At 43.9% G+C, this 72,089-nt stretch overlaps 1 long non-coding RNA gene across 1 annotated transcript; it reads left to right on the forward strand.

Moving 5' to 3' along the window:
- Positions 1-15,952: 15,952 nt before the first annotated feature.
- LOC120638522 lies at positions 15,953-40,407 on the forward strand. The gene is made up of 2 exons (XR_005660215.1): positions 15,953-16,140; positions 40,237-40,407. It is a non-coding gene; the product is annotated as an uncharacterized LOC120638522 (long non-coding RNA).
- The last annotated feature ends 31,682 nt before the right edge of the window (positions 40,408-72,089 follow it).

Consider the following 72,089-nt stretch of genomic DNA (forward strand, 5'->3'; position numbering starts at 1 on the left):
TAATAATAATGATAATAATAATGGTATTTGTTAAGCCCTTACTATGTGCAAAGCACTGTTCTAAGCACTGGGGGGATACAACGTGATCAGGTTGTCCCACGTGGGGCTCACAGTTTTAATCCCCACGTGGGATTTAATACCCAGATGAGGTAACTGAGGCACAGAGAAGTTAAGTGACTTGCCCAAAGTCACACAGCTGGCAAACGTCAGAGCCAGGTTTCTAACCCATGACCCCTGACTCCCAAGCCCGGGCTCTTGCCACTGAGCCATGCTGCTTCCCTGGGAAAACATCCAAAATGGTGCCTTTTTAAAATGATAATTGTTAAGTACTTCATATGTGCCCAGCACCGTACTAAGCACTGGGGTAGATACAAGCTAATCAGGTAGAATACAGTCCATGTCCCACATGAAACACAGTCTTAATCCCTGTTTTACAGATGAGGGAACTGAGGTACAGAGAAGCTAAGTCATTTGCCTAAGTATACACAGCAGACAAGTGGTGGACCCAGGAATAGAAACCAGGTCCTACTTACTCCCAGCTCCTAGCTCTTTCCACTAGACTAATTAGCTATTCAAAACCTATCACTTCCCAACCCTGATTCTTCACTGGTAGACTGTAAACTTCTTGTGAGCAAGGATCACGTCTACCAATTCGGTTATTGTACTTTCCCAAGCTTTTAGTACAGTGTTCTGTGCATGGTAAGCAACCACTAAATACCATTGTTTGTTTGATTTCCCCTGACCCTGACAAAAATTCGTGCCCCATTTCAACCCCGTGTTCAAACTGATGAGTTAGCAGATGGGTTAAAGAGAGTCGATTTCTAGAGCAGGTGGGAGATCTTCTCTTGAGAAAACCTCAGAAGGAGGAGAAGATGATCAGAAGTAGAAGAGTGTTAAGGTAGTGATGGAGAGATTTGGGAAGCTCATGCCTGATAGCTACAGTTTTACCAGCAAAGCCGTTACAAGGTCATCAAGGGTTAGGAAAGGAGCTGATGGGAGGATTGTGGGTTTCAGGAGGAAATTGAATGTTTGGAAAAATTAGTGGGATTGTGAGAGCGTGAGTCAAAGGGGGAGGAATAGTATAGTTGTTGAGCAGAAAGCAGAACTGAGTTATAGCAAGACAGAGTGAATTTATAGTGGCAGAAGTTGGCCTGGAGCCTGGATTTAACCCATCTGTGTTCCTCCGCACAGGTTCAGCATGCAGACTGCGGCAGTGATTCAGCATTGGATGTTGGCGGTACCAGAGCATTTTAGGGATATAGGGCAAGGGACGGGAGGTTGTTGAGAGAATAGAGCTGAGGGCACCTAAAATGGGACAGTCCTTTAAAGTTGTTTTCTACTCCCACAGAATATTCTTCCTCCCCAACTCAGACTAGAACTTAGTACTTGGAGGAACTAAAATAGTGGCACTCTGAACCTCTCTAATCTCCTGTGATTCACAGCACGGGGGTCAAGCTGCCTCGCCTGGATACATGAAGCCTCTGGAAAAAATGCAAGGGAGAATCACAAAATTCATCAATAGTAATTCCAAGAACTTTCCAAAAGGCTGGGGCCGCCCACCTGCTGGTGAGGTCAGGGCTCTGAGTCCCTATTCAGATTCTCTGAGTTTGATGTCCTCAGAGACATGTTAACTCAGAGATCTAATCAATCAGTCCCCTCTCCAACATAGTATTGAGTGCAAACTATGTGGAGAGCACTGTGCTACGTCTTTGGGAGAGTTCAATAGAGTTTAATGATCCCTGCTCTCAAAGTGCTTCAGGATTAGCAGGGGAGACAAACATTAATACAGGTAGGAGAAGCAACAGAGTATAAGGATATCTGCAAAACTGTTGGGGGAATGAGTACCTAAATGCTTAGAGGGTAAGAACTCAGGGGCAAATGTGACACAGTAAGGAGGGAAAATAAAAGGGGGAGATGAGACATTGGTTCAGGAAGGTTTCCTGAAGGAAATGTTATTAGTAGGGGTTTAAAGATGGGGAAAGTGTGGTCAGTCCAATAAGAAGGGAGAGGGAGTTATAGTCAGAAAGGAGATCATGAGCAAAGAATCACTGACAAGAGAGACAAGAGTGAGTCACAGTGAATAGGCTAGGGTTCGAGGAATGAAGTGTGTGGTCCAATGGTATGGATTTTCTCTTTGATGAAGAGGTGAATGGACATCCACTGAAGGCTTTTGAGGAGTGGGAGACATGTGGAAAATTATTTTTTAGAAAAATGATTTGGGCGCCATAGTGGAGTTTGGACAGGAGAGGGGAGAGGCTGGCGGCAGGGGGGCTAGTGAGGAGGCTGATTTTGTTATAAATATGGAATATGACAAGTGCTTTTCCTGTACTTAGGGCTTCACTCTGTGAAATCCAAGACAAATGAAGGCCAGGGAGCCACCAAGCCAAGGGTTGCCCTTTCAGTCATTTTAGAAGCAAGTGTCTCACATGTTCATGAATAGATCTGTCATGTTTGGACCACTGGTTAAAGAAGCCTGGACTTATCTCTCCCCGAATGATCACCCTGGAACAGGAAACAATGATGGGAGTTAATCTGTGTTTTTGGCTATGGGTGGTGTGTCTGCTGCGGTCCACACTTGTGCTGCTCTGAACGATAGGCATACAGTGAAGAAGTCGAAGTGGAGGGGGATATGGGGCAGGAATGGTGTTGGGAACTGAGGCTGGATCTAATGGAATCGGTGTGGATGATACTGTATTTTGTTAGGCATAGCGACTGAGAAAACCATTTGCATAACCAGAGTAGCTGACCTCTTTAACCCCTAAAATACATAAATCTAAACTGTTAATCCAGGAAGGAAGGTTTTGCTTACGTGCAGAATGAAACAAACAAACCAAACCTCTTGCTCACGTTTGCCATTTTCTGAAAATTTAATCTTGCCATATTGCGTGATGCTGTCTCACTGATCTCTCCTTTGCAGATGTAATTAAATGCCTCCAAATGTTTTCCTTAATTGCATTCCCTAATGTTCGAGGGATGTTTCACTTTTTCTTAGGCTGTAAATTGCATTTACTACTTTAGTAATTTCATGTATCACTGCAATTCGCTTAGCCTGAAATGGACTCCATTAATTTGTCATTTTCGAGTCTTTTAAAAGAAATGTCTGGAAATCATTAATTCTATATGTTTGATTTATCATTGCTTAAGGGAATTCCCTATTAAAGATTGCTGTTTTATAAGCTACTTTAAGCATCTTGGTTGGTAAGAAGTTTCCTGCTCACTCTCCAAACCCCGTCCTCCTCTCCTGTATAGATCACTGTAATTTCATGAAATTGTCATGAAAAATTGTCGGCGAGAGCAAACTGACACTTTTGAACATGTTTGAAACACAGTTTCTGCCACACAGGGATCTGGAACACAGTAATGTGTAAGAGATTGTGGTAGGAGCAGTAATAGTATTTATTAAGTGCCAGGGCTATGAGGTAATCTGATTTTAATGACAATGATTCTCACGTTTGCCTAACTTCCCAACACTGATCCTTTCAGAGGTGGTTTTTCTAAGTGATTATTCCCTTGCTCATTTCCATTAAGAATTAATTTTGACCTCCTACTGTAGAGGAAAAAGGGGGGAAGAAGTAGACTGGGAACCACATCTGGTCACTCCTCCTCAGGGCCACCCCCCAATTTGCCTCCCCACAGACCACCCTTTTACTCCTAATTTTCCAGGAACCTAAAGCCTGGGAATATCATTCACCTCTCCAACATCTCTACAGCCTTCCATTTCCCCATCTGTAATTTATTTGACTGTCTGTCTCTCCCTCTACACTGCATATTCCTTGTGGGCAGGGAAGGTGTCAACCAATTCTATTGTATTGTACACTCCCAAGCTCTTAGTACAGTGCTCTGCACACAGTGAGCACTCAGTAAGTACCATAGATGATGACTTTTTCACCTTCCCTTGCATCACTCCGAGAAAGGAAGAAAGCCACAGCTGCAGGGCCAGCCAGCTGCTGTTTTTGATGTCATTTTTGAGAGATTTTAGTTTTTGGGAATCCTATGGAGAGGACATGGCGCTGGTAGTCAGGACATCTGGGAAACTCTAAATGCCTACTGCTCTGAGAAGCAGGAAATAAAGGGTGCCACAATCTTAATCAATTAGTCATGTTTTTTAAGTGCTTACTGTGTACAGAGCACTGTACTAAATGCTTGTGAGAGTACAATATAACGGAGTTGGAAGACAGTCATTCAGTCGTATTTATTGAGCTCTTCCTGTGTGCAGAGCACCATACTAAGCCCTTGAGAGAGTGTAATATAACAGTAAACAGACACATTCCCTGCCCACAGTGAGCTTACAGTCCCCTCTCCACAACGAGTTTACAATCTAGAAGGGGAGACCCAAAAGAAGGGAGCCTGGGAATGAGGTCCTGGTAGGTGTTTGCTAATCTATGCCTCCCGCAACAAGGGAAAGGTTTCTGGGAAAGCTCTGTTCAAATTCTTCCAGTTTAAAACACTGCTTTATGATCTACTCCTACTTTCCCATACATTGATTGGTTCCACCAGACCCGATCTTCTTGGTGGGCAAATCTGCTTGTTGACTATTTGCCTTGATCTTATCTAGTGGGAAAATCTGCTAGATGGGTCCCAAGCACCAGTGATGTGATCCCCTTTGGCTTTGAACAAGGATGGGTGGATTCAGTGGGCACTCAGCACCCACTATATATTGCTTCTCATGGCAGCGACTCTCTGTTTCTCAGATCTCCTAACTATTAAGGTGGGCTGGGGGAAGGAGAGAAAGTGAGGGAGTAGTTTCTGTACAAACTAGAGGGTATCTGAGCTAAGTCATTCTCACTGCCATTTGTCCTGGTCTGGCACCCGGGATCTGTCCCTACCCCTCTGGGGAATGGAGATGGGGAGAGGAACAGGTCCAGAATTTAGGGGGAACTCTAAACAGACTCCTCCAGAGAGAAGACGGTCCCCTGGGAAATGTTAGGCTATGAGTCCCTTGAGGGACAAGGACTCGGTCCAACATGAGTAGCTTGAATTTACACTAATGCTTAGTACAGTTCTTGGAACATAGCAGGCACTTAGCAAATACCACAATTATCATTACTGTTATTATCATTGTTATTATTATTATTATTTGACGGACACAACTTTGAATACCCTATTGTCTGCCCTTGATCTGGCTGCAGAGGGAGTTCCACCCAACTCCTCCATACTCCCTGTATTCACTAGCAGACCTTAGTTTACTTGGGAAAGGGAATAGTAGCGTTGATAAGCTACCTCAAAAACGGTCTACCTTTGGGGTGGTCATTAAACAGAAGTATTTCTTCCCATAAACTTGGATTGGCTTAATGGTACCAATTTTCCCACCAATCCATCTCAGCCACTCAACAGGCATATTCACCCTCTAATCAAGGTCCACTGTGGGCCTTGGACTCTGAGCCACAAGGAGCCTAAAATTCTTCTCCTTTAGCCAGAGAGCCCTATTGATTTAATTTTTATTTTGTGTATTTGTAATTGCTATGTTCTACTGTTCAATCATTCCTAATGTGTCTTTTTCCTGTTTCTTCTCCCCACTTACACTCTTAGACTGTGAGTCCCCACCTGTGTATTCTTTCCCATTGCATAGTACAGTGCACTACACACAGTTAGCACTTAATAAATACTGTCTGGGGGAAACAGAGGAGTGTCCAGGAGGGGCAGATCGTAACCAATGATTTAGTTGAAGGAGTTCAAAAAAAAAAGTTGCCCAGATGCCATTCATTGTCAAAGGAGCTGTAGACTGGTTGTAGATTACTGTGTGCAGAACACCGTATTAATCACTGGGAAAATCATACAGACACAAGAAGCAGTGTGGCCAATTGGATAGAGCACAAGCCAGAGAGTCAGAAGGACCAGAGCTCTAATCCCAGCCCTTCGACTTGTCTTCTTTGTAATAATAACAATAATGTTGGTATTTGTTAAGTGCTTACTATGTGCAGAGCACTGTTCTAAGTGCTGGGGTAGATACAGGGTAATCAGGTTGTCCCACTGAGGCTCACAGTCTTCATCCCCATTTTACAGATGAGGGAACTGAGGCACAGAGAAGTTAAATGACTTGCCCAAAGTCACCCAGCTGACAAGTGGCAGAGCGGGGATTCTAACCCATGACCTCTGACTCCCAAGCCCGGGCTCTTTCCACTGAGCCATGCTGCTTCTTTGTGACTGTGGGCAAATCACTTAACTTCTCTGTGCCTCAGTTGCCTGTAGTAGGGAGAGACAGGAGGTAGGAAGGTCTGCGATGAGGCTGATGCAATAGTCAAGGAGGGAGAGGACAAGTGTTTGGATCCAGCAGTGGTTCTCATGAATTCATGGGTACATATGTGAGCATGAAGGGGCTAGGGCACAGGGAAACCATCGAAGAGTAGACTGGTCTTTAGGTAAATAGTAATCTCAAAAAAACTGTAATGGATTATCCTCATCTTTATTTGAATTTAACAGTTAACAGAAAGTGCAGATATTCCTCTGCATTGTTGGAATGATTGGACTAAAATGGAATTCAATATTTCTATCATAAAAATATGGCATGAGCTTATTTTTAAATTGAAAATCTCAGTTTCAAACACTACAGCAGTTTGCTATAGTCATGAAATTACTTAGGTCTGCACCTTTTGCAACATTAGTTGAGAACTCATCACTATTTGAAAGTCTAACAAGAAGACAGTAAGTCGTGGGGTCACTTTTGATTAATTAACATCTACCATCCCTAACTTTCCCCTCTTAATTCTTACCCTTTGCTCTATAAAACTATTCTCTATTCTTGACCATGAATTTAACCAAATCTATGTTGACCTTGATGTTATTTTCTGCCTGCAGAACTTATTGCATAACAAATTCCATGTCTTTACCACCCACCAGGTGCAGAAACGTTTCCTTTGTTGATTGGTGTACTGGAAATAATTTTAGAACAGGAGCCATAATATACTTTGACCTAGTTTGAATAGGATGTGCTGTGTACTCTTGGAGAGAATTAAAACTGGAATGCACACTATCGTCTTTGTTCCAAGATGGTAATCCTCTATCCTATTGCTGCCCTCGAGGCTGGCCTATTTCTCGTTGCTCTTTACATTGCTATGCCATATCCACTGTGTACCACATCTATTGAGGTTTTAGCATTTAATACATTTCTTCTGCTCATCTGGTCTTAGGTTATGTCACTTCACCTTACCTGTGAATGGTTGTTTGTGTATCCTTTTGGTGTCCTTGCTCCTTGTATGGCCAGTGCAGTTGAAATGAGACAAGCATTACTTCAAAGCTGACGGTTTGACTACCTTTCAGAACCTAATCTGTGATACTGTCTTGCCACGTGATTTAAAACTTCATATGTAGGTGGTGTTAATGGGACTGCTTTACGAGTCAAATGTGGTGACTGAGGAAGGCCAGCTCTCTCATCCATATACCAATCTGAACACTACAATTATACGGCATTTCAGTTTGGTTTGAATCTCTATGCAAAAGGGACACCTCACACTCTTCACTGTTCCTCAGTGCAGTAATAATGACGATGATAATAATAACTGGCTACTGTATGATGAGCACTGTACTACGAGCAGGAATAAATACCAAATTATCAGGTGGGTCACAGACCCTGTCTCACATGGGGCTCAGAGTTTAAGGGAGAGGGAGAAAAGGAAATTCATCTTCTTTTTACAGATCTTCTTTTTCTCTTTGGCATTTGTTAAGTGCTTACTATGTGTCAAGCACTGTTCTAAGCACTTGGGTAGGTTTATCAGTTTGGAGACAATCCCTGCCCCATATGGGGCTGACAGTCTTAATCTCCATTTTACAGATGAGGTAACTGAGACACAGAGAAGTTAAGTGACTTGTCCAATTATCACATGACAAGACAAGTGGCAGAGCTCAGATTAGATCCCAGGTCCCCTGACTACCAGGCCTATGATCTTTTCTCAGTATGCCCAACACTAGGGAGAGACCACAAAATTCCCAAGCATTCACAGGTCAAAGGATGAGGCCACCATCATCACCATTTTCAAGATGAGCAACTGTAATCTCCTTGTGGGCGGGGAACATGTCTTTCAACTCTGGTACATTGTACTCTCCCAACGCTTAGTTCATTTCATTACTCTCTAAACAGTAAGTGTTCAATGAATATGATTGATTTCTTGATTGATTGAGGGGAAAGATTATTACCAAGGCATTCCACTGTCCAACAACACACTGATAGACAAGGAATAGAAAACCAAGTCTAGAAATAAGGTTGTAGCAGCAGATCTGTCTTTTCCCCTCTTCCCCGTCCAGCCCCAGGTCTTGACTCAGGGTACATACAGGGCAGGATCTTGTAACTCTGAAAGGACTACTTACCACCTTGTGCACTCTGGGAAACTTCAGGGGTTGCCAGGGCATTCCGGCTGGATAGAGCTGAGTCCACACTGAGCCCACACAGTCCAGTAGCCCTTCTGAGGGCAGTCCTCCTTGCCACCCTAGGGGTGGGCCCTCACTCTCCTGGACCACAATGTCCCCGTCCTGAGCCAGGAAAGACAAACCTGCAGCCAGGCATCTGCCCTTCCAGTCACGCCTGCCCCAGCCCCCAACGCTGTGTACCACAGGGACCCACAGGAGGCATGCAGCCACCCTCACCCTCCTCTCAGACACCTCAGCAGCCCAGGCCTAAGAGAAGAGAAGCTCTGGTGCCCAGCCAAGCCTATTAAAAGAAGCCTCCTTTATTTCTGAGGATGGAGAAACAAAAGATCTGTAAAAAATAAGATAATAATAATAATAATTTTGGTATTTGTTAAGCGCTTACTATGTGCCAAGAGCTGTTCTAGGCACTGGGTAGATACAAGATAATCAGGTTGACCTGCATGAGGCTCACAATCTTAAGCCCCATTTTACAGATGAGGTAACTGAGGCACAGAGAAGTTAAGTGGCTTGCCCAAGGTCACACAGCAGACAAGTGGCAGAGCCAGGATTAGAACCCATTGTTCTCTGACTCCCAAGCACTGTCAAATGTTAAAAGGGTATAGATCCAAGCTCATAGGTGACAGAAGAGAATAGGAGTAGGAGAAAAGGGGAAGGCCTCTTGGAAGAAATATGATTTTAATATGTCTTTGAAGGTCAGAAGAGTGATAGACTTCTATCACATATGGAGGAGGAGAGACTTGCAGGTCAGACGGACAGTGTGGGTAAGGGATTGGTGGTGAGTGATGAGATCTAGGTACAGGGAGTAACTTCATGTTAAAGGAGCAAAGTGCACAGGTTGGACTGGGGTAGGAAATCAGTAAAAGTAGGAAGGGGCGGGGTGATTGACTGCTTTAAAGCTGATAATAAGATTTTTCGATTTGAAACTGAGGTGGATGCACAACCACTCAAGGTTCTTGAGGAATGGGGAAACATACTTTTTGAGACTTTTTTTAAGAAAAATGATGCAGCAGAGTGAAGTATTGACTGAAGTGGGAAGAAACAGAAGACAGGGAGATCAGCAAGGAGGCTGATAGAGTAGTAAAGGTGAGAAATTTAAATGTTTGGATCAGCACAGTAGCAGTTTGGATGGAGATAAAAGGGTGAATTTAGCAATGTGAAGGTAGAATCAACAAGCTTTGGTGACACATTGAATATCTGGGTGAATGAGAGAGATGAGTCGAGAATATGCCAAGGTTATGGGCTTGTGAGACAGGAGGATGCCTCCAGTGACAGGAAAAACCGCAGGAGGACAGGATTTGGGTAGGACGATAAGGCATTCTGATTTGGACATGTTTAGTTTGAGGTTTCAACAGGACAATCAAGTACATATGTTCTGAAGGCTGGAGGAAATGCAATATTCCCCCAATTAGACTGTAATCCTGTCAATGGGCAGGGACAGTCTCTATCGGTTGCCGATTTGTATATTCCAAGCGCTTATTACAGTGCTCTGCACATAGTAAAGGCTCAATAAATACTATTGAATGAATAAATGAATGAATGAAAGACTGCAGACAGAGTAGGAAAGAGGTCAGAGCTGAAGAGGTAAATTTGATAAGGAGTTATGACATGATTGCCATCTTGAATGTCCCAAGCGATGAACATCTTGAGAGACAGGATTCACTATGTTGCTTCTTTTGTACTTTGCCCTGAGGTAACCAGTTACCTCCGGTACTGTCTTATGCCAGGCCTAGTTAGCTCAGCCCACCAATATAGCCTTTTGCTGGACAACAATGTAGTCCAGTTCCTCAGGGGAGAGAAAGAATCCCTTATCCTGGGAGGTTGGCAGAGAGTGTCTGGGTATTGTGTTGGTTAGGGTTGAATTTAAGGGGTGCCCAGATAGTTCAGTAGTACAATAGACATCCATCCATCTCATTTCTCTGTTCCATATCCATAACTCCCAACTGAACAGGCCACAAGAGGATAAACTGACTCTAACAATAATTTCCTTTACAATTGCCCTTCTCTGAGTTATCAATCAATCCATCATATTGATTGAGTTGTTCTATGGCCTTAGGCCCATGCCAGCTGGGCCTCTTTGGAGAGAATGTGTGTCCTCTCCTACTGCCTGTCTGACCGCACCAAGACCAGGCAGGCTGTAGACCCAATCAGTCGCCCATTTTGTCTGATGCAGCACACCAGGTTGGTTTGCCTTGTGCAGGCTTCTCCCGGGTGTATTCTCCTAGGCCACGTCATCTCAGGTCTGGCTTTCTTGACACTTTAAAAGTTTATGCTATCTCCTCTTTTCTCATTTCAGCTTGCTGTAGAACCAAGCTTGAAATTTTGCCATCCATTATCCTTCTAACACTTCCTTTTTAGCAAAAGTGTGATATGATGAATATTGTTTCAGTGCTGGCGGTCTGACTGAAATCCATGGCTTCTGGAATCCCGTTGTGCATTTATTGAGCATCTTCTGCATGAAGATTATTGTTCTAGGCCCTTAGGAGAGACCAGAAGAAGTGCAAAGACACATTCCCTGCATTCAAGGAAATTCCAGTCTAATAATGGAGTTAGGCAGACATTAACTGTGCCCATACAATAAAACTGTTGGTGGAAATGATAACAGCAAGAGTAGGGAAAAATGAATAAAGGAATAAATTGATCTATACATAACTGCTATGAGCAACTAATGGGTTGGTATGACCACGGGTCATGGAAATGAGTTGAGGAATGCCTCCTGGAAAAACTGGGATTTCAGGAGGACTTCAAAGATGGGAAGATGGCAGTCTTGAATGGAGAGGTTTGTCTCCAGTGGCAGGAAGAGGTCAGTCATAGGAAAGGGAGAAGGAGATACAGAAAAAAGATTAGCTTGGACCTAAGACAGCAACTTGGTGTGCAGCAGGTGAGGATAGCAGATACATAAAATGAGGTAATTGTTTCCTCAGGGCAACATACAACAGAAGCAACATAGTTCTCTCAAGATGGTCATCACTTGGAACATTCAAGATGGCAATCATGTCATACCTTCTTATCGAATTTACCTCTCCAGCTCTGACCTCTTTCCTACTCTGTCTGCAGTCTTGCATTTCCTCCAGCCTTCAGATTTCAGATTAAGCCTTCAGGCTTAAATTTCCCAGCAGATAAGTAAGATATGTAAGCAGATGCGCAGATAAGCTGATGGGGATCCTTGAACCCAAATGCCTAAGAAGCAATCCCTCCAAGAGGTTTTCTCAAACTATTCTCCAGCTCCATGTTTCCACCATCCCATTAGTCACCCTTACTACTCATAAACTGATGTATTTATTTCCCATATTTATTAATGTAGTCATATTTTCATTTTACCAATTCTATCTGTGCGTTTTCCTTTTTGTTCTCCTTGTGTGTATATTACCTGTTTGCCCATCTCCCTCAGTAGCTATCAAGTTTCACAAGGGCAGGAATTCCACTGTCTCTTGTTATTATATGTTCCAAAGAAAAAAATACGATGCTCTGACCATGGAAGGTTTTCATGCTGAACTGAGGATCATGACACAGTGATTATGATGAATTGATGATTTTTTTAGAAGTCCAATGTTTATAGTCATGCTAATACTACCAGTAGAGAGTGGTGATCCTTTCCGTCATCACACTTTACTACATCAAAGTAGTTCTTCTGGAGCCAGAAACACCATCTGTCCCAGATAATGCAATCAGTTAATTGGTACCTTAGAGATGTTATCTATCAGACATTTGGAAATGGGGGCTATCAGCAACAACACCAGGACTGGCTGGCAGAAGATGCAAGGCCAAATCCAGACATTTGTTTGGTCCGAGGTGTTGAAAAATTGGCCACTCCCTCCTATTCCATAAGAAGTCAATGGAAGCATTTTGCAGAAATCTGTCAGAAGAGAATTTTTGTCCCATCACCCCCACTGCCATGTCTCAAACACTCCTGTAGTTGCTTCCATGGCCGACCCACTCCCTTCCATCTTCATGGCCACTATTTGACAGAGGTACCTAGGCAGCTTAGCTCTGAGACTCTGACTTCAAACTTGCTAATGGCTCACTTCTCGCACAACACACAGTTTTGTAGCTGCCATCTTGGTTGGTTGGGGCCGGGGGGGAGTGGCAGGCAGCACTACAACAATCTCTGTGAGCGGCTTTTCTGCCACCTCTGTTATTTGATACTTTGAGGCAATTGCTTGCCTCACTTACTATCTGATGTCAGCACTATGAGAACAGTGTTCTTTAGAAAGCATGGCCTAGTGGAAAAAACACAAGCCTAGAAGTCAGATACCCTCTGGAGAGCTTCCATTACTCTACCATTCTCAGAGAAGCAGCGTGGCTCAGTGGAAAGAGCATGGGCTTTGGAGTCAGGGCTCATGAGTTTGAATCCCAGCTCTGCCACTTGTCGGCTGTGTGACTGTGGGCAAGTCACTTAACTTCTCTGTGCCTCAGTTCCCTCATCTGTAAAATGGGGATTAAGACTGTGAGCCCCACGTGGGACAACCTGATTCCCCTATGTCTACCCCAGCGCTTAGAACAGTGCTCGGCACATAGTAAGCGCTTAACAAATAGCAACATTATTATTATTATTATTAGCTACAGGAGGGAGAGGCAGGCTGAGGCATACCCATTCCATTCTTAGCTTGGGCAGTAGCTAGCAGTGATAGGCAATTGGCTACAAGTCAAAACTCACCAGTCCTGGGCAGCAGTGGCATGGGAGAGTGTTGAGGGTGTTCAGTTAACCACGTGGAAGGAAGCAATGGTAAACCACTTCTGTATTTTTACCAAGAAAACTCTATAGATACACTACCAGAACGATTGCAGATGGAGGTGGGTGTTCTGGAAGAGATGCGTCCATGGAGTTATTATGGGTCGAAAACAACTTGACAGCATAAGACAAGACAAGGAGTCAGAATCTGGGTCTAATCCTGGTTCTGTCACGTGCCTGCTATATGACCTTGGGCAAGTCACTTAACTCTGTTACTCTGTTTCCTCAACTGTAAAAAATGAAAATTCACTACATAAATTCCATGTGGGACAGGGACTGTGTCCGACCTGCTTAATTTGTATCTACCCCAGAGCTTAGAACAGTGCATGACACATATTAAGCATTTAACAAATACTATTTTAAAAATACCTGCTTGAAGCAAAATACTCTTCTATGAATCAATGCCTTTCTATAGCAGGAGAGTTTGCATACACCACTGAAGCTTAACTATTGAGAGAGACCCTAGCTAGGGTTATCCATAATGGAAAGGTCCAAGTGGAAGCGTCAGACAAAGTTGATTCACCTGTGCTGGGCAGCAGCGGCATGGGGAGGAGTCAAAGGTGGTTGGTCAAATGATCAAAATGTTGATCAAAGACAACAGCAGAGACTCAAATTTCACTGCACAGAAGGAGGCAGTGGTAAACCGCTTATGTATTTTTACCAAGAAAGCTCTATGGAAGCAGAGTGGCTCAGTGGAAAGAGCATGGGCTTGGGAGTCAGAGGTCACGGGTTCTAATCCCGTCTCTGCTGCTAGTCAGCTGTGTGACCTTGGGCAAGTCACTTAACTTCTCTGTGCCTCAGTTACCTCATCTGTCAAATGGGGATTAAAACTGTGAGCCCCACGTGGGACAACCTGTTCACCTTGTATCCCCCAGCTCTTAGAACAGTGCTTTGCACAAGTAAGCACTTAACAAATACCACAATTTATTATTATTTATTTATGGATACACAAACCAGAAAGACTACAGATATAGTGCTGGAAGATGAGCCCCTCAGGTCAGAAGGCACTCAATCAGAGGACTGGATGTTCTGGAGAAAGTATATCCAAGGAATGGCTATGAATCAGAAGCCGACTTGACAGTGTATAATAATAATAATAATAATAATATCGTCATAACCCTGTCTAGAAGAATGAAAACCAAACTGTGGAATCCAAGACAAGCTAATGAACTTGTGTGATAATCAGTAGGAAACCAGGCTGAAAGGATACAAGGCTACATAGACAGAAGCCAACCCAATAAAGTGTACACATCCCTAAAGAATGTATCCCTAAAGAACACCCTCCCAAAGATGGGGAAGAGATAGAGAAGCAGCATGGCTCAGTGGAAAGAGCCTGGGCTCGGGAGTCAGAAGTCATGGGTTCGAATCCCGGCTCTGCCAGTTGTCAGCTGTGTGACTGTGGACAAGTCACTTAACTTCTCTGTGCCTCAGTTACCTCATCTGTAAAATGGGGATTACCTGTGAGCCTCAGCTGGGACAATCTGATTACCCTGTATCTACCCTAGTGCTTAGAACAGTGCTCCACACATAGTAAGCACTTAACAAAAACCAACATTATTATTATTATTATTATTATTAAAACAGGGAGTCTCAAAGCAATATTAACAACCCTTCAACAATCTCCTGAACACTCCTTCCACATCTGAGGACTACAATCGATGAACTGTATAAGTGCTCAATAAATACAAATGAATTTGGTATTCAGTATTTGGTATACTGACTTTTTAAATGGTATTCGTTAAGTGCTTTCTATGTGCCAGGTTCATAGTTTTCATCCCCATTTTAACAGATAAGGTAACTGAAGCACAGAGAAGTTAAATGACTTGCCCACACAGAAAAGGTCCAAAGGGAATTAAGAACAATAAGGGGAGCAGGAGAAAAGAGAAGACGATAAGGAGGAAGAAAGGAGGGAAGGAATTTAAGACTGTAACTCTTATTTCAAATAATAACAGTATTTATTAAGCACTTCCTGGGTGCAGGATTGCGGTCTTCCTAGTTCTGCATACAATAGCACTCAATTCTTCCTTAATTTTGTAACCTCCCTTTCCCCCTTCTCTCCTGAGTGAACTCTTTTCAAACAAAAACTCCCTATCCCTAACTGCCAGCTAGTATTTGTGGTGTTTCTGCCCTGGACGCTTCTCTTCTAGATTCCTACTTTTTTTGAGTTTCCACTGTACTCTCTCCAGCCCTGAGTACTGTGCTCCGCACATGGAATTACTCAATGAAATTCATTCATTCCTTTATTCAATTGTATTTATTGAGCACTTGCTGTGTGCAGAGCACTGTACTAAATGCTTGGAAAGTACAATTTGGTAGAGACAATCCCTACCAGACAAAGGCTCACAGTCTAGAAGGGGGAGGTAGACAACAAAATGAAACAAGTAGACAGGCATCAGTAGCATCAACATAAATACATAGAATCATAGATATATACACATCATTAATAAAATAGAGTAATAAATATGTACAAATATATACAAGTGCTGTGGGGTGGGGAAAGAGGTAGAGGAGAGGGAGCGAGTAGGGGTGATGGGGAGGGGAGGAAAAGCAGAGGAAAAGGGGGGCTCAGTCTGGGAAGACCTCCTGGAGGATGAGCTTTCAGTAGGGATTAGAGCATTAAATGATTACAGCATTAAATGGTTTTCCCTTTCACAATATAGATTGGTGTCTCCTTATGAATATGTGCTTCTTTGTGTTCAAATGGATCTCTGGATTGATCTCTGTGATATAATTCCATGGTATCTCCAAGCTCACACCCAGAAGACCGATCCCTGCCACCTTACTCATTGTGATGGCATTCACTGCCCACTGTCATGTCAACCAAGCTGACCTGCCCACCTACACACCAGAGGCCAAGAGTACAGTGATGGCTGCTTTAGAATGGAGCAGCTTTGTGAATATTGCACCCTTCAAAGGTATTAAGAGGAGAAAAGATCCCTCTTCATGTTCATGAATACTCCAAAGTCAGGTTTAATGTTTCAGTGGTAACCACGAAACAGCCAAGCTCATCTGGGACAATTTACCTCAACATGGCACAACTCATTGATCAGGTGAGAAGGAGAAATCCTTTATCTACCAGGCAATGAGCCCTGAGGATGGTGGGTGTTAGATGAGGTAGGTGTCGAGCACTAGAGAGATTAAACAGAGTGTAGGCAGGCTGGAGACAAAGAAGGGAACCCCCAGGGAATGTCAGGTACAGTATCTAGACTGTAAGCTTGTTGTGGGCAGGAAATGTGTCTGTTTAACATTATATTGTACACTCACAAGCACTTAGCATTTTGAGAGACAGCCTCCAGGGGAATTTGGAGGGGAGCAACTGGAAAATTTGGATGTGGAATGTTCAGCTCTACTGGCCTCTCTCCAGATTCCACTGTTCCTTCCTGATGTTTTCCAGAGCTGGCATTCTCCCTTGAGGAGCAGCAGAAAACCTCTAAATTATGCATTTGCTTCTCTTAGAATGCCGATCATCAGATGACAGCTGGATCTGAACTCTTATGAGAAAGTGAGTCAGTGGTCAACACTGAGTTATGTCTTGTTGTCTGCCTGGCCTTCAGAGAGTAACCACAGGACATCCTGGTTTGACCCATACCTCCATGGCATCTCAAAAGGCCCCACATTTTCTGGAGGTGCACCAGACCCCCACTCTCAGACATGGCAGCTTCCTCCTCCTGCTCTGTCACAGCTTGGACCCACATTGCCATCACGTCCCTGACTGCAGAAACCAGCCAGGGCTCACAAGGAGAAAGGAGTCTCTGGTGCATACATTCCTCTGGGGAAAACCCCATTCATTCATTCATTCAATAGTATTTATTGAGTGTTTACCATGTGCAGAGCACTGTACTAAGCGCTTGGAATGTACAAATGGGTAACAGATAGAGACAGTCCCTGCCCTTTGACGGGCTCACAGTCTAATCAGGGGAAACAGACAGACAAAAACAATAGCAATAAATAGAATCAAGGAGATGAACATCTCATTAAAACAATAGCAAATAAATAGAATCAAGGTGATGTATATCTCATTAACAAAATAGTAGAATCAAGGTGATGTATATCTCATTAACAAAATAAATAGGGTAATGAAAATATATATACTTGAGTGGACAAGTACAGTGCTGAGGGGAGGGGAAGGGAGAGGGGGAGGAGCAGAGGGAAAAGGGGGAGCTCAGTCTGGGAAGATCTCTTGGAGGAGGTGAGCTCTAAGTAGGGTTTTGAAGAGGGGAAGAGAATTAGTTTGGCGGAGGTGAGGAGGGAGGGCATTCCAGGACCGCGGGAGGATGTTGCCCAGGGGTCGACGGTGGGATAGGCGAGACCAAGGGATGGTGAGAAGGTGGGCAGCAGAGGAGCGGAGTGTGTGGGGTGGGCAGTAGAAAGAGAGGGGAGGAGAGGTGGGGGGGGCAAGGTGATGGAGAGGCTTGAAGCCTAGAGTGAGAAGTTTTTGTTTTGTGCAGAGGTTGATAGGCAACCACTGGAGGTTTTTAAGAAGGGGAGTGACATGCACAGAGCGTTTCTGCAGGAAGATGAGCCAGGCAGCGGAGTGAAGAATAGACTGGAGCAGGGAGAGAGAGGAGGAAGGGAGATCAGAGAGAAGCCGACACAATAATCCAGCCGGGATATTACGAGAGCCTGTAACAGTAAGATAGTCATTTAGGTGGAGAGGAAAGGGCGGATCTTGGTGATATTATAAAGGTGAGACCGGCAGGTTTTGGTGACAGATTGGATGTGTGAGGTGAATGAGAGCCGAGTCAAAGATGACACTGAGGTTGCGGGCCTGAGAGACGGGAAGTATGGTCGTACCATCCATAGTGATAGGGAAGTCAGGAAGAGGACAGGGCTTGGGAGGGAAGATGGGGAGCTCAGTTTTGGACATGTTGCATTTTAGGTGGCGGGCAGACACCCAGGTAGAGACATCTTGGAAGCAGGAGGAGATACGAGCCTGATGGGAGGGGGAGAGGACAAGGGAAGAGATGTAGATCTGTGTGTTATCTGTATAGAGATGATAGTTGAAGCCATGAGAGCGAATGAGTTCACCGAGGGAGTGAGTGTAAATGGAGAACACAAGAGGGCCAAGAACTGACCCTTGAGGAACCCCAACAGTTAGACGATGGGAGGGGGAGGAGTAGCCTGTGAAGGAGACCGAGAATGAACGGCCAGAGAGATAAGAGGAGAACCAGAAGAAGACGGAGTCTGTGAAGCCAAGGTGAGATAAGGTGTGCAGTGTCACAGGCAGCTGAGAGATCAAGGAGGATTAGGATAGAGTAGGAGCCATTGGATTTGGCAAGAAGGAAGTCATGGGTGACCTTAGAGACAGCAGTCTCGGTAGAGTGGAGGGGATGGAAGCCAGATTGGAGGGGATCCAGGAGAGAATGGGAGTTAAGGAATTCTAGGTAGCGAGTGTAGACAACTTTCCTTCACACAAATGGCCAAGTCCCAGGGGCCTGGGGCCTTTCTCTTCCAGAACTCTAGCTCAGTCAAGAAGGGTTAGTCGCCCCCCTGAGCCAGTGCCCCCCAGCAGCCCTATCCCAGAAACAGCACCCTGCATTTGGCTCAGGACTGGGGCTCAGGCTCAGGTTCAGACTTACCCCAGCAGACCCCTGGGGATTTAGTCTCTGGTGTGAAAGTCTGACAGTGAAGGGCCAGAGGACTTGCTCTCCCCTGACTTGTGTTAGGCCCTGGGTAGGCTCAGGGAGAGGGTGCCTGGGCATCCCCTGATCGAGGTAAGGATGTCTGGCTGGACCAATTGGTGGGGTGTAGGGGATTCCCTTGTCAGGGGCCCCGTGGTGGGCCCAGAGCTCAGAGAGTGGGGGACAGGGAGGAATTTCACAGGGGAGAACTGGGCCATCTGGAGAAAATGTGGCTTGCGCTTACCATTGTGCTGCCTCTCCACCATCTGGAGGGGGTAGGGGGGAAGCAATTAAGCAACTGCAAATTGCTTTACAGTTTAAATTTTTGAAGCTTTATTAAAATTGACCTAAAATGAGTCAAAAGACCACAATGCACTTCTAGATCCCCACCTGACTTACTCTCCTCCAGCTAATTCCTAAAGACATAACCCCACCATCACCACCATCACCAATCATGCACCTGTCTCCCTACCTGCTGGAGTCAATAATAATAATAATGACATTTGTTGAGCACTTACTATGTGCCAAGCACTGTTCTAAGCACTGGGGTACAAGGTAATCAAATTGCCCCACATGGGGCTCACAGTCTTACTCCTCATTTTACAGATAAGATGACTGAGGCAAAGAGAAGCGAAGTGGCATGCCCTAGGTCACACAACAGACAAGTGGTGAAGCCAACATAAGAACCCATGTCCTCTGACTCCCAAGCCATCTCTCTTTCCACTAAGCCACACTGCTTCTCTGCCAGACACGTTGGCTGGCATGACTCCGCCGAAGAGATGGAAGTGGCAAACTCAGAGATCTGGCTGGATGGCTGATGTTAGCAGAAGCCCAACTCTGTCTTTTATCCTGCCCCACTTCCTTTGCAAACCATCAGCCTAACCCCCATCATAAACAGCTCACAGGAGGGCTGGGCTGATTAAACAATGTGTCCTGGAATTGGATTATCTTGGAGGAATTTGCCAAAAAGCAAATTCTCTGTATGTGATAAGGGTTCTCAGAGAAAGAGGGGCTTTCATCTTCCTACTTGCTTCTCTGCCACCTCTCTATCCCATTCTACCTGGGTCTGGCCCCTTCATTTTGTAGGCATGAAGCCTGGGTTGGTGAGGTTTTCCCATATAGATTCTACAGGTAGGGGATTGGGTTGGTGAGACCAGTGCATGTGGATTCTGTAGGGACGGCTTGAGCTCAGTGAAGGCTGTTGGATGTGGTTTCTGCTGGCAGGGGAGCAGGGTAATGAAGCCTTTGGACTGTGATGGAGCTGTAGAGTGGGCTGTGTGGAAACCAAGGGAGCAGGGGAGACAGGAGGACTGGGAGGGTGAGATTGGGGTGCAGAATGGTTTGTAAATCTATGACACCCTCAACAGTAAATGATTTCTGGGAAACTTTTGTTTTTCAGATTCTTCCAATAAAATCATCAGTTCATGATACATTACTGAGAGCAAACCTCCTCCAGGAGGCCTTCCCAGACTGAGCCCTCCCTTTCCCTCTGCTCCTCCTCCCCTCCCCATTGCCCCTACTCTCTCCCTTTGCTCTATCCCCTTCCCATCCCCACAGAACTTGTGTATATTTGTACATATTTTTTACTTAATTGATTTTATTAATGATGTATATATATATATATATATATATATATATATATATATATATATATATATATATATATGATTCTATCTATTTTGATCGTATTGATGCCTGTCTACTTGTTTTATTTTGTTTTGTTGTCTGTCTCCCCCTTCTAGACTTGATCCCGTTGTTGGGTAGGGATTGTCTCTATCTGTTGCCAAATTGAACTTTCCAAGTGCCTAGTATACTGCTCTGCACACAATAATCGCTCAATAAATATGATTGAATGAATGAATGAATCCACCACTCCCACCCTCCTCTGACTGATTCTTCCAGATGAGAGCTGAAGGGCAGGCAAATCTGTTTGTTAAGTCCTCTCCTCTGGTCATGCAAAGCCCTCTTCACTGCACTCTGGTGATTCAAGACCAGATGGTGGAGAGCCTTGAAGACTATTGTGAGGAGTTTGGGTTGAACACACAGATGCCAAGGGCTGTCTGTGGGTGTCTTGGATGGGAATTGGGTTAAAATGAATGAAGGAATAAATCAAACAATTATTGTGGGCAGACCACTATACTATGCACTTGGGAGAGTACAATATGGCAGAGTCGATAGACACATTCCCTGCCCATAAGGAGCTTACAGTCTCGAAGGGGAGATAGACATTAATATAAATAAATTACAGATATGTACATAAGTTCTAGGGGAGTGAGAGTGGGGGGAATAAGTGCTTAAAGGGTACAGAGTCAAGTGCATAAATGAAGCAGAAAGTAGAGGGAATAGGGGAAATGATGGCTTAGTTGGGGAAGGCCTCTTGGAGAAGATGTGATTTTAATAAAGCTTTAAGGTAAAGAGATTGGTCTGTGGCATATGGACGGGGAGAGATTCCAGGCCAGCAGGAGGATGTGGACAAGGGGTTGGTGGTGAGACAGATGAGACTGAGGTACAGTGACTGAGAAATATCTCCTATTGGACAATAAGCAGGCACAGAGTTGTGTCAGAGCAATGAGTCAACACTCTCAATTGAATAATGAGTCAGAGGCAAAGACATGTTTCCCACAGGACAATCCAGCTAGAGGCTGGAAGAAGGCCAGGGTTTAAACTTGGTGGAACAAAGCATTTCACCCATGCTGAGCTGACACCTAGGAAATTGCCCTCCTGGATTGGGAGTGGAAAATAAATAAGTACTCATTCTTGCTCTTGAAGTTGTGATCTCATTTGTTTCTACCAGAACTATCCCTATACTTGCACAGAGGTATTAGCTTCACTGAGAGCAGTGGGACTGGGAATAGCATCTCTTTGAAGAGCTGTCTTCTTGGCCCCCAAGGGGCCTAGCCTCATCGGTGAAGAGGATTGAGATTCTCTTTCCCTCACACCCAAACTCCACCTCTTTCCTGTTCCCACTACCTTCCATATCAGCCCCATTTCCAAAACTAGATCTAGCCACCCCCCTTGTCTTTTCTTTTAACTTTGTCTCATCACTTCCTTCTCTCCCATCCCAGCTCCTAGGTCCCTGCTATCCAGAAGAGCCAAACTTGCCTGGATGTGATTGGCTGCAGCCCAGGGGATGAGATGCTCAGCATTCCCCCTTTGCTCTTTTGCCAATCTGCCTGGGCTCTCGACATCACTCTTGAGTCCTTAGGATAGAAATAAGGGTTGGAGGACAAGAATGGAGAGGAAAGACAAACTCCATCTGCCAATAAACCGGACAGGCTGAGCGCCATGGCACTGCCTGATCCCCTTTGGGTATAGGTTATAGAATAATTGTAGGTATGCCCTTGGTAGATAAAGGCCTCAGATGGGTTTCTAAACCCAAAAGCATCCTGGACCTGGAAGATATGGCCTTGGATGTCTAATGAATCAAGCACAAAGAACAGGTAGAATGGAATAAATATGACAGAATCACAAAAGCTCTCTTTTTTCAACGTCTCTTACATGGCATTTCAATGCCTTAGGTGCTGCTTGATGCTCAAAGGAAAAGATGAATAGGGGGCTGGGAACAAATCTGAAATAAAATAGCAGGGGAAATGCTCCTAACTGCCAGGGGTCATGAAAAAGGCAAAATAGAGCCTGCTGGTCTTTTTCACTGCATGTTTCTGGAAATATCCATTCTGTGGTGTGGGACACACTTGACTTTGGGCTTGCCCATGTCTGAGCACTGGTACCATGAGTATCTTCGCTAGTAGGGCCTTCTACTGTACCTAGGGTTGCTCTCCCTTCCCTCTTCCTGAGATTTCTAGTCCGGGAAGATGCCTGCCAATGATAAGATGAGGTTAATGTATTCTTGGGCTGTTCATGTGGATTCCCACTAATTTCATTCATCAGGCAAGAGGGTAGAAAAGGCCCAGAGATTCAGACTGAAGTATGAAGTCGTGATGGTGGCCTAGAAGGATCTTAGCAAATTTCTGGATAGTAGTAGTCATAGGATTTATTAAGTGCTTTCCATATACAAAGCACTATACTAAATGCGGGGAGAGAAGTACAAAGATGAGATATAGACAGTCCCTGGACCCCCAGGTTGTCACAGTCTATGAGTTAGGTAGGGATGGGCTTGGAGGCAGCCGCATAAGGAAAGTTAAAACAAAATTACAAAAGAGAAGGATGATGATAAGCATGATAGGAACAATAGAACACAGTAGTTGGAGAAGCTGAGTTTCAAGCCTCTCCTTATTGAGGCCAAGAGACCAAATTTCTTAAAGTCGAGAAGGCTAAATACTTCCAGTGTTTGAGACAATCAATCCATTAGTCAGTAGTATTTATTAAGCACTTACTGAGTGCTCAACAAAGTAGTAAGTGATTGGGAGAGGGCAATAGAATTCATAAACATGATACCTGCCCAAAGGAGCTTACAATCTAGTTGGGGAGACAGATTATAGAAAATGGCAGGTAGTAGGAAGCAATGAAGAAAAGAAGTGCTCTGGGAATTGTGAATTCCCAAGTGCTTGGGTGCTGTGGAAGTGCTGAAGCTGCAGTTGGTGAAGAGTATTTCATGGGCTGGAGGAGGGACTGAAGGGAGGGGGTCCTGGCTATCCCAGGGTGGGCCAACATTTGTCCTCAAATCACCAGCACAATATGCTGCCTTCACTCTTGCGCTCATGTTGCAGAGTACTCATTACAGTAATCTAGACACTAGACCAATTCTTCCCATTTCAAATTCAGTCTTTCTTGCTTCCTCTCATTAACAATTATGTCTATTCTCCCTCCTTCATCCAATAGGGATGTCATGCCCATTCTCTATTGCCCTGATGACTTTATCAACTAATCTGTGGACAAAATCAAAACCATCAGACCTGAGCTCGAAGAGTTCTGCCATCTCTCAAATTCCCTTTCACCATCACAGTCACTTTCTCATCCTTCAAATCAATCAGTGATATTTACTGAGCACTTATTAAATGCAGAAACTGTATTAAGTGCCTCTCAGTCGTTTCTCCAGCAATCTTCTACCTAATTTTAAAATCTTGGTCTGCTCCTTGTATCTCTGACCTCATTTCCTCCTTCTTAGAGAAACAACACGACAATCTGATATTTCACTTTTCTCCTTGAAGATAGCTATGATAGTGGTGAATGATGAATGATGAATTTCTGTATATTCATTCATTCATTCAATAGCATTTATTGAGCGCTTACTATGTGCAGAGCACTGTACTAAGCACTTGGAATGTACAAATGGGCAACAGATAGAGACAATCCCTGCCCACTGATGGGCTTACAGTCTAATCGGGGGACACAGACAAAAACAATAGCAATAAATAGAATCAAGGGAATGTACATCTCATTAAAACATAGCAATAAATAGAATCAAGGGGATGTACATCTCATTAACAAAATAAATAGGGTAATTAAAATATATACAAATGAGCAGACAAGCACAGTGCTGAGTGGAGGGGAAGGGAGAGGAGGAGCAGAGGGAAAGGGGGGAAAGGGGGCTTAGCTGAGGGGAGGTGAAGGGGTGGGGGCAGAGAGGCAGCAGAGGGAGTAGAGGGAAAAGGGGAAGCTCAGTTTGGGAAGGCCTCTTGGAGGAGGTGAGCTCTCATAGGGCTCTGAAGAGGAGAAGAGAATGAGTTTGGCAGTGGTGAGGAGGGAGGGCATTCCAGGAGAGTGGAAGGACGTGGCCCAGGGGTCGATGGGGGGATAGGTGAGAATGGGGGACGGTGAGGAGGTGGGTGGCAGAGGAACGCCATATATTCTGTATATGAATTCATATATTCTGTATATGAATAAGTGTTTAAGATGGGTGTCCCTTTCATGCTTGCAAACCTCGGGGACTATGTCCTAGTGTTCAGGTATCTTGCCAGGTATCAGGGCCCTGTCTGATGCAGTGACATTTTTGGTACTCCGAGAAAGTACCATTTCTTTGCGTATTAGAAACCTGTCTATGTTTTGAAGGGCCTTGTTTTCAGTGGTAGAGAGCTTGTTGCAGAGCATATTGAAACGTGGCCATCTCTTCAGGATTCTGTCCTTGCTTATGATGAGGTTGGAACCAATTTCACTTTCTGTGGTGCTGTGACTGCAAAGTATACAATCTGAGTGCATTATATCTACCTCAGTGCTTAAATGGTGCTTGTAGCTATATAAGTAAGCATTTAACCAATACCACAATATTTAGCAGTTCTTGGTTTCGGGGCAGAACTGCAAATCTTTGAATCTCATACTCTGGCATCTCATCAATTGCCTTGCCTAGGAAAATAGGTAAGAATGAAACATAATTTTGTATAAAAAACAACAGGCCCTCATGGTTGGTAGAAAAGTAGTATGGTCACTTTCTCTTGACCTAACTCAATGGAATAGCCCCATTACTGCACGGGGTAGTCACGTACCTAAAAATCAAATTCATGTCTCAGAACACCTGCCCTTCATTTGGAAAGGTTAACATCTTCTCCCTTTAAAAAGTGTGTCCTCTTAAATTACCATCCAGCAGTTCAGAGCTGGCTGAAATTATTCTAATAGAGGTATAAATCTTCGGTCTTGAAAATGAAATCAAATTCAGGAATTGCTTTATGTTTGCCCTTCACAAACAGGCTGAGTTTATCATACTTGTTCAGAGCTGAAGGATGGAATCATTTATCGATATTTGATTTAGAATCCCAGAACATAAGCTCAGAAATGTTGACATCTAAATTTACTTTCTTGGATTCCTCCACTGATACTGTCCAAGTTAGCTGCTATCCTTTCCAGGAGCAGTGGAGGTTTATACGGCTTTTGTCTGGGGAAATATTTGGAAGTGTCTAAAGGGCCAGTGAGATTATCTCCTGTGGTACCTTCCCTCCTTGTGAGTAGGAAGCAGGAGCACTCAGCTCTCCATGGTTAAGGGGGTTGGGGCGGGGGGGCGGCAAGCAAGAAAAGAATTGGTTATGCTGCTGTGAACAAGTTAAAAAAATAATTCTTCAGTGTCACTAGCAGAGGAGGGGGACTGTGGGGACCTGCCAGCGAGAATTTGGGGATGTGGAGAAATGAGGAAACAAATTCAAGTCTATGGTGGCTGTGTAGGAGGGGGAGGAGGGAGGTGAGTAGGAGAGAATGGTGTATTAAGGATGGCAAGATTGAATGGCACAACAATATTACATCTGGCGAAGGAAAATCTAGTCCTTCTGTTTTAGAGGCTGATATTAATTTCGACTGTTGAATTTTTTAAGGCGCATTTATTGTTGTTTTGTACTTGTTTTCACTGTTCTCTGTATCTGTTCTCTTCCACTTAAATTGTGAGCCCCATGAGGGACAAAGACTGAGGTCTGATTGATCCCTTGTAATAACAGAATAACAGTCATTTTATAGCACTTTTTCAAGTAAGCACTATTGCCTTTTAATGCCGATATTTCTTAAAGTGTTTACCTTGGCTTAAGCACTGAAAAGTGGCCTTAAATATTTTTTAAAGGTTGAGGGAGAGGAGGCAAGACTTCCCCTGGTATTTTGACTGAGTTCATTAGAGTGATTACAGATTATTTCTATTTAACATATGATAGTGACAAATTTACTAAGCATAGCTAATGGAAGATTTCTAGTAAGTTGGCTCAAGTTGTCATTGATAAATAGGAGGCAAGAGAAAGCATACAAAAACATAAACCTGAATATAAAATGTTTTTGTGAATTTAAAAAAAATTGAAGAGGGAAAACATAACACACTTAACATTATTTCCTATGTGAAACTATTTTAATTACTGCCCTTTAGCTTAACACTTGGTTTCTATGGAACCTGTTAAGAATGCTAACTAAGGTATAGCTCGATCTCTATTAACCACAGTGCTGAGTACAGGGCTTGGCACAGTGTAAGCATGCAATAAATTCAATAATTAATGATAATGATGGAAGCTGCTGCCACTTCTGATGATGATGATCAAATATCCAGTCTTGGCACCATCTGCATCAACCCCATGTGATCAGACAACACAGATTTTGCACTGTCATCTAACCTTTTCCTTGGTCTTGGCCCCAGGCCCAATTTTTGACTCCCATTAGCCTTAATCCCACAATTTCATCGAGGTAAAAAAGGCTCTTTGCTAATCTACCTAAGAAGTAGCATAACTGTTGGAAAGAGCTTGGACCTGAGAGTCAGGGGACCTGAGTTCTAATCCTAGTTTAGCCACCTGTCTGCTGTGCAACCTTAGTCAAGTCATTCAACTTGCCTGGGTGTCACTTTCCTTACCTGAATATGAGGATGAAGTGCCATAGTCCCTTAGACTATGAACCTCATGTGGGACAGGATCTGTATCTAGCCCGATTATTTTGTATCTACCCCAGAGCCTGGCACAAAGTAAGCACTTAACAAATACCACTATTATTATTACCTGGGTTCCTGAAATCTCTTCTCTTTGACACAGGCAGAAATTTGGATCCTGTGAAATGGCAGATGGCCTTTCATTCAGGACCCTGCAATTAGCAGTCTTTTGCCTGGAGTGAATTTCAGTTTCAGGGAAGTTTTCTGAGATCAATTAACAAAAAAATCTGAAATCTTACTTCCTTGGAAAACCTGTTCCACAGAGAAACCAGAGGTTTACAGAGCAGATTTGACTGACCTTCCAGGACATTTCAAAGTTAGAGTCCTTGAGAAAGCCCCGATTCCATCATTGTCTATGAACAAGCTGCAGCTTTCTGTTCTGCTCTAAAACACAGGAAAGGCACTGCCTCGCTTTGGCCAGACACTATTCTCAGCTTCTTGGTTGCATGTGACACCTCCAAACTTGATGTGCAAACTCCCACCACCCACACCATCTCCTGGGAAATGGTTTCCTGTGTCATAACTAAAAACCTTTATCCCAAACTGTGCTGTCTGCAGCAATGCAGACATAGGACTGGCTCCAAGAAACAAAAAGTTTCAGTTAGACATTATTGACTGGGGACCCAAAGGCAATGGGACAGTCTGGACTACCAAGAGAATCAGGAAAGAAATCAATACAGTGATACCCCCAGGGATGAGAAATGGCCCAGGCTCTTTTGGGGCATCTTGAGGACTGGCAATCAAGTGAATGGCTCAGTTGGCAGAAATTACACCTTAGTAGACATTTAGAGTAATCAAGGCCAAAATCCTCAGGTGGCTGTATGACTTACTGGGAACTCTTCAGCCCTAAATCCTGACTGAAACAGTAGAACCCTGAACCCTGGTCTGCTGGGTCCCAAAAGACTTCCACAGTTCTTCCCTTCCAGCAATGGGCAAGAGGGGCGGCCCCTGCCTCCACACTCCATACATGACCCCTTTTCTTTCAAATAAGTGTCCTGAGCATTCAGTGTCTAGCTAGCAGCATGGCCTAGTGGGTAGACCATGGTCCTGGGAATCAGAAGGACCTGGGTTCTCATTCTGGCTCCATCACTTGTCTGTTGTGTGCCCTTGGGCAAGTCACTTCACTTCTCTATGCCTCACTTACCTCATCTGTAAAGTGGGGGTGGAGTCTGTGAGCCCCATGTGGGACAGAGACTGTGTCTAACCCGATTTGCTTGTATCCACCCCAATGCCTTGCACGGAACTTTTAACAAATACCATGATTATTATTATTAACAAATACCATCATCACTATTATTATTATTTAGCCAGCCACCCTTCCTCCTGAGGTTGGCTGCAGAAAGCCCAGGGAGATTGGACTCCCACCCTGCCACCCACCTTCCCAGGGAAATGTGTTTCCCTAGCATCCTAGCTCTACATGAGCCTGATCTGTGGGCAGAAACAAATGTCAGAGCTCTGAATGAGTTTTTAATAGACAAGTTGAAATAAGATAAATGAGTTAATTAGGTAGCAAATTAAGTAGAATTTTAGTAGAAAATGTCTTTTCCTTTCTTCTAACACTTTTCTCCTTCCCCCAGGGCCCTCTCTATTTTGCTAAAAGCACACTTTCCTATAGCACATATTCTTCTGCTTCTTTCCCCTCTTTAGAGGCATCTTAGCTCCTAGTCAATGGTATTTATTGAGTGTTTCCTGTGTGCAAAGCCCTGGACTAAGTGCTTGGAAGAGTTCAATACAACAGAGTTAATAGAAGCAGCATGGCATAGTGGATAGAGCATGGGCCTGGGAGTCAGAAGGTCATGGGTTCTAATCCTGGCTGTGCCACTTGTCTGCCTTGTGATCTTGGGCACATCACTTCACTTCTCAGGGCCTCAGTTACCTCATCTGAAAAATGGGGATTAAGAATGTGAGCCCCATATGGGACAGGAAGTCTGTCCGACCTGTTTAGGTTGTATCTGTCCTGTGGCTTAGAACAGTGCTTGACACATAGTAAATGCTTGACAAGTACCATCATCAAAACAATAATAATAATAAACATGTTCCCTGCCCAAAACTAACTAGTTTACAGTTGCCCAGGTTTATCCTTTCTGACTCCTGATCTCCTGACTTAAGATGTTAGAGTAGGCTGCTGCCAATCTACACAATTGTTCCCCTCTCAGGAGTAGATGCTAAATTCCTCTGGGATCTGCATCTCTGTACCCCAAAATTTGACTCTTTTAGATTGTTCCCCAAAACTTTCTCAGTGTCTTGACCCTCCAGAATCACATTCCTAAACCTTTTGGGCTAAAGGGCTTTTTTCCCAACTTACCAGTCCCCCCAACAACCCCATCCCAATTGTCTCCTGTGATTGGCTGTGTTCTAGATGGAGGCAACTGGTATGTTCCTGGTGCTTAATCCAGTTAGCTTTCCCTTAAGGAGATGGTCCTCTAAAGTTAGTTTATTCCTCCTCTAGCAAATTCCTCTCAGTGTGGGGGGCTCCCTTAAGTGGCCATCACAGGCCAACTGCCTGGGAATGCCAATCTAGTGACACCCCTTTCCTCTAAACCTGGATATTTTGGGGGATCCTGGTACTGCACTTGGGATGCCAAGTGAGCCCAGGTTGCCCTTATTCTAGCCATTTGGATTGAACCCTAGGGTGTCTCAGGCCAGAAATTTTCCCTAAATCAGGAATCATGGAGAGGTAGGGAAAGATTGTTCCAGGAACACCCTGCTCTTCCCCTCCCTCCCAGGCTCTGGAAAGATCAAGACCTGTTGAGATTAGGGAAACTGGATTCTGATCATCAGAAGGAAGCTGAATAATTGGGATAAGGCAAAGCTTCTAACCATAGGCTGCAGTGCCACTTAAGGGAGAAGAGCTTAGGAACCAGTCAGGGCAGGGGCTAGGTGTTAGGGAAGCTTGTCCCTCCTTGTTCAGGGGTCTCAGCTAGTCAATTCTTCCTGGGCAGTCAGCCAAGACTTACAGCCGCAAGAAAGTGCAGGGAACCCAGCCCTCATCTCTTAGCTTCTCCATCCCAAAGTGTGATTCCAGAGCTGAACATTTGAGCTTTTCAAAAGTAAACATCATGGGAGGGATCCCAGCCCAATCCAGAAGCCATGCACCAACTAGGGAACATTGCTGCCAATGAAATCGTAGAAAAGTAGACTTCATTTTGGATATCCCCCATGGACCTTCCCTTTGGTTCCATTAAAAAGAAGCCTCAAGAATGTGATCCAGCATGGGCTTCATATTTATAGATCAGTGCAGGTTTATTATTAAAGCATCAGCAGGAATTCCTTACTCTACAGGGGTCATTTATTCCCACAAGAGAGACTCGCCTAGAGTTGAAGGTTGGATTCTAGTTCACTTCCTCTTTGGGCTGGTCCTCTTTCTGGAATCAAATTTGTTCTTGCACTCAAATGTCAAAAAGGGTCATAAGCTGCATCCAAGGGAAGAGTTCTAACTGGGATGCTCTGGGGTTTTTCCTCTTTTTGTTTTGGGGAGTTTTTTAAATAGTATTTGTAAAGCACTTACTATATGCCAGGGACTGTACTAAGTGTCGGAGTAGATACAAACTAATCAGTTTGGACACAGTCCATATCCCACATGGGGCTCACAGTCTTTATCCTCATTTTACAGATGAAGTAACTGAGGCATAGAGAAGTGAAGTGACTTGCCCACAGTTACATAGCAGGCAAGTGGTGGAGCCATGATTAGAACCCAGGTCCTTCTGACTCCCAGGCCCATGCTCTATCCATTAGGCCACTCTGTTTCTCTTAGAGGTTTCTTGGCTAAAAGCCTGTAGGTTTCCCCTGACCGTGTGGCGGACCTGGCCTCTGCCTCCACCCCTGGGGATTTCTTCCATGAGAATTTCTCGTGTTCAGTAAATTCAAGGTGACCAGGGAACATTATTTAGCTAGAGCACCCTGGGATGACCCAGCATTCCTACCACCATCCTGTGACTTGAAAAGGTATTTCCAAACCAGAACTGGGAACGGTTGGGAAATCATGCATTTAATTTAATCCTACTGCTGGAGAACAGTTAATTCACTGTGGAAAATTCCATTTCACTTCCCTAAACATGCGAAACCCAAAGACATATACATATTTTACTTAAACTATAGGTAGGTAGAGACCTTTTTTGTGATAGAACAACCAAGGATGAGTATTTAACACAATTAAACCTACAATTCTAAACATAGTAACTCATGGTAACTCACTTTGGTTCGATCTCATCTGTCTCATCACTGACACCTTGTCCATATCCTTCTTTTGGCCTGAAACTCCCTCCACCTTCACATCTGTCAGACCATCACTATATCAACCTTCGAAGCCATACTAAAATGAAAATTTCTCCTGAGAACCCTTCCCTGACTAAGCCCTCATTTCCCCTATTTGACCTCCCTTCTGCCTTACCCATTCACTTGGACCTGCATACCTTTGATCTGTACCCCATTTGATTTACATACATAATCCTACATTCTCCCATTTCCCCTATTTTCTAATTTATTTGAATGTCTGTCTCCTGCTCTAGATTGTAGGCTCCCTGCGGGGAGGGATCAATCTGTCTACCAACTCTGTTGTACGGTCGCAAGTACATAGTAGAGTACTCTGCACACAGGAAATAGCCAATAAATACCACTGATTAATTGATTATGAAGCACAACCCTTCCCTTCCCCAGAATTTCCTTAAATTGGAGTCCCACGGGACTTCTCCGCACCACTAGGACCAAGGTCATCTCCACTCAGTCCACAATGGACTTCTGACTCCCCGAGGTCTCTTCAGCCTTCCCTGTCTGAATCCCTGTCATCTTTCCAAAGAATCAGCCTTCCTACCTGCCTTCTATTGAATCTTCTTCCATCCCTGGCTCCAGGCTCAGTCCCTGAAGGATTAAAGTTTATTTTTTTTGGATTGATCCAGATGGAGAAAGTTCCAAGAACTTCTTTGTGGCTTCCTGCTAGCTGTAGGAAGTTTGGAACTTGCAAAATTGCAAATGACTTTCTCTACAGGACCCCTATGTTAACATATTTCTTCTTTCCAGGGAAACAACATCCAAAGCTTCTTCTTCCAAAGCAAAATCAAGGGAAAACATTTGCCAAAAACATTCACTCAAAGGAAAGCACCTATGCCTCATGAAATTTTTAAAAGAAAATCTCTGTCTTGCTCACTAATGTTTTAGCAAATTTTATTTGAATACACCACTAGGAGTGAATCAGCCCTTTCTCCATGTACGTCATTGAATAGCTTTGTTGTCTTTGTTAAGAAATTGGATTTTATTAATTTCTCAGTTCAAATGTGGGATGTTCCCTGTTAATGCACCAAATTTATGAGAACGACACCCCTCCCCTTCTTCCTCTCTCTTATTTCTCTGTTTTGAGAATGCAAAACATCAACATTAACAGTACATCTCCTTTTTTCTTTGGCTGAATAAGCTCAGAAATTCAATCTCTCTTTGGAACCTAGTGGACTCTGCCCTGTCTTTCATTGGTATTACATGTCCATTGAAAGTTCCTATATTTCCATATCACTGGAATGGGAGGTTCCAGGGAGAAGCTGTTCAGGATTGTAATGGATTCCACAGCGTCAGTGGAAGTAAGAAGCAAATACATGCTGCTCATTTCCAGTGGCTAAACACAGCAAATTCTGTTCTTATGTTCTCCCCCAAGCAGTGGACTTCATGAACTAGGGCCTGATTGGGGTGGAGCCATGAAAAGCTTAGGCTCCCAGTCCCCCCAGGCTGGAACAGACAACGTTCAATGGCTTGGGCTGCCAGACGCCATGAGCCATGATGGAGCTGACAAGCTTAAGTCCTTGTCTCAAGGAAATAACGATTGGATACAAAACTATCACACAGGATAGTCTGAGATTTCCACCAGAGTCAGTGGCTGCCCTTCAGTAGCCTCTCTTACTGGGGAGAGCCCAGGGCTCCTGCACCTCCCTGTAATTTATTTATTTATATTAATGTCTGTCTCCCCCTCTAGACTACAGATGCACACAATAACCTCTAAATAAATATGATGACTGACAACTGACTTACTAGTGGTCAGGTGGCCAATCAACAGGCTCAATTAGAACTGACCAGTCTCTGAGTCAGAGCCCTTGCCTGGGCCTAGAGGAAGAGAAGACAGAAGCAAAAATTGAAGGTCCCTGAAATTAGCAAAATGATTCTGCTCTGAAATGTGATGGATCATCCTTTTTTTCCATTTAATCTTTTTATTCTATTCAGCATTCCCACTTACATGGGACTAGCTCACTAACTACTACAAGCACATCAATCAGTCAATCAATCAATGACATTTACTGAGAACTTACTACATACAGCAACTGTACTAAGTGCTTGGGAGAGTACAATACAATAAAGTTGGTAGACAAGATCCCTTCCCACAAGGAGTTTACCATCTAGGAGGGGAGACAGACAATGAAATAAGTTACAATTGAGGGAAATGGCAGGCACAACAATATGTTCATAAATCCTGTGGGTTGAGGGTGTGGGGATATTAAATGTTTAATGGGAAGCACTTTGCTGGGCCCAGATGGTGAAGATCCTGTTCACATGTTCCCCTGGAATCACACTCAGCACCAGAGCCAGATGGATCAAGATAATATATTTCCTTCGTGATACCAGAATCTAGAACAACTACAAAGTCCTTCTCCCTTTTGTCCCTCCCCCGTCCCTGCTCTGGGTACTGCTATCAAAATCTCCTCTGTTAATTCCCAAGCGATGAACTGGGAATCCCCAGAAAATAGGTCCAGGCATCACTGTAGACAAGAAGCTCCTTTCTTCAATGAGAGAGAGGCTCTCTCACTTGATACAAAACAGAAAAATGTGGCACTACTATTTCATATCAATCAAATTTTCAAATAGCAAAGGAAGACTCTTTGGGCACTCCTGTTCTGCTGCTGACAGGGGATTGACCCTAAATACTCAAGGCAAGCTGTTGCCAAACGACTATCTGGCGACTATCTAGATGGTCCAGAATCTTGGTTTCTTGGGTTTACTTAGGTCATAGGGTAACATTTAGTTAATTGATAGGACCCTACACTCCCCTCTGCAATGATTTCTCACCAGACTCCAGCCCACAAGCAGGAAAATCTCCATTAGGAAAATAATTTTTTAATGCTTCTTTCAAATCCATTACCTGGGTTTCCCAGTTAGATGCTCCAAGATTTGAAATTCCTCTCTGACTCTCCATAGATAAATGATGTATCAAGAGATATACAGAATAATTTATACTATATCAAAGCTCCTTCCTCCATTCCTTTTCTTAGGGAAACCCTGTTGGCGAGGACATACCAGGTAAAGAATTCTTAGTTCTGTCCAAATGCTTGGTCTAACTTCCATCCCCAAATAAGGGATACAAGGATCATAGACCCCAACAAGAACAAATGCTTAAAGGTCATCAATCAAGAGCTTCTAAACAGTGTTGAACTCTTTCATTCATTCAATTGTATTTATTGAACTCCACAGACTGTGAAGTTGCCTTATTCAGACCAAGCATGATGACTGGGCCAAGAGGTTACTGCTTGGTAAGGGAAAGAATGGGTTACCCTTGGAGATTTTTCAGGTGTTGTTGAGTAACATTTTAGAAAAATGATCAGAACAAAAGTGAAATATAGACTGGAGAGGGGAGAGATTGAATGCAGGGAGACTAGTGAAGAAGCTGATTTGGTAATCTGGACTATGATGCATGCCTGAACCAGGTGTTGGCCATTTAGATAGGGAGGATCATTGATCATTGACAGTGTGATCATTGAAAGAGAACAAGAACTCCAGGATAATACCAAAGATGTTTATTTCCAGGATAGGGAGAGTGATCATGTTGTCAACTGTGATGGAAAAGTTAAGTAAAGGAGTGAATTTGGGAGGGAATGGTGTTTTGTTTCACAAATATTGAACACAAGGGGCCAGTGGAACATCCAAGTGGAAAAAATAGAGAGGAGAGAGCTAGTAAAGTGGATTTGAATGTAATAGCTGAAGCTATAAGAGCAGATGAGCTCTTGTTTGCATATTAAGTGAAAGTTGGGCACCCAGTACAGTGTGGCAGAACACCCACAGTGAAGTGGAGAGAGGTGGAAAAAACAGCAGCAAAGGAGACAGGCAGAGTGGCCAGAGGCCAGGAGAGAGTACCACCATCCTTCCTGTCTCACAAGCCCATAACCTTGGAGTTTTCCTTGACTCATTTATCTCATTCTTGTGTATCTCTCATTCATTCATTCAATCATATTTGTTGAGCGCTTACTGGGTGCCGAGCTCTGTTCTAGGTGCTTAGAAAATACAACTCTGCAATAACGAGAGACCATCTCTGCCCACACTGGGCTTCTTGCCCATGTCTTGTCTCTAGCCTGGAATTCCCTCTCTCTTCATATTACAGTCATACAATTACTCTTTCCACTTACTGAAGGCACATCTCCTTCAAGAGGCCTTCCCTGACTAAGCCTTCATTTCCTTTTTTCCCCACTCTTTTCTACATCACCTTAATTTGCTCCCTTTATTCACCCGTCCCTCAGCCCCATAGCACTTTTGTACATATCCATAATTTATTTATATAAACTGTGAGCTCACTATGGGCAGGGAATGTGTCTGCCAACTCCGCTGTATTGTACTTTCTAAGCATTTAGTACAGAGTTGTACACACAGTAAGGGATCAAGGAATGCTACTGATTGAGAGAGAGATCTGTGTGCAGTCATCTAAGAATGGGTGCACAGTCTTTTTATGTAGTAAAGACCCTGTGGATCTCTGGCCAAACTCCTCAACATAATAATAATAATAATAACATTTATTAAATACTTAATGCATGACAAGCACCCTCTAGACTGTGAGCTCACTTTGGGTAGGGATTATCTCTCTTTTATCACTGTACTGTACTTTTCCAAGCCCTTAGTACAGTGCTCTGCACACAGTAAATGTTCAATGAATACAATTGAATGAATGAATTTGGGTGGATTCAAGATAATCAGGTTGGACACAGGCCCTGACCCATGTGGATCTCACAGCCTAAGTAGCAGAGAGAAAAAACAGGTATTTAAATCTCTATTTTACAAATGAGGAAACTGAGGAACATAGAATATAAATGATTTGTCCAGGATCACACAGCAGGCAAGCATTAGAGTAGGGATTAGAACAGAGGTCTTCTGTCCTTCCTCTTACTTAGACTGTAAGTTCTATGTGGGACAGGGACAGTGTCCAACCTGATTAACTTGAATCTACCCCAGTGTTTTGAACAGTACTTGACACATAGTAAGTGCTTAACAAATACCATAGTTACAGTTATTAATATCATCATTATTCCAACTCCCAGGCCCATGCTCTTTCCAACAGGCCATGCTACTTCTTTACGGATTCGCATTCCCAATTCCCTTTGACAGATGATAAAAGATCCGAGTGACTTGGAGACAGAGGTACAAGGACAGAGATAAAGATTTCTCATAGATTGCTATCTTCTGGGATTGCAGTGAGGGCAGGTGATTTCTCTTTTTTCCCCTTATTTTCTTCAAACACAAACTTCTACACTAGTGATACATTTCCTCTGGTGGCCAGTGCCTGTGTTGCTAACTATATGCAGGTGTGGCTGGAAAGATCAATCATGAACCCTTCCTTCCAGCGAGAAATGAAGGCTTTCCAATTCCAGCTGGGGTGGGCCTCTGCGTTCTCGAGCTCTGTCCTTTAGCCTTACAAACTGTTACCCAGAATCCCCAGCCCTCCTCCCCACTTACCTGACAGCAATAGGAGCCCCTCGCTCGGGTCAAACACAAGCCGAGCTCTTAATTAGCTCGAGCCACGCCAGGACTCTTCCCCAGTAATCTGGCAGCAAGAGGAACGTGTGGTTTGTCCAAGGTGATTTTATTGCCACACCAAGTCCATCTGCAGGCTGCTGGCCTCAGAGCATGGGCGGCCAATGGGAAGTGTGATGTTAGTCACTTCCCTCCCCATTACTAGTACTTCTGCACACCTGTTTTTATTTGTTATAGGCAATTAGCACAACCACACAAATGAGCCTCTTGTGATACAAATCATCATGCTTCCTTCAGCTCATGTTTGGTAGGAGAACTCAGGTGTCAGTGCTGCTGAAGCAGAGGTGGTCTTGTTTGGCTTTGATCAGTTCACGGTGGTCATCCCTGTGTGGTGGTTCATGACTCCTTCCTGTCTGGTCCTCTTTCATCATTATCTGGTGGGCAGGTTATTTTAGGAATACATGCTTCCTGACCAGGGATGTCTCATTGGTAACCTTCATTCCCCAATACCAACTGCCCCTTACTGACACTCTGACACAATTACCTATCATAGTGGACAACACCACTCTTCTCCCTATTTTACAAGTCCATATCCCTGGCATTATTCTTTATGCATTCTCCAATTCTTCCCACACATTCAATATGGTACCAAACCCTGTTAGTTCTACCTTCACAACAGCTCTATAATCCACCCTTCCCACTCCTTCCAAAGTGCTCCCATACCAGTGCAAACACTTATCATATCTCACCTTGATTATTGCATCAGCCTCCTTAGTGACCTCCCTACCTCCTCTATCTCTACTCCCTAAACGATACTTTCTGTAGATTGTGAATTCTTCCTAAAGACAGTAAGCTCCTTGTGGGTGGGGATCATGTCTACAAAATTTGTTTTGTTGTACTTTTCCAAGCACTTAAGACAGTGTATATAGTAAGTGCTTAATAAATACCATTGATTGATTGATTGATTCAATCTGCTGCAAAGATCATTTTTCTAAAAAAAATTTAGTCCATGTCTTCCCACTCCTCAAGAACCTCTAGTGCTTTCCCAGCTACCTCCATATCAAACAGAAACTCCTTACCTCAGGCTTTTAAACCTTTCCTCAATAATTTCATAGCACAACTCAGACCACACATTTTCTCTTCTAATGCCAACCTACTCACTGTTCCTTAAACTTGTCTATCTTCCTACTGCTCCCTTGCCTATGTATTTCCACTGGCCTGGGACTCTCTACCCTTCCATATATGACAGATCACCAGTCACTACAAAGCCATATTAAAATCACATCTTGTCCAAGAGGCTTTCCCAAATAAGTCCTCATTTCCCCTACTCCCTCCCCATTCTGTCACCTACACACTTGGTTATGTACCCTTGAAGCACTTGATATTCAACACATCCTGAGCTCTGTGGCACTTACCCATAATTCATATTAATGTCTCCCTCCCCTTCTAGACTGTAAGCTACTTGTGGGCAGGGAACATGTGTACCAACTGCTATAATGTTCTCTCCCAAGTGCTTACTGAATACAGCAAGCACTCAGTAAAATCACCGATGAATGATTGGCTCAGTTTAAGTGAGCCATTCCAGTTCTAATTTCTTTTCAGTGGTTCATCGGTCTATTGGTGATGACTCTTGTTTCCCAGTACCACCCAGCAGGGCCTCCTTATCTTCTCTAGAATGTAAGCTTCTTGAGGGCAGGGATCATGTTTATCCACTGTATGCTCTCAAGGACTTAGTACAGGGCTCTGCACATAGAAACCCCTCAACACAAACTACTGAATTTGTACAGAGGGTGTCTACTTTGCCCTCCCCACCTGCAGTTGGCCCTTCTTGGCCCACAATTCAGAGGCTGCTCTCACACCTGGCTATCTCCATCCATCTCACATATACAACTGGGAAAGTTGCTGTGAATAAAAATGCTTTCAATTTTAGCAGGGGCCCTAGGGTTCTGGGAGTATTGGGCTGAATCTAATCAACTCATTTGATCAAGAAGCTTGTCTCCACTCAGCAGGGTTGGGTGTGTGAGGGGGGCGGTGAGCCCAGGGAATCTATTCCTTCAGATAGTTATGCAGACTGAAAATGCCAGAAGGTTCAAGGTTTGGATATATTTATTGATGAGCAGTTCAGAAGGGAAAAGCTAGGAATGTAAAAAGGGAGAGTTAAAGGCCTTAAAATAGTCAACCCTAATCATCAGGATGGCTCTGAAAGGGCATCAATCACCCAGTCCCTCCAAACATCCTGATGCAGCTGCAGGGACAGAGTCATGGGATGGGTGAACCATACCCTGCCCCAGTTATGGCATCATTTATTTTCTGATACTCTGACACATTCCTCTCCTATGCATCGGTGTCCCCTACTGTAAAATGTTCTAATAGCACTCCTGCTATCCCTCAGAGAAATCACAAGAAAGATAATAATTATAAACTGCTCTTCCATCGGGGTATGAGCAGCAAGAACAAAGCATTGTCATTATTATTATCATAATTACTATTATTAGAGCATGGAGCATGCACGATTTTCAGGGGATAGAACCGTGGAATGTTCCATGAAGCGTTTAACTATTCTTGGAAATAGATTTCTCATCAACAGTAGCCGAGCAACTGGGAGAAAGGGAAACTGAAAAGAAGGACAAAGTCCATATTACTTCCTCAAGAGGAAGAAATACAGCTCTGCTAAGTGCTGGGAAAGCAAATAGAGGTGGGAATTAGACCCTGTCTCTCACCCTCAAGGGACTCCCAATCTGAGAATATAAGGTGGGAGAGGTGGCTGGCAACAGATGCATAAGAAGCAATAAAATAATAAAACATTAAAGCTGTATTTTTTTTTAAAAAGGACAAGTATCTAAAATTAAAAGAAACATCAGTAGGGGGCTGTGGATAGAGGAGCAGAATTTCAGTCACCTTGTGATTAAGAGTCTAAGGCACACCCAAAGCCACAGTAATGGCTGCAGCTTCCTGGGGTTTTTATTCAATTGTATTTATTGAGTGCTTACTATGTGCAGAGCACTGTACTAAGCACTTGGAATGTAAATTCGGCAACAGATAGAGACAATCCCTGCACTACAACAGGCTCACAGTCTAAATGGGTTTTGTGGTGGCTTTCTGCTGCAGGCACTGTACTCCTTCCCACAGGGGTGGTGGAAAGCAGGAAGGAGTGGAGTGTCCTCAGTGGTTTAGAAGAGAGTGGTACAGGTTCTGTGGAGGCAGTGTGGCTGGCTTTCTAGTTGGAGGATGCCAAGAGCACTCACCAGCAGTTTATAGCACCACAACTCCGCATGCACAGAACATGTTGGGAGCAGGGGCCCTCTGGGTGGAGAAGAAAGACAGAACTTCCCCCCATTGTTTTTCTTGACCACAGTGGAGAAGGATAAGCTTGAGAAGAATAATCTCAACTCCCAATGTGGAGAAAGAAAACATTGGAGACTGCAATCTCTGCAAAGCTATGAGAAATGGCAAAACACTTGGGTCTGATAGCATTCCTGGAGAAATCTGAAAGCATGGAGTGGGCCAACTCTACAACATCTGTACATATTTATCCTCAACAGATGTAAAAAAGAGGGAATGCTACAGAAGCTCAATGATCCCAAGATAATCACCATTCTAAGAAGAAAGAGGAGACAACCTACTGTGGTAACTACAGAGGAAGTTCTCTGCTTTCTATCACAAGCAGGATTTAGCCAGAATATTCTGAAAAGACTGTTAAAGAATATAATTGACCAAATGTCACCATGGTATCATTAAGGAGGAGGAAGCTTCAGTCAGGAGGGAGGGCACGAACAAAACATCAGTGCAGGGTGGTGGTCTTAGGGCTTGGGGTGGGTCAGTATGATGTGAGTCCTGGCCCAAAGTTAGACAGCTGCTTTCCCTGCCCCTACAGTGGGCCCAGAATGGCTACAGATAGGGTATGCCAGACTGCTGATCTGAGATGGAGATGGGTCCTCATCCTTCGCCGGCTGTGTGACCTTGGGCAAGTTCATTCATTCACTTGGTCATATTTATTGAGAGCTTGTTGTGTGCAGAGCACTGAATTAAGTGCTTGGGAAAGTGCAATGCAAAATAAACAGACACATTCCCTGCCCACAATGAGCTTACAGTGCAGATGGGGGAGACAGACACCAGTACAAATAAATAAATTACAGATATGTATATAAAGGCTGTGGGTCTGGGAGGTGGGAAGAACAAAGGGAGCAAGTCAGGACGATTCTAAAGGGAGTGGGAGAAGAGGAAAGGGGGCGCTTAGTTCGGGATGTCTTCTTGGAGGAGTTGTATCTTCAATAAGGCTTTGAAGGTGAGGAGAATAATTAATAATAATAATGTTGGTATTTGTTGTTGTATTTGCTTACTATGTGCAAAGCACTGTTCTAAGCGCTGGGGTAAACATAGGGGAATCAGGTTGTCCCACGTGGGGCTCACAGTCTTAATCCCCATTTTACAGATGAGGGAACTGAGGCACAGAGAAGTTAAGTGACTTGCCCACAGTCACACAGCTGACAAGTGGCAGAGCTGGGATTCGAACTCATGAGCCCTGACTCCAGGGCCCATGCTCTTTCCACTACGCCACGCTGCTTCTCAATTGTTCAATGGATTTGAGGAGGGAGGGCGTTCCAGGCCGGAGGCAGGATGAGGGTTAGAGGTCAGCATTGAGACAGGTGAAAGTGAGGCACAGTAAGAAGGTTAGCACTAGAGGAGTGAAGTGTGTGGGCTGGGTTGTGGAGGGAGAGTAGTGAGGTGTGAAGTGTGTGGGCTGGGTTGTAGAAGGAGAGTAGTGAGGTGAGGTTAGAGGGGGCAAGTTGGTGGACTGCTTTAAATCCAATAATGAGGAGTTTTTGTTTGATGTGGAGGTGGATGGGCAACCACTGGAGTTTTCTGAAGTGCAGGATTACATCTCCTGAACATTTTTGTAGAAAAATGATCCGGGCAGCAGAGTGAAGTATGGTCTGGATTGGGGAGAGACAGGAGGCTGAGAGATCAACAAGGAGGCTGATGTAGTAATCCAGGTGGGATAGGAGGAGTGATTGAATTAATAATGATAATGTTGGTATTTGTTAAGTGCTTACTATGTGCAGAGCACTGTTCTAAGTGCTGAGGTAGATACAGGGTAGTCAGGTTGTCCCACGTGAGGCTCACAGTTAATCCCCATTTTACAGATGAGGTAACTGAGGCACAGAGAACTTAAGTGACTTGCCCACAGTCACACAGCTGCCAAGTGGCAGAGCCAGAATTAGAACCCATGACCTCTGACTCCCAAGCCTTGGCTCTTTCCACTGCAGTTTGGAAGGAGAGGAAAGGGCAGATTATAGCGATGTTGTGAAGGTGGGACTGAGATGGAGTTTCAATATCTGTTCTCCCTCCTAGTTAGACTGTGAACTACATATAGTACAGGGACTGTGTCTGCCCTGAAAATCTTGACTCTATGCTGGGATTTAGCATAGTCCTTAGCATGAAGTAAATGCTTAACAAATACCACAATTGTCATTAATTATTGTAGGGGGAAGGCAGGCACACCAATCCCATTGCTCTAGTTAGTCAGTCAAATTTATTGAGCACTTACACTGTGCAGAACACTGTACTAAGCTCTTGGAAGAGCATAATACAACAATAAACAGATACATTCCCTGCCAACAACGAGCTTACTGTCTAAAGGGGCAGACAGATATTAATATAAATAAATTACAGATATGTACTAAAGGGCTGTGGCAGGCTGACCCCATGCCCTTTTCCCCTGTGCAGGGAATACCCAGCATACCCAGCACTGGTCTGGGCCCTTCTTGGGAAGCAGGGAGGTACGTGGGACTGTGCTAAATTACCACCGCTGGCCCCTACCTCCCTACCAGGCAACATCAGAATCTGTGTCTTTAGGGACTATAGCACAATAGCCCAGTAACATCCCACAAAAATGCAGCTAATGTGTTTACCTTCTAGGAGAGAAGCTTTTAACTTCTTCTAATCAGTCACCTCCCTCCCACTGCTTTGTGAAACAACTCCCTGCTCTCATAATGGGAATAGGCCAGATTTCAAGGAGAGTAATTTACTTATAAAAATCATGTTCTGAACCCTAAAGCATTCTTGGGCTTGGAGCCTTTCACCCTGAGGCACAAAGGGCATTCCAGGAACAAAGGATCGGTCTGCCCTGCTTCACAGGATTCGGGGAGGGGACAGCGGTTTAGGAGGGGGTGCGAGTTGATGAGCTCACTAGGGTGAGAAGTTACTATCAACCTCCCCAGCTCTGTTACTGTGTCCCAGGAAGACTGGAATGGGGTAGATCCAGGTCACCTCAGCTTTAACAGCAGCCATGCCCATGGCAATAGAGGGGCATCACTATGGCCCCAGGTGGAGCAGGAGCAGAAGAAACTGCAAGTGTCCCCAGACCCCATCCACTGGTCAGGCCAATTCTGGGCGGCAGTGGTGTCTGGAACTGTGGCAGGTTAAACTGCCTGCAAAAGCTGAAAAATGCTCTTCTATAAAATAAGATATGCATCACTTTGCTTTTTGAACACCACATGTGATTGTACAATTGGGCAGTGCTTTAGAATAATGACGCAAAATCCGAAGTGGCCACCCAGATAAGAAAATGTATTTACTTGCACCCATGAGTGGAAGCAGTGGGTGTATGTAATTTGTTGGAGGAGTTTGGACAGCAATGGGAGATGGGAGATGGGGCATTAGGTGCACTGGGGTTAAAAAAAGGAATTTTTTAATGTTAAGAACTACATGCGCATGTTTGACATTAGAGGGGAAGGAACCATTAGAAAAGTGAGTGGTCAAAGACAGAGACCAAAGAAGGAAGAAAAGTGGGCCCAAGCTACATGTCTAAGAGCTGAATGGCATCAAAATCACTGAATCCATCAGTTGATTTTCCATCATCCATCATCCATCAGTTGATTTTCTCCTGAAAATTAAAAATTCCCTTCAGACATAAGCAGATGACAGGAATTTTCAATTTGGCATTTTTTAATGTTTTTTAATGGTATTTGTTAAGTACTTGTGCCAGACACTGTACAAAACACTGGGATAGATATCAGATAATCAAGTTGGACACAATCCATGTTTCATAGAAGGCTCACAGCTTTAATCCCCATTTTATAGATGAGGTAATCAATTATATTTATTGAGTACTTATTGTGTGTTCTAAGTGCTTGGAAGAGCACAAAAATATAACAGAACACATTCCCTGCCCACATCAACTCACAGTCTAGAGAAGGAGACAGACATTAATATAAATCAATAAATTGTGGATACATACATAAGTGCTCTAGGGCTGGGAAATTAGAGTGAAGCAGAAGAGAGAGGAAGAAAAGGAAATAAGGGCTTATTATTCAAATGCCCACATTTGAAGTGGGCAGGAGATAAGGAAGGTGGGAGGGAGAAGACAAGAGGTGCATAGTGGGAGGGAGAAAAAAGAGGTAAAGTTTGTAAATTGGCTTGAGAGTTACAGCGTGCAAGCTGGGATTAGTGGGAGATGAGTGGATAAGTAAAAGAGAGAGAGTTGGCTTTGAGTGGGGGCAGAAAAATTGTCAGATATGAGGAGGGAGGGCATTTCAGGCCAGAGATAGGACATGGATAAGAGGTTGGTGGGGATACATAGATGAGATTGAGGTACCGTGAATAGGCTAACATTAGAGGAGTGAAGTATGCGGTCTGGGTTGTAGTGGGAGAGTAGTGAGGTGAGGTAGGAGGGGGAAAGGTGATTGAGTATTTAAAAGCTGATTGTAAGGGGTTTCTATTTGATTTGGAGGTGGATGGGCAACCACTGGAGGTTCTTGAGGAGTAGGGAAATATGTGATGAATGTTTTTGTAGAAAAACTAACTAAAGCACAGAGAAATTAAGTGACTTGCCCAAGGTCACAGAGCAGACAAGTGGCAGAGCAGGGATTAGAACCCAGGTCCTCTGTCTCCCAGGCCTGGGCTCTTGTCCAGTAAGCCACACTGCTTCTATTAGCTAATGAGTAGAAACCCCTGGCTCCTGGAGCCTTTAGGAATGAAGAATACCATCACCTGATTCTCAGCCCTACAATACTAGAATTGATTTTGAATCCTGTATCATTCAACTCAACTGTCCCTGGGTCTCAGCCCAACCCAGGGAACCTTCTGGGGTTCAGCAATGCTAATCTCTATTTTGAGCAATGGGGGGTGGGGGGGTGACTTGATGGTTCTAAGATTACTGGAGCCCTGAATGAAAGGAATGGGTTATCACCTGTGCCTGAGAGCCAAGATGTGACCTTAGGCCTGCCTTGAAGTACACATCGGAGTTGTGGTTTGCTAATCGATGACTCTTTTGATAATGAATGGCTTCCAGGAAACTTTGTTCTCTGATCTGCAATAAAACACTTATTTATAATCTGATCCTCTCCACACATGCACTGATTGATTCCCCCAGGCAGAATCTGATTGGTAGGCAAATCTGCCTGTTGAGGAGTGTGGACAGTAGGGACACCCATTTTTGCCCGGGGGAGCTTTCTTCTCTAGTCTTCCCTCATTTCTCCCTTTCACAGAGTTTCCCCCTGAAGCTGTCAGCCAAGCTCCCTCCCCAAAACGCACACACCAAGACCTTATTCCCAATCTACCTTCTAAGGTCCCTGGCACCCTCTGGTATCCTCCTTCACACTGCAGGAGGGGGAGTCTGAGCTGAGTCATATTTGCTCAAGACCCAGGCTTCCAGCTCCAGGAAAATTGGGTGTAAATGGGTGGTGTCTTGTGGGGTTGGAGGCTACTGGATGCTGCTCCCTGCTCCCCACCCCTGAGGTTCTTTTGCCATAGTGGTTCTTGCTTTTTCTTCTTTAACAGTGCCAAAACCAAGCCTTAGTAGACTTAAGAAAGAGAATCATCGCCATCTCATAATGGTCAGTCTCGAGGAATTTGTCCAACAGGAAGACCTCTCTGTCCTTACCGTCAGATTAGCATCCTGATATAAACTGTGAGCTACCACATTTGAAGCGGGAAGAAGACCAGGCAGGCGAAAGAGAGAAGACAAGAGGTTCATGGTGGGAGGGAGAAGAAAGAGGTAAAGTGAGTAAGGTGGCTTGAGAGATACAGAGTGCGAGCTGAGATTAGTGGGAGATGAGTGGATAAATAAAAGGGAGAGAACTGGTCGAGTGCTTTAAAGCAATAGTGAAGAGTTTCTGGAAAGGAATGTGTAACTATTCCAGGTTTTTAAGGAGTGTCCAGAATAAGGTTATAGGAAAATGATCAGGGCAGAAGAGTTAAATACAGATTGGGGAGAGAAGAGACTGGAGATAGAGAGAACAGTGAGGAGTCTGATGCAGTAGTCGAGCCAGATGTAATGAGTGCCATTACAAGGATGGTAATTGTTTGGATGGAGTGGAGGAGATGGATCAGGGAAATTTGGAGGAAATACTGGCAGGATTTGGCAACAGATTGCACATGAGGTTTGAAAGAGAAACCATAGTCAGGGATAATGCCAAGGTTGTAGGTTTCAGCTATGGGGACTGTGGTTGTTTGTCAACTCTGAAGGCAAAATTTGGTGGATTTGGACTTGGAAGATGGAGGATTTAGACAATGAAGAATTCAGTTTTATGTATGTGAAGCATATTGGACAATGGCAAGCAGGGAGTAGGGAGCAGCTCTGTAACATGTCCTAAATTTTGAATGTGAAAAGGCAGTTGTGCACTGCATTAGAACATTACAATGTACAATGCAATATTTTAATTCCATAAAACTGCTTTCCCTCCAAAATGAGAAAACATACCAATTCCATTATGGTTCACAATATGCCAAATCAGAAGCTGGCTAACTTCCCATGGAGTTTATTTGCTCTTTGAACAGCATGAAGTGTTTCTTTCTGCAATTGTTTGTTACTGGATTTGAGCTGGAAACAGTGAAGGAGAACAGTGAAGGGAGGCTTTTCCCTGATGAAAACATGGACATGTTTTACTGCAACAAAGTCTACAGCATGGTCCAAGATGCCAAGATGTGGGACTTTGAAATATGCAAAATATGCAGCTATGCATGCCAGATTCCTGCTAGGGAGTATGTTGGAATTGGAATATCCATGCCCAGAGGAAGAGAGCCTAGAGGAACTGAGGCACACCTTACACACTTTTTAAATTTCAATTCAGCCCAACCTTCTGCAGGTAGGTTTTTTTCTTCTCAGACTCTATTGCAGTTCCATGGGCCTACAATTGCATCTGAATCTAAATACAGGGATAGCACCTCAAGTGTACACTAGCCAGAATCGACTGTAGACATCTGGCTGCCTTGAGGCAGAAGAAAAACGGCCTCCTCCATCTCCCCCTCTGTTGCATAAGAGATGGTTATTTTACGTTATGCGTGTACACAGCATTTTGTATAAACTCATCACATCTCACAGCTCTTCACGAGATCCTTCACATCATGTTAATAGGCTTTACTGCAGATATGTACAGTGTATCATAATGATGCTATGGGAAACATTTTGTGGAGGTCTGGCAAAAGAGCTTTTCCCCACTGCCATTTCCACCACTGCCGCCCCTCAACTGAGTTGCCAGATCAGTTCACCTCCGAGACTCCAATTTTCACCCCGCTAAAAGATCATTTCCATTCCGCATAATAGCCAACTCAATTGCTGCCATCTTAGCAGGGGTCAGAGTGACAGGCAGCCTTTTAATCTATCGTAATTGTGAGGAGCTGTGAAGCCACCATTTTTTCTAGGGGGAGCATAGGCACCATCATTTCAAGGAGCTGGCCTGCTGCTCACACTCTACCATACTATGAGACAGTTACCTCAGAACATTTACCTCATTTACCATCTAGAGCCAGCCTTAGTTCCAGGCTTCCAAAGGAGAGCATTTCCTTGGCATGGGGTGTCACATGTGTCTAACCCAGCATTTGGAAAGCTTATCCATAGAGCACATAATTGATAATTGTGGATTTGTTGAAGCGTTTCAATGTATCAAGCACTGTACTAAGCACTGGGATAAACATAAGATAAGCAGACACAGTCCCTGTCCTACATGGAGCCCACAGTCCAAGCCCATGCACTTTATGGGAATGCAACTCAAGGAGCTGGTGATTCCAGGCAAGTGTGTGTGTGTGTGTGTGTGTGTGGCTGTGCATGTGTGCATAAGGGGACCTTTACTTTCCCAGGCCCTAGGATGGAAGTAGTTAACTGAAATGGGAATCCTGATTTTGAAGCTTTTTCTCAATTTCCAGAAATTCATCAAAAAAATTTGAAAACAGTTTCCTGTAGAAATGTTCCTGGTTCAGATTAACTCAGTGGGCTTCCACAAAATGGTGCACTTATTCTTTTCTCAATGCACTACTTTCCACCCAACGCATGTGATGCCACTAGGGTCCCATTGTTCCAATTCCATGAGGAGTATCTGATTATCTATGACCATAAATTTTTGTTTCTTCCCCTTTAATCATCAGACGTTGGCACTCACTCACCCTCAAACCCTTAACCTTTCTCCTACACCCCTCAGTGCTAACCCTAACCCTGTAAATGCTTTAGTTTTTAATAATAATGATGGTATTTGTTAAATGCTTACTATGTGCCAAGCACTATTTTAAACACGGGGGGGAGATACAAGGTAACCAGATGGTCCCACGCGGGGCTCACAGTCTTAATCCCCATTTTAATAATAATAATAATAATAATAATGAAAATGTTGGTATTTGTTATGCACTTACTATGTGCCAAGCACTGTTCTAAGTCCTGGGGTAGATACAAGGTAATCAGGTTGTTCCACGTGAGGTTCACAGTCTTCAGCCCCAAATTACAGATGAGGTAACTAAGACATAAAGAAGCTAAGTGACTTGCCCAAAGTCACACAGCTGACAATTGACGGAGCGGAGATTAGAACCCATGACCTCTGACTCCCAAGCCCGCATTCCTTCCACTGAGCCATGCTGCTTCTTTAAGCAACGGCATGCTGCTTGCCTTTGGCAAGGGAAACCAAGCCTTGAGGGTGAGGAAGAGGAGTGGATCAAGGTAGTCCAATCATGAATGATAGTCAATCAGTCAATCAATAAATGGTATTTATTAAGCACTACTGTGTATGGACTAACCACTTGGGAGAGTACAAAAACAGCCAAACATTTGATCTCTGCCCTCTAGGAACTTAGAATCTAAAGGCCAGGCAGGTAGACACGTATCATTTTCAAATTGTATAAACCAGAGGAAGAACAATAATACAGCAGGTAATAGTGAGAAGATGAAATAGATGAACAAAAGGGGGAAAAAATAATACCACCAGCAGAGGCAAGAATTGGATGGACCCAAGACTGAGTCCCAGGACTGTAGTAAGAATGATAGAAGTTCATAACAAGTGATTTCAGAATCTTCCAAATCTGTGAAGTTTGAGGGAGCTGGGTGGTCGTTGTTGTGGTTGACGATGTTGTTGATTTTGTTGTTGTTTCTGCGGTTGTTTTAGTTGCTATCACTGTTATTGGGGTGGTTATTTTTGATGTGGTTGCTGTTGTTGCTTCTATTGAATCTGGTTAAGAGCTGACAGTGAGCGAAACACTGTACTGTCCGCTGGGATTTAACATTAACCCAGTCTCTGCCCCACAAAGAACTTACAGTCTCAAAGGCAGTTGGCACTTGGAGTAGAGTGGGAAAGGGACCAAATGGCCAATCCACTTAGAAAAAGCACCACAATAATAATAAGAGAAATTGAGAGCCCTCTCCCCACCACCCTTGAGAGGAGCACTGCTCTCCAGTAGGGAGGCGAGAGCACTGCCCCTCCAGGGTCCCTACGGTGGGGATCTCTTGATCAAGTAGCTGCAGACTCTTCTTTGTAGGTTTCTTTATGCACTGACACTGAAATTGGAATTGGAATTGGAAACATAGATAATATCAAATTTATCCATATAATCGCCCCATTTGAGGTATAATTTTTGCAACTCAAAAATGGGGTCAGGTGATTAGGCTGGGTCATGTAAGAATTAAGTATAGCAATAAGGAGAAAAAGAAGAGGAAAAGAGGAGGAGGAAGAGGACATTTAAGACGGTACCTCTTCCTAGTCAATCAGTCGATCAAACAGTGGTATTTATTAAGCACTTACTATGTGCAGAGCACTGCTCTAAGTACTTGGATGAATACAAGAGAACAGATACGTTCCCTGCCCATAATGAGCTTACAGTCTATGGGGGGAATCAGACATTAATATGAATAAATCAATAATTTATTGCAGTCTTCCAATTGTTGCCTCCAATAGGCACTCAATGCATTGATAATCATGGCAGTTTTGGTATTTATTAGACACTTACAATGTGCCAAGCATTGTCCTGAGCTCTAGAGTAGATACAAGTTATTAGATCAGGCAGAGTTGCTGTCCAAGTTGAAGGAAGAACAGGTATTGAATGCCTGTTTTATAGATGAGGCAACTATAATGCCCAAGCCACATAGGAGATGTGGCGCAGCAGGGATTAGAATCCTGGTTCTCTGACCCTTAGGTACATGCTCTTCCTTCTCCTCTTCCTCCCGTAGAGCATGTATCTCTCAGTGAAGAAACTCCCTTCACTGGCACAAGCCTGTCTTTGTTATATTATCCTTTTCTGACCCTTTTCTTCCTAGCCTAGGGTGCAGAGCTATCACTGATTACCGCTAGGTGATAAAAAATAATCTTTTATTCCTCAACTATCAGAGTGGAGAAAACTACTTCTAATCAAACAGAAATAAAGAGCAAAAGTGATAGCCTCTCTGGGATGATGGGGATAATGCACCGACCGAGATTTCAGCTGTAGGCAAAGCCACTGTTTCCTCCAAAGAGCTGGGCTTCTGGACTCCTCATTCTAAGAGTCCAATAAGATTTTAGAGATTTCTAGCCGGAGGGAATAGGGTTTCCAGATAGGGCTGAAAAGATTAAAAATTAGATGTTTCTGACCCATTATTTCCCAAAGCAAAGCCAGTCTGCCGGAGTCCCATTCCACACAATTCCACCACTACACACCTTTGTTCTCTCTTTGTCCCTGCAGTCAAGAGGAAAATTTGTTGTCTATGGTGGACAGTAGCAGGCCTAGGTGAACAAAGTAGAGCAGTGGAGATGTGCTTTCACTAACATAGATCACAAGTCTCTCTCCTCTTACCTCTCTCAATATCCAAGAGCTGGAAGACATCAGAGACTGGAATGTGGGGGAGACTTCTGTGATTGAAACTCCACTGCACAGTAAACTCTGTGGGCAACCAGGAGATGCCCTTGCCCTTCCCTACAGGAGATGGTGCTTAGGTTAGAACACTAGGAACTCATCTGTTCACATGGCTTCAACTACTAAGTGGATGACTCCCAAATCTGTCGCTCAAACCCTCATCTGCAATTCTGCATCTCCTCTTGCCTCCAGGAAATCTCCACATAGATGTCCTACAGGCAATTCGTGTTCAGTGTGTCTAAGATGAAAATCCTCATCTTACCACCTGAACCCTCTCTTCCTTTAACTTTCCCATCTCCACCAACCACAACCCAGAAGCCCACCATCTTGATGTCATCCTCAACGGTTTGCTAACTTTCAGCCCTCACATCCAGTCCACTGTTAAATGCTCCAGGTTCTTCCTAAACAATTCCCAGATCCAATGTCTTTCTCTTCATCCAAAGTGTTATCAACCTGGTGGGCATTAGCCTCCTCACTGGTCTCCCTTCCTCTAGCTTTTCCTATGTTCAATCTACAGAACACGCATCTGCACATATTATCTTCCTCAAGCATTGTTCGACTCACATTTCTCCTCTTCTCAAAACCATCCAGTGGCTTCCTCTTTCTCTCCCTATTAAAGAAAAGTTAATCCCAATCATTTTCAAGGCTCTTCCCACCATCTGGCCCAACAATACCTATGTGCTCCTTTCACTTCTCCAACTCCCTGCCTTCATTCCTCCCAAGCAATTTTCAATATGTTTCTCACTCTTCATCCCTTCACTCTCATTGTACCCCATCTTGGAAATCCTTCCTTCCTCACATCCAACATAACCGTTTTCCCCACATTGAAAGTCCTCAAAAAATCAAACTTCTCCCATACACTTTCCCTGATTAATCTCTCAGAACCCTGAGTCATATCATCCCTTCAGGCAGCTGTAGAAGGACTCATGTATATATGTTCCTTCAATTTATTTATTTTAATCAATCTAGTTATAAATATCTTTATGCTTGCCTCCAACTTTAGTGTGTCAGCTCCTTGAAGGCAGAGGATATAGCATTGCATTATTTTTATTTCCCAAGCATCTAGTAAAGTGCTTAGCACCACGTTGGGCACTCAATAAATGCTAGTATATAATTCTCAGTCATATTCAGATAAGAAGCCACTTATGGTAAAGTTCACCATAAGTGTATATGGGGCCAATGCAAGTTCTCCAGTTGGGGCCACATTGGGCCCCCAAAAAGGTGGCCATGTTGTTGGATTTAATGTTTGCGGTGCCTGTCACTCTTTTCTTTTTTGTCTCCTTGTCTCTCTTTCCTTACGTCTAGCACTACTACTCTCTAGAGGCTGTGGGAGTTTGGAACCAAGGACTGGGATCTGGACAGGAAGAGACACCAGGAAACCCCCAAACCCCAACGGGCTATTTACTATTTATCTACATAATCTTAGCCTTATTTAATTTTTTAATGCTCTCATTGTTCTCAGATCTGTTAATCTGGTATCTATTTTCAAATGCACAGGGGTTTGGGCCTTGCATTTTCCCCCTTTCTTCAGACCCTCCCCTCTGAGCTGTTTTGCATCTAGGCCTTCTTGATTGCTCCATAATGGTCTTGTTCAAGTGAACAAGAGTAATTTCAGTGAATAGAATCCTTAGGTGTGGCCAAGGGATGGAATGTGATGGGCCTTTAAGCCTGGATTCCATATTGTCTGGACGAGCCACCATTTACTCAAAGCAGACGCATCCCATATCCTCCCTTCCTCTCTTGCATCCTGTCCAAATGTCTGTCTTTACTGGAAAGCTTGGCATGCCAAGGTCTTGAGACAGGATGGAGCTATTCCTCCTTTAATAAGGTCAGAACTCCTGACCAGCTGAGTAAAAGTTTACTATTGCTTGTCTTGGAGTATATCCACCTTATATTGTGCTCTTCGATCACGTTTGAAGCTCAAATGCTGTGCCCACTGTATATAAAGAAACTCTGTATGTCATGGTATTGAGTTGGTGTTGACCAGTTAGAGGAAACTGCCTGTCAACCACCGCTACCTACCACAGCTAGTATAAATAAACTTGTCTCTGATACACCTGCTTAAACACAACGCAGAGTCCTTGAAGTTTTCTTTGACACTATCCTACACCTAGCTCAATATTTTCCACACACTAATAGCACATAGTGGTTAATAATAATAATAATGATGGAATTTGTCAAGAACTTCTTATGTGCCAAACATTGTTCTAAGCCCTGGGGTAGATACAAGGTAATCAGGTTGTCCCACATGGGGCTCACAGTCTTAATCCCCATTTTACAGATGAGGTAACAGGCACAAAGAAGTGAAGTAACTTGCCCAAGGTCACACAGCAGACAAGTGGGGGAGCCGGGATTAGAACCCACATCCTCTGACTCCCAAGCCTGTGCTCTTGCCACAAGGCCATGCTGTTTCTTAATTGCTTGATTGCTTAATAAATACGATGTTACCATCTCACCCATGAATTGATTGAAATGTGAATGCTTCCAGGCAATAGCTACCTTAATAGGGGAATTGGCAATGAGACCAGGTAACGATGCATCCAGAGCAAATGCTTGGAGAATCCTGCTGAGTTCCTGAGGCAGGTCGCCATGATGAATCCCAAAGGAAACATTACCAAAAGAGCCCAGGTTGACACAGCCACCGTTATTCAGTTCACTGAGGCCAAATATAACATGGGACAGAATAGACTCTCAATATTGTTTAAATGCATCCAACAGCTACTTGACCCCATGTTCCATTAAGGCTGGGCAGTCTTACAGCAAAGGGCTTGCCAGAGCAGCTCTCTCCCAGCTGAACTCCCAGCTAACCCAGCAGAAACAGGATCATCCCAAGTCTCCCTTCTCCCATTCCTTGCCCACCAGAGGTTTCTTGGCATTCTGCATGTAACTTTCAGAAGTTGGGACTAGTCTGTGTGAACCTGGAATCAAATTTCCCCCTCTCCAAAAGGTTCATTTTCATCCAGGGGCTGCTGGCTTTTCTGATTTTGTTCAGATCCAGATCTGGCTGGAAAAACATTTGGATGTCAGTTCTGAATCCCAGGGAGAGCTGGGATATAGAAAGTGGAGTGGGAGAGGGCAGGGTTACTTTAGAAATCTGGGCCCAGCAGTAAACAGATTGAAAGGATTTGGGGAAATCCATACACATGAGACATTCCCTGCTTCCACGGAAAGTTCAAACTCTGTAAACAGCAATTATTATTTTGCACTGGCTTCTGAGAAACTATTGTACAGTGGCCAAATGTAGTTGGGTGTTGCATTTCAAAGTTGATTCCCTTGAAACTGCATTTCAAAAATCGTTCTTTAGCAAAGACTGCTTAAAGCCATGTTTACCGAAGCATCTGGTATTTTTCAGAAGCAGAGAACTGCACCATCAACTCTCTACCAGGGGACCCTGGATGTTTGAGCCTTTGTCCATAATCTAAATGAAAAATAAAAGTAACATTAGAAGTAATGGTATTTTTGGGGTGCTTACTGAGTGCAGAGCTCAGTGTTTGGGAGCCTCAGCAGAAGGTTACAATGAGGTTCCTGCAACCAAGCTTTCTCTCTTAGGGGGAGACAAACATTGAAACATCAAAATTCGGGTCCATGAAAGTGTTGAGAATGGCCATAAATAAATAATTATTTATTGGTGCTTGGTGCTTGGAAATAAGTCCCATGTTTGCTCAAGATGGTGGCACCTGGGTTCTACAGACCTCAATAACAGCATCAGGCTGACCAATCCTAGTGGACAGTGACTCAGGATGACATAGTCATGCTGGAGGACTAATCATAAAAAGGGGTCAGAACCATCTCTAAGGGACAAACAGAGTGACCATGGAAACTGAGACATATCGCTGGAGGCTCACCCACTCACCTGAAGTGTTTGGGGAGGCCTGCACAGTGTCCACCTGTGACAGAAGGTAAACCCGCAAGGTAAAAGGTATCTAGGTAAGCCACGCGCGATGAGGCTTAGAATGTGAAACTGCAACAGAGGCAGGGTTGGCCAAGGGGAGCTCAGTTGGCTCCCGGCTGGTAGGGTTAGATGAGTTTTCATTTAGCTGTAACTGCTACAGCAAGGATAGGATGTGGGGATCCCAGTAGGCTCTCATCAGGACTGTTAGATGTTTCCCTTCCTTTCATTTTTTATTTTTGTTTTCTTTCTTTTCCTATATGGAAGACTACCTGCAGCATTTTGCAGATAGAAGCATGCTTAGTAAAATCTGTATGAGCAAATAAATGCAAGTTGTTGATCTTCTCATTTGTATGTACAGTTTCCCTCCTTGCTGACAGCATGAGTTCAGTCGCCCCTCATAACCTGAACCCGGAGTCTGCCCTTCACCAGGAGCTCGTCACTTCAGGAGACCATAGGTGCATGGTAGATGGGGAGGATTGGAGTCTGGAAGATACAGAGAGAAAGGAATTCCCAGCCCAGGAACAATTTGAGCAAGAGGTCAGAAGCAGGCTAGATGAGAGCAGGGTCCAGACAGGAGAAGGGTGGAGAAAAGAATGCAAGCAGAGGGTGAACAGTTGAAGAGAGCTGTTGGAGAGTCTTGAGGCCAATAGTAAGGAGGTTTTGTTTGACTCTGTGCAAGATGGGACACCTTTGAAATGTTTTGAGAAGTGAGATGAGTGACCTTTCAGGTAAATTCTATTCCTGACTTTGCCACTTTCTTCCTGAGTGACATTGGGCAAGTCAATTAATTTCTTCAATAAATACCATTGCTTGACTGATTGATGTGGGACAGGACTGGACTGGACCTAATTATCTTGTATGATCAGCACATAGTACAGTGCTGGGCATATAATAAGTGCCTGATCTTGTATGATCAGCACATAGTACAGTGCTGGGCATATAATAAGTGCCTAAAAAATACCATCATTATTAGGTAATTTATTCCCCATTTTACAAATGAGGAAACTGAAGCACACAGAAGCCAGGTGACTCGTCCAAGGTCACACAGCAGAAAACTGGCATAGCCGGGATGAGAACCTAGGTTTCCTGACTTGAGGCCCATGTTCTCTCCACAAGGCCACACTGTTTCTCTGTGGATTGGCTTTCACAATCCAACACTGTTTTCAGTTGAGCAAAAATGGGCCGAAAACTAGCTCGTGGTGGTTGTAACTGAATAATTAGCCCTGGTTTCCCTAGAGATAGGCAGGCTGGGCATGTCAGTCAAGCAGAAAGAAGATCTGGAGAGGGATCTCCCTCTTCCTGGCTGTATGATAGACATCTGGAGGCTGACCCATGGGCAGCTCCACAGTCCTTTGGTACTCATCTGTCAGCAATATGATCTGTCTAGCCCTAGCATCCAAGAGGTGGGCCAGGGCTGTTTGAGTGTTCTCTGTGCACTCAGGTCATTCAACTCAATGAGCTAACACAAGGGTCCCTGGGGATACCTAATTATGTGACTTGATCTATGCCAGGAGAATTAGTCTGGTGTCAGTATGTTACCAGGTTAACTTTGAATGGAATGACAGCCCAAATGAAGATTCCCACTGCAATATTCAGGAGGAGGTCATCCTAGTTCCTACTGTAAGCATACTAATGAGTGGATCAAAACAGGAGGTGACTCGCTTTTGGGCAAACAATGCAATGTTTTTATATGTTTGGCTGGTAGAGATAGAACCTTAGTTGGCAGAAGGTTTCCAATCTCTAGTATGAACAGAAGATTAAAAATGTGCAGTGGATAAGTGCCTTTCTCTTCACCCATGTATCCGCTATTCTGTTTCAAACAAATGTGATATCAATACTGGACTATTGACCTATAACCAGCCTCTACCTGCTTCTGTCCATACTCCACAGTGCTGCCCAGGTCATCATCATTATCATCATCATCATCATCACCATCATCATCTCAAAAATTGTGACAATTCTTAAGGGTTTACCAAGTGTAAAGCACTGGTGGAGACATAAGATAATCAAATCAGATACAGTCCCTGTCCTATTGGGTATCACAGACTAAGGGGAGGGGATAACAATTTACATACTCAATTTATAGATAAAGAAACTGAGACACACAGATTTGCCAAAAGTTGCATAGGAAGACCTCCTCTTGGAGTGTTTAAGTGGTCACAGTCTAAGTAGCAGGGAGAACAGCTGCGAAGCATTGTACCCTAGTGGAAAAAAGAGGGACCTGGGAGTCAGAGGACCGGAATTCTAATTCCATCTCCACCACTTGTCTGCTGAATGAATTTGGGCAAGCACTTAACTTCTTTGTGCCTCAGTTACCCCAACTGTAAAATGGGGATTAAAACTGTAAGCCCAATTTGGGACATGGACTGTGTCCAACCTGATTATTTTGTCTATCCCAGCATTATGTACAGTGCCTGGCAGAAAGTAAGTGCTTAACAAATACCATCGGAAAAAACCCAACAGGTCTTGAATCCTCATTTTACAGATGAGGAAACTGAGGCACAAAGAAGTTAAGCAACTAGTCCAAAGTCATACAACAGGCAACTGACAGAGTAGAAATTCAAACACAAGTCCACTGACTTCCAGGCCTTTGCTCTTTCCAGTTGGCCATGCTGACCTGACTCCCACTTGGATTAGGAGTCCCATCTCAACGAGGGATTGTTTTTGAACCACATACATCAGACCCACCCACCAGTAAGTACAGTGCTTGGCACATAAAAGCACTTAAATGTTATTATCATTATTATATCAATCCATTACCCCTCTTTCCTAGTGGCATGTCTTTCATCTGCTTCAGAAAAAACATTCTGCAGAGCTGCCTGGGAAAACTGAGGTGGGACTGAATCCACAAAGCTACCTTGGGAAGCAGCATGGCTTAGTGGATAAAGTATGAGTCTGGGAGCCAGAAGGACCAGGGTTCTAATCCCAGCTCCACCGTTAGTCTGCTGTGTGACCTTGGGTAAGTCACTTCACTTCTCTGTGCCTCAGTTACCTCATCTGTAAAATGGGGGTTAAGAACTGTGAGCCTCATGTGGGACATGGACTGTGTCCGATCTGATTAGCTTGTATCTACCCCAGTGCTTAGAATAATGCTTGACACTAAATACCATCATTATTATTATTATTACCCACTAAATAAAAGCCTAAGGATTGTCTTTTCCTTCTTAAGTTCTATAATTAAGAAAGTTCTATAATAATGAAAATGTTGCAAGATTGCCTCAAACTGTGGTCTAGCTCCAGGGCATGGCCCTTATTTTCACAAGTTCTGTTTTTCCTCCTCCTCCTCCATCTCCTTCTCCTCTTCCTCTTTCTCCTCCTTCTCCTTTTCCTCCTCCTACTCCTCCTTCTCCCTCTCCTTTTCCTCCTCCTTTTCCTTCTCCTTCTCTTCCTCCTCTTTCTTCTCCTCCTTCTTCTCCTCCTCCTCTTTCTCCTCCTTTCGTTCATTCATTCAGTTGTATTTATTGAGCGCTGACTGTGTGCAGAGCACTGTACTAAGTGCTTGGAAAGTACAATATCGCAATAAAGAGAGACAATCCTTGCCCATAGTGGGCTTATAGTCTTGGGGGCGGGGGAGACAGACATCAAAACAAGTAAACAGGTATGAATATAAATGAATATAATTATACATATATAAATATATACATAAATGATGTGGGGCGGGGGCGAAGAGCAAAGGGAGCGAGTGGAGGTGATGTGGAAGGAAGGGGAAACTGAGGAAAAGGGGGTTTAGACTGGGAAGGCCTCTTGGAGGAGGTGTGCCTTCAGTAGGGCTTTGAAGATGGGAAGACCAATTGGCAGTTTTGAGGAGGGAGGGCGTTCCAGGCCAGAGGTAGGATGTGGGTCAAGGGTCGATGGTGAGACAAGCGAGATGTAGGCACCGTGAAAAGGTTATCACCAGAGGAGTGAAGTGTGTGGGCTGAGATGTATCAGGGCAGAATGGAGGTGAGGTAGGAAGGGACAAGGTGATGGAAAGCATTAAAGTCAATAGTGAGGAGTTTTTGTTTGATATGGAGGTTGATAGGCAACCAGTGGAGATTTTTGAGGAGCGGGATGCCGTGCCCTGAATGTTTCTTTAGAAAGATAATCCAGGCAGCAGAGTGAAGTACGGACTGAAGTGGAGCGAGGCAGGAGGTTGGGAGGTCAGAAAGGAGGCTGATGCAGTAATACAGTCATGACAGGATAAGTGATTGTATTTACGTGATAGCAGTTTGGATGGAGAGGAAAGGGCAAATCTTGGGAATGTTGTGAAGGTGAGACCTGAAGGATTTGGTGATGGATTGGATATGTGGGGTGAATGATAGAGTGGTCAAGGATGACACCAAGGTTACCAGCTGTGAGAAGAGAAGGATCGTTGTGCCATCTACGGTAACAGGAAATTTCGGGAGAGGACAGGGTTAGGGAGGGAATATAAGGAATTCTGTCTTGGGTTTGTTGAGTTTGAGGTGACGGGAAGACATCCAAGTAGAGATATCCTGAAGGCAGGAGGAGATGTGAGCCTGGAGAGAGGGAGAGAGAACTGAGGAGGAGATACAGATTTGGGTCTTTTCCGTATAGAGATGATAGTTGAAGCCATGGGAGGGAATGAGTTCTCCAAGGGAGTGAGTCTTCCTCCTCATTCTCCTCCTCTTCTTTCTTCTCCCCTTCTTCTTCCTCCTCTACCTCCTTCTCCTCCTCTTCTTTTACTTCTTCTTCTCCTCCTCCGCCTCCTCTTTGTCCTTTCCATCTGCATGAAGGAGTTCTACAGTTCCCGTGAGCTGATCTACCAATGTATAGAGAGCTGTTGCAGAGTCTTGAGGGTTCCACTATGTCACTCACATATGTCACTCTTCCTTTCCCTGAGCCAAAGCAGTCCCATACTACCTTAATTGCCCTGGACCTGCACCGCAGAACTGTACATGGGACTAATAGAGAAGAGGAGAAAGAAGAGGAGGTTGAGGAGCGAAGAAGAAAACAATTTCTTACAGAAATAATATTGGGCATTGCCTTGAGATTCAGGCTTAGACCTCCAGCATCTGCAATGAACATTGGCATTCACCCAGTCAACACAAAATCTTGTGAGGCTATTCTGTCCTCAACTTAGGCTGGCAACAGGCTTTTTCTCCAGACTCCAGCTGTCTGCTCACTCTGCCCAGGGCATCTGGGGATCAGGAAGAACCCAATCACATTCCCCACCCCTTTACCACATTGCTCTGCTCTTTTTATTTTCATTAATATGGTTAAGCAAGTAGAATACAAACACGGGGTAAATGCTGATAACAAGTGCCATGTCATTATGCATTTTAATCAAATACCATAAAGTACTAACCAATTAACATACAAATTGTTTGCTGAACAGTATTTGGAAAAAATCAAAAGCAACTGCTTCGTCTATCATAAGAGGAACGTATCTTTTAATTAAAAATTCAATTGGTAGAACTTTGAGGAAAATTTGGAAACATATTTAAGAATTTATGTGACAGGCATATTGGAGGGATTGCTATTCTAAAATGCTTTCTCTAAAGCTAAATAAAAATTCTCACCCTGGCAATTCGCTTTAGTGTTCCTGCAGACGGTACAAAGCTTTTCGTGAAAACCAACCGATGCCATTTACTCAGACAAATATGAATGTGAAGTGGAAATTATACCATCAACAACATCATTACTTCATCATCAAAGATGTTATGTGGTTGTCCTTCTTATTCAGAGAAGACATCAATCAATCAGTAGTATCTATTGAGCACTTATTATGTGCAGTGCCCTGTACTAAGCACTCAGGGGAGTACATTATATCAGAATTGTTGGATTCATTCCCTGTCCATAATAAGCTTAAAGCCTAGGTGGAAGATAGACAATTAGATGAAGCAGCATGGCCTAGTGGCAAGAGCATGGGTTTGGGAGTCAGAGGACTTGGATTCTAATCCTGACTCCACTTGTCTCCTGGGGGACCTTGGACAAATCACTTAACTTCTCTGTACCTCAGTCACCTCATCTGTAAAATGGGAATTGAGACCAGGAGTCCCATTTGGGACAGGGACTATGTCCAACCTGATTACCTGCTATCTACCCCCAAACATAGAACAGTGCTTGGCATATGGTAAGAACTTAACAAATACCATCATTATTATTATAGAAATAAATGCATCATTTATAATACAGAATTCAAAGATATGGACTGTGGGGAAGTTCGCCTATGAATGTGATTGTGGATCCGACATTGGCCTTTTTCAGCCACAGTCTCAGCTGTAGCGTCCGCACAAAAAGCCTTCCAACTTTATATTGTTATATTTAGTGATTACACTGCTTAGTGCTGTTTTCTCTTTTGCCTCTTTGTCCTCCATTCTTTGCAGGGGTATGCCCTAACAAGGCTCGCAATGCTGTGGTGTTCTGTACAGTTTGTGACTAATTGTAAATGACTGTGGGTGCTGAATAGTTTGTAACTCTGGAAGTTGGCGCTTAGACAACTGAAGACGTTCAAGGTTCTGGATAAGAGTAACAGATTTAGAATATAAGGTTGGGACAGCAGTGGAGGAGAGGTTGCTTGAAACTTAATTTAGAAGTGCTCAGTGAGGCTAGTGAATAGAGCATGGGCCTGGAAGTCAGAAGGACCTGGGTTCCAATCCCACTCCACCGCCTGTCTGTTGCTTGACCTTGGGCAAGTCATTACACTTCTTTGGGCCTCAGGTACTTCATCTATAAAATTGAGATTAAGACTATGAGCTCCATGTGGGCCAGAGACCGAGATCTTCAAAGCCTTACTTAGAGCACATCTCTTCCAAGAGGCTTTCCTTGACTAAGTCCTCCTTTCCTCTTCTCCCACTCCCTTCTGTTTTGCTCTGACTCTCACTCCCTTTATATTCACCCCCCCACCTTCCAGCCTTCCAGCACTTATGTACCTATCTGTAATTTATTTATTTATATTAATGTCTGTCTCCCCCTCTAGACTGTAAGCTCCCCCTCCCTTCAGGCTCGCATCTCCTCCTGCCTCCGGGACGTCTCCACCTGGATGTCGGCCCGCCACCTAAAACTCAACATGAGCAAGACTGAGCTCCTCATCTTCCCTCCCAAACCTGGTCCGCTCCCAGACTTCTCTATCACCGTGGATGGCACGACCATCCTTCCCGTCCCGCAGGCCTGCAATCTCGGTGTCATCCTTGACTCGTCCTTCTCGTTCACCCCACACATCCTATCCGTTACCAAGACCTGCCGGTTTCACCTCTACAATATCGCCAAGATCCGCCCTTTCCTCTCCACCCAAACGGCTACCTTACTATTACGGGCTCTCGTTATATCCCGGCTAGACTACTGTGTCAGCCTTCTCTCTGACCTCCCTTCCTCCTCTCTCGCCCCACTCCGGTCTATTCTTCACTCCGCTGCCCGGCTCATCTTCCTGCAGAAATGATCTGGGCATGTCACTCCCCTTCTTAAACAACTCCAGTGGTTGCCTATCGACCTCCGCTCCAAACAAAAACTCCTCACTCTAGGCTTCAAGGCTCTCCATCACCTTGCCCCTTCCTACCTCTCCTCCCTTCTCTCTTTCTACCGCCCACCCCGCACGCTCCGCTCCTCTGCGCCCACCTCCTGTTTGTCCCTCGGTCTCGCCTATCCCGCCGTCGACCCCTGGGTCACGTCCTCCCGCGGTCCTGGAACACCCTCCCTCCTCACCTCCGCCAAACTGATTCTCTTTCCCTCTTCAAAACCTTACTTAAAAATCACCTCCTCCAAGAAGCGTTCCCAGTCTGAGCTCCTCTTCCCCCTCTACTCCCTCTGCCATCCCCCCTTTACCTCTCCGCAGCTAAAGCCTCATTTTCCCCTTTTCCCTCTGCTCCTCCACCTCTCCCTTCCCATCCCCACAGCACTGTACTCGTCCGCTCAACTGTATATATTTTCGTTACCCTATTTATTTTGTTAATGAATTGTACATCGCCTTGATTCTATTTAGTTGCCATTGTTTTTACGAGATGTTCTTCCCCTTGACGCTGTTTAGTGCCATTGTTCTTGTCTGTCCGTCTCCCCCGATTAGACTGTAAGCCCGTCAAAAGGCAGGGACTGTCTCTATCTGTTGCCGACTTGTTCATCCCAAGCGCTTAGTACAGTGCTCTGCACATAGTAAGCGCTCAATAAATACTATTGAATACTAAATACTATTGAATAAGCTCATTGTGAGCATGGAATTATCGTGATATCTTACCGTCCCAAGTGCTAAGTACAGCGTAAGAGGAGATAAATGGGTTAGAGGAGATGAATGGGCATGAGGCAAGCAGGACCTGATCAACCAACCACAGCAGGGCATAAATGATGGAGAGGACCAATAGACTTTCAGTGGGAACCCTGGCAACTCATAGTTATGAGGGAAGGCTTATTTAGGTAGGTGGATGGTATTGACCAGAGTTCCTTCTCCACTAGTTACAGAGGGTGAACCTATCAATAATTGCAACTAATGGTGAGCCCTTCCTTGATATGTGACAAAAATGAAGCTGCTTTGAGTACCATCAACCTATAGTGACTAACATTTCTCGTGAAGCTGGTCTACCAGCAATTGATTGAGAGGTGTTGATTGAGAGTCAACAGTGCTCTCAGTACTATAATAAGCATTTGATAGTCCATCTTAGGGCCAGAAATTGCACCTATATCCTTGATTAGCCTTCTCATGAAGTGCAATTCTTATAATCGGAAACAAGGTTAGACAACACAGATAATTCTATGCCAACGATTACTACTATTAGAAAATGACTTTACACTACATACAGATTACCTAATTCTTCTACCCTAAACCAAAATTCTTTGCAAGTAAAAGACCTTGATATCAATCAATCAATCAATCAAAGGGACTTATTGAGTGCTTATTATGAGCAGAGAACTGTCCTAAGTGATTGGGGGAATACAATACAACAGAGCTGGTAGAAACTGGAACCTGATGTTTTATTGCTGATGATGCAAGGCTGATCCTTGTAGACATCCTGGGGCTCTGATCAGCCTATTTAGGGATACACTTCTCACCCCTTGTGGAGAGGAGCTATAAGAAGACCATAAGTAGCATCCATCTCTCTGAACTCTAAACAGACTCAACAGAGGAACACAACTGGTGAAATTGATCCTTCAGAACAATCTCAAATAGAATGAATAATGAGTAGACACAACTACTGTATGATGGAACACCAGGATGTTACTTAACCCCATTGCAACAATTACCCACGAAGAAGGCTGGCATTTGTTCATGCACTGAATCAGAGATGGGAACCACATTGGCCACAGCTGCCTCACCAACACATGGGCTTTGCATCACTGAGTTGCAACTAGGACCTGAACACTCACCACGACAAGAGTTGGGTACACTTTTTTCTGAAATGATAGGGCATCACTCTGGTATCAATCTCCCATCTTTTCTTAAAATCTACCCTCCTCTATCTGAGCCTTGGACCTCATCTCTAGAGAGCACTTACTCCCAACCTTTCTTCCCTTTCTTATTGACCTCTTCAGTCTTTCATTTTCCACCATATCTTTTTTCTGCCTTCAGACATGATCATTTCTCTCCAATTCTAAAAAAATCCTCCTGTTAATCCTATGGCTCACTGCAGCAGTTATTCTATCTCTCTGCTCCCATTCCTGCTCCTACTCCTCGAAAGAGGTCCACAACAGTCGTCTCCCTTGAAAATGAAAGGCTTTCTGTCTCCTCTGGAAACTTGAATTCCACAAAGAAAAATACTAGTTTGTGATCCTCCCCTTCCATGGAGTACCAACCTCACCCTCTGATCGGTTCCCCTGGAAGTGTCTGATTGCTGAGCATACCTTCTTATTATCCCATTCCGTCATCCTTTGATTGGTTGCTTGCACCACTGACACTGCCCGCTCTGATTGGTTTCCTGTGGCCAAGGAGAGAGAGGTCTGCAAAAGGAGCAGAGGAGGTGAGTTTTCTGGATCTTCCCCAAGAGATACTTTCTCTCCCTAAGCTGAATAGGGAGGGGCACCTCAACAGACTGTTCCCTCTGCTCCAGTGCCATGCGACCCTGGTGTTTATCTTCACCTTCCCTTTCTATCCCCTTGCCCAGTTCCCCTCAGAAATCACCCATTTCACACTTGGGGCCAGGACTTTCATTCATTCATTCATATTTATTGAGTGCTTATTCTGCGCAGAACACTGTACTTAGCACTTGGGACAGTAAGATATCACAATAATTCCATGCTCACAACGAGCTTACAGCTAGAGGGGGAGACAGACATTAATATAATTAAATAAATTAAAGATAGGTACCTAAGTGCTGTAAGGCTGGAAGGTGGGGAGTGAATATAAAGGGAACAAGAGTCAGGGCAATATAGAAGGGAGTGGGAGAAGAGGAAAGGAGGACTTAGTCAAAGGAAGGCCTCTTGGAGGAGATGTGCCTTAAGTAAGGCTTTGAAGAGAGGGAGAGTAATTCTTGGATTTGAGGAGGGAGGGCGTTCCAGGCCGGAGGTGAGCGAGGGGTCAGTGGAGAGAAAGACAGGATCGAACCACAGTGAGATCATTGGCACTAGAGGAGCAAAGTGTGTGGGCTGGGTTGAAGGAGAGTAGTGAGGTGAGGTAGAGGGGGCAAGGTGATTGAGTGCTTTAATGCCAGTGGTAAGGAGCTTTTGTTTGATGCAAGGGTGGATGGGCCACCACTTTCCTAGAGTCACAGCTGGTGTAGCTCCACCAGAATCAGCTACTTCACAGTGGCAGGGGAAGAGGAAGAGAGGATAGGTGAAGGGGTGATCCTCCACCCTTTCCTCTCCTTGCAGGCCTGGGAGTTTTCTCCTCCTCTCTACTTACTGAGAAGCAGCGTGGCTCAGTGGAAAGAGCACGGGCTTTGGAGTCAGGGCTCATGAGTTCGAATCCCAGCTCTGCCACTTGTCGGCTGTGTGATTGTGGGCAAGTCACTTAACTTCTCTGTGCCTCAGTTCCCTCATCTGTAAAATGGGGATTAAGACTGTGAGCCCCACGTGGGACAACCTGATTCCCCTATGTCTACCCCAGCGCTTAGAACAGTGCTCGGCACATAGTAAGCACTTAAGAAATACCAACATTATTATTATTATTACTGAGGCTAAATTAGGGTCTTCAGAACCAGGCTGTGTGGGGCAGTGGCTCCTTCATATCTCCTCTATCTTGTCTTTCATTATAGGCTAGAGGAGGGGAAGGGAGGGAAATGAGAAAAGGGAGTTCCCCTGGGGGAGGGGGGTGATTTGAGAGGAAAGTGTGCTGCAACCAGCCACGCTTGAAGGTGACTTATGGTGGGAATGGGGGGTTTGAAGTGGAAGAAGCAGGTGCGAGGGCATTGTGAGCTGTTCAGCTGTTCAGTAAGCTGTCACTGAGATTTAGCCATTATGAGGTCTTGCTTTAATACTTTGCCCCACGAGGTTATCACAAACTCTCAACTTAAATGAAAAGCAGTGTGGCTTAGTGGAAAGAACACAGACTTGGGAGTCAGAGGTTTTGAGTTCTAATTCCAGATCTGCCACTTGTCAGCTATGTGACCTCAGGCAAGTCACTTAACTTCTCTGTGCCTCAGTGACCTTATCTGTAAAAGGGGGATGAAGACTGTGAGCCCCACATGGGATGACCTGATTACCTTGTATTTACCCCAAGGCTTAGAACAGTGCTTGGCACATAGTAAGCACTTAACAAATACCAACATTATTCTTATTATTAACTTCTCTGTGCCTCAGTTACCTCATCTATAGAATGGGAGTTAAGACTGTAAGCACTGTGTGGGACAAGGTATGTATCCAACCTGATTACCTTGTATTTACCTCAGTACTTAGTTTAGTGCCTGGCTCATAGTAAGCACTTAACAAATACCATAAAAGAAAGAAAAAGGAAAAGAAAGGTTTAAATCCAGCTCTGCCACTTGTCTGCTGTGTGATTTTGGGCAAAGTCATTTAACTTCTCTGGGATTCAGTTACCTCATCTGTAAAATGCAGATTAAGACTGTGAGCCCCAGGTGGAACATGGACTGTGTCCAACCTTGTTTCTACCCCAGGACTTAGTAAAGTGCCTGGAGCATAGTAAGCACTTAACAAATACCATTAAAAAAAACAACACTTCCTAGACATTCTACTACTTGCCTCAGAAAACCAGTGACAAGCCCTAATTTTATTTAGCTTTATTGTGATCTGACCCTGCCAGGTCACTGAATTCCTGCAACCAGCAGCTATTAGGCTTGATAGCATATCAGGCATGATTCTTGGAGGGTCTGGAATTCCCAGATTCATATCATATTCTCCCAAGTGCTTAATAAAGTGTTCTGCCCACAGTAAGTGCTCAATAAGTATGATTGATTTGTTGAATGATTTTCTCTGTAAATATCATCAGGTCACCCCTTGGATGGTCTGTGCAAATACTTTGTAATTGTAAATCCATTAAGGGGTCATGAATGTCAGTCTTTGGTAGAAGGACTAGAGGAACTGGAGGAAGGTTGTGCTACAGGCTACGAAAGAAAGTAACTCAGGAAATCCAGTAGGTTGGGCTATTGTATAGTACAGTGCTTTGCACATAGTAAGCACTCAATTAAAGACCACTGTTTGATGAACCAGCCTCAATCCAACACAGATTTCTGTCAAATCAGAGCAGAACAAGATTCTTCCTGAGAAATTCCTGTCTGCACAGATTTTGTAAGATCATTGTCTAAGTCATATAAAGACTGGAAACTCTTGAGTCAGGATCATGTTTACCTAGTTCTATGGTACTCTCTCAAGTGCTTAGTTCAGTGTTCTGCACAGATTAAGTGCTCAATAATTAACATTCATTGATCAAGTCTGCAACCAATCTTTGTTTACACTAGAACCTGTGGAATACTGCCTTTGTTACTGGTTGTTTACTAGTCACCTAAAGATCATCTCTTTGGTGTTTCATTTAGAGCATTGCCTGAATACACTACCTATTGACCAAATGATATTTTAGAATTTACCAGGCTTCAACCAATGGAGGAAATAATGTTTACAATTAGGCAGGGACTAAGAGTTCTCTATTTGGACATTTATTCAAGAAGCAATTCCAAGCCAATGAGAATTCTTCAGTAAAGCCACCTTTCACCACCCAGAGGCCCAGGATCTTCATTCCCACCATTTGTGTCTGAGGGTGCAATAATTATTCCCTCCTCCTCTAATGAAAGGAGCAGATAGCTACCTGAGATACATCAGACTGGAAGAATTTTGGAAAAGTCTAAGTTCCTTTTCCTAGAGGCTGGGTATATCATCAGTGAATACCTGAATTTGTATTTAATCCTTGCTGTTAATTAGACCCAGCTCAGTGAGTGGACTTGAAAACTTGGAGGGAATCTGTTTACGTGGTAGAATGTTTTCCACACTCCAGTATTCCGCTGCCCTTCTCTATTTGCTCTAGGACCCAAATCACATCTCTATGCCCCTGAAGCTGTTCAATCAATCATTCAAAAGCATTCATCTAGTACCTACTTAGTACATAGCACTGAACAAATTGCTTGGGAAAGTACACAGCAACATGTTTCTTGCCTACATTTCCTCCTGCCTTCAAGACATCTCTACTTGGATGTCCTCTCATCACCTCAAACCTAACATGTCCAAAACACTGCTCCTTCTCTTGCCACCCAAACCCTGTTCTCTCTTGGACTTTCCCATCACTATAGATGGCACCACTATCCTTCCCATCTTACAAGTCCGTAACCTCGATGTCATCCTTGACCCTGCTCTCTCATTCACTCCACATAACCAAACCGTCACCAAATTCTGTCAGTCTCATTTTCACAACATTGCTAAATTCCACCCTTTAGTCTCCATCCAAACCATTACCACGTTAGTAGTTACTCATCTTATCCTGCCTAGATTTCTACATCAGCCTCCTTTCTGACCTCCCAACCCCCTGCCTCTCCCAGCTCCAGTCCTTATTTAACTCCACTGCCTGGTTATCTTTCTATAGAAATGTTCAGAACATGTCACCCACCTCCTCAAATATCTCCAGTAGTTGCCTATCCACCTCTGTATCAAACAAAAACTCCTCATCATCGGTTTTAAAGCACCCCATCACCTCGTTGCCTCCTACCTCACCTCACTTCTCTCCTTGTACTTGCTGCATTGTACTTTTCCAAGCACTTAATACGGTGCTCTGCACACAGTAAACACTCAATAAATATGATTGAATAAATGAAAGAAAGAATACAAGGAGCGGAAGCAGGCCCTTTTGCTCCATGTCTTCAGTGAGATTTGCAGGCGTCACCACAGTAACTGATTGATTCCCTGTCATCTGAATGATTGACTGGAGCATCCTTAGATGCTACCAGGGCCCTCATCTCCCCACCAGCTCCTACTGTTCAGGGGGTAATGGCAACCAAGGGAACAACTGGGGTTTCTTGAAAGGCAAGCAGTTGGACAGAAAGTGGAGACCTGGTTGGTCATGGTCCAGTAAGTAGGTAGAAGGGAGGGAAGTTTCAGACATATCATCAGAAGACTTACCTGGCCTTGGGCTGACCAATTCTCTGGAAGGTTTTGCAGTGCTTCTCAGTTTCATTGTATCATGGCTGTAATTGGCTCTATTCCTTGCTCAGTCAAGGGATAAGCACTCCTATGAATTCACTGTTATCCCTAAAGATATGTGATTCAACTCACCAGTTCTTCCCAAGCCTCCACAGGGATTCTTGTTAGCAGTTAGTAAAAGCCAGGGGCTGCCCTCTAGATATTTTGATAATTAAAATGTTCAACCCAGAATGTCAATGTGTCAAAATGAGTGTATTTTTCTTCAGATATTTTGAAAGTACTTGAGTTCCCATCTGCAAAGCTGGGATTGCCATGGCCCCCAGGGTAGGTCAGACCTTGTGGATCTGGTCATCATGGCCCTTCTTTCCTTGTAAAGTTTAGCTCAAGTATGAGAAGCCAGAACTTCAACTTCAAAGAAGGAAGACAAGGAGTTTCCAGCTTCCTTACCTTGGAATGAGCCTCTTTAATTTACTTTACATTTTGGTTGTGCAGAAGTTGATCGGTGCAAAAACAAACAGCAATGGCACTGATGTAACTGAATTTGTAAAGCACACCTCATAGTCCTTTGGGAGAACTAAATGTACAGTATTTGTCAGGAATGATAGATGTTTCCCAACATGAAGCCCAAGGAGTTGCAGTTCCACTCTACTTTGTACCCCATGAAAGTGATTAAAATAATGGTCTTCAAAAAGATTTTGGATGAGCAGGCTGGGACTCAAGTGGCAAACATTAAAGGCATCTTTAGAAAATACAAATTATTGAACAAAGTTTCTGCTTTATCTTCAGGAGACATGAATATTTTTTTTGGTGCAGAGTAAAACTATTTAAACTTTGAATGAGAAGGCCAAACATATATACTATAAATTATATATATATATATATATAATATATAGACAAACAGATTTATGCAAATTATAGAGACACAGATTGTAATCCATTTTTGCTTCTTCCCCTATTGCCCAGTAACATTCAGGCATCAGCAAGCTGCCTCCCAGGATACAAATAAAATAATTTTGTACAAAAATCTATAAATACATTTTACACTTACTCCTTAAAACAAGGAACTTTGAAGGAATTGTGTTGATAAAATGATTGGTTGTCACAACTTTCTACCAAGCATAGAATAATGTGGCTGTTTGTTGGGTTTTGGAAACATTTTCAATTTATTGCAAAATATCGCTACTGTTTTTTGCAAGTCTTCCTATTCTATAGCTGATGTTTTCTACAGATCAGTTTGAAGCATACACTGAAACAGAAGACATTTCAATTATTCATGCACATAACTCCCGTAATTGACTGACGGTCTTGTTCAAACAATTCTGTATTGAAAGACATACTTTTTTTTACATTAACTGAAGAAACAATACAGCAAGTGTTTGAAAATCAGATCTCAATTCCAACAAATGAGCCTACAGATGTTATTAAAGCTTCAGTCAATCAATCAACAGAAGCAGCGTGACCTAATGGAGAGCACAATGGCCTAGGAGCCTGAAGGACCTAGGTTCTAGTCCCAGCTCTACCTCTTGTCTGCTATGTGACCTTGAGCAAATTACTTAATTTCTCTGTGCCTCACTACCTCATCCATAAAATGGGGATTAAGCCTGTGAGCCCCATGTGGGACAGGGACTATATCCAAACTGATTACCTTGTATCTGCCCCAGCATTTACCAAAGGTCACACAGCAGACAAGTGACAGTCAGGAGTATCTACCCCAGCATTTACTAAAGGTCGCACAGTAGACAAGTGGCAGGCAGGATTAGAACTCAGCTCCTTTAAGTCCCAGGCTGTGTTTCTCCACCAGGCCACACTGTTATTTTGCTCATCTTTTCCTAGCTTTTCACCCAAAGTGCTCCTACCTTTGAGCACTCCAAAGTGCTAAAGTACAGTCCAAAATCTGTCAGTTTACAGCTAGACAATTATATCACCTTCCTCACTGTGATATCTCAGTCTCCAGCCTTTCCTGGCTCCAATCTATGATGCATATTCCTATAATATGTCTCCCCTCTCCTCAAAAACCTCCACTGGTTTCCAATTTCCCTGTACCTGAACAAAAACTCCTCACAATCAGCTTCAAAATTCTCTACCAATTCTCTCTTTATTAAATACTGGATCTCTTTAGTTCCTACTTCCCAGCTCACTCACTTCATTCTTTCCAAGCCCACATTTTAACTGAACCCCACTCTCAACTCTCTACTCAGCCCCCTGCTCATGCTCTTCCCCCAGCCTGGAACTTCCACCCTCCAACCAAATTCCTGCTTAACCCAAGTACACTGAGACACATCAATCCAAAAACCAACTCCAGAATTTCTTTATTTGTTTATACCCATCCTCAGCATGAATATGTAAATATACATATATGTGTATATTCAATTGCATATTCTCTCATTTATTCTAATCTGCGTAAATGCTTTTATATTTATCTCACTCAGAGTACAATATCTTTGTAGGTTTGGGACAAACTTCTTGCTTCTGTCATAATCTCCCAAATGCTTAATTTAATGAACCCAGTTGATGTTCAATAAATGGGAATTTGATAAAATGGGGAGTAAGACTGGGAGATCCATATGGGCCAGGGTCTGTGTCCAGCCTAATAAGCTTGCATCTACCCCAGTGTTTAGTACATAGTACTTAGTACATAGTTTAGTACATAGTAACAAAGCACTTAGCAAATATCATTAAAAATAAATAAATGAATGAATAAATAGATGTACTATTATTACTTCCACTACTTGTTTCATGTCTCCATGAAGAAAAGAAGCAGGCAAACTTTGAAAGCAAGGCCAATGGCTCCACACATTATTTGACATCAATACCAAGGTTAATATTTTGGAAATCTTGCTAAGGGAAGAAAATGAGCACGATGCTCTAGATGGTAGAGAAGCAGAGTGGTTCAGTGGAAAGAGTTCGGGCTTGGAGTCAGAGGTCATGGGTCGAATCCCGGCTCTGCCACTTGGCAGCTGTGTGACTGTGGGCAAGTCA

This window comes from Ornithorhynchus anatinus, chromosome 7 (genome assembly GCF_004115215.2).
Source record: "Ornithorhynchus anatinus isolate Pmale09 chromosome 7, mOrnAna1.pri.v4, whole genome shotgun sequence".
Taxonomy (NCBI): domain Eukaryota; kingdom Metazoa; phylum Chordata; class Mammalia; order Monotremata; family Ornithorhynchidae; genus Ornithorhynchus; species Ornithorhynchus anatinus.